The sequence below is a fragment of the Lissotriton helveticus genome, chromosome 11 (assembly GCF_964261635.1).
Source record: "Lissotriton helveticus chromosome 11, aLisHel1.1, whole genome shotgun sequence".
NCBI classification, from domain to species: Eukaryota; Metazoa; Chordata; class Amphibia; order Caudata; family Salamandridae; genus Lissotriton; species Lissotriton helveticus.
In genome coordinates, this window is record NC_136072.1 from 367,315,941 (window position 1) to 367,388,029 (window position 72,089).

At 44.5% G+C, this 72,089-nt stretch overlaps 1 protein-coding gene across 1 annotated transcript; it reads right to left on the reverse strand.

Annotated features, from left to right (window-relative positions):
* Window positions 1-19,573: 19,573 nt before the first annotated feature.
* On the reverse strand, window positions 19,574-41,588 carry AMOTL2 (angiomotin like 2). The gene is made up of 10 exons (XM_078665799.1): window positions 41,419-41,588; window positions 36,868-37,669; window positions 34,009-34,255; window positions 30,754-30,898; window positions 30,333-30,425; window positions 27,571-27,866; window positions 26,633-26,925; window positions 26,047-26,258; window positions 25,509-25,670; window positions 19,574-22,153 (listed from the first exon to the last, which is right to left on the reverse strand). Exons 2-10 carry the CDS (start codon window positions 37,560-37,562, stop codon window positions 22,086-22,088), a joined length of 2,211 nt encoding a protein of 736 aa, XP_078521925.1. The 5' UTR covers window positions 37,563-37,669; window positions 41,419-41,588; the 3' UTR covers window positions 19,574-22,085.
* Window positions 41,589-72,089: the final 30,501 nt, after the last annotated feature.

Below are 72,089 nucleotides of genomic sequence, written 5' to 3' on the forward strand. Positions count from 1 at the left end.
GAAAGTACGTACCTGCATGATATGTTGTCAATTCAATCCAGGTAAAGGTGTTCCGGTGGAACAAGGTGGATTCCATCCTCCTGACCACCCTTTTGAAGTCCTCCAGATGGATTATATTCAGATGGATCGATGCCGAGGTTTCAAGTATGTCCTCGTAGTAGTTTGCGCTTTGTCCAGATGGACGGAAGCATATCCAGTCCCAGATTACACTGCCGCGACCACTGCCAGGCAGTTGGTTCGTGAGTTTTTTCCTCGCTATGGTTTGCCCAGGGTCGTGTATTCAGATAACGGCCAGCCATTCTCATCCGAACTCATGAAACAAGTATCTCTTCTGTTAGGGTACCAGTGGAAGTTCCACTGTGTGCGACACCCCGAGGCAGCTGGCCTCGTCGAGAGACATAATCAGACTCTGAAAATCCGCATTGCCAAGGTTTGCGCAGAAAAAGGCGTAGATTGGATGGTAGCTCTGCCAGTCGCCCTTTTTTATATGAGAATGGTCGCTCACTCCCGTTCAGGTCTGTCCCCTTTCGAGGTTGTTTTCGGTCGTCCCCCGAACATGTGGGGTACACCAATGCCACGTAAAATAACTGATGTTGACAGTAATATGCTGACAGATTACCTGGCTTCCTTGATGTCTGCACTACTCTCTTGTCGTTCACAGGTCGCTGCTGCCTTTCCAGACAACACGCAAGTGAAACCGCACGAGGTCGTTCCAGGTGATTTGGTGTTGATCCGGAATTTTGATCATTCAAGTCCGCTGGAGCCCCGCTGGAAAGAGCCGAAGCTCGTTTTGATGACCACAAGGACAGCAGTCAAAGTGGAGGGCCGCAAGGGCTGGCTCCACTCCAGTCACGTTAAACGATTCCATGGACTCCGTCCAAAGACTTTTTTCAAGGACTGCCCAGATACTGACTCTAAACTCCCCCTGTTAGAGAAAACTCCGCAGCAGGAGTATAAACTAAAACTGAGGTCTAGCAAGTCAGACAGTTTAATTGTTTAAGTCCCTCTCGGGTGAAGCGGTTAGACAGGTTCCTGACATGTATGAGATAGACCCCCATAGTGAGAGAGTTAGTCGAAACTCCAAGAAAATACGTTATTGTAAAAATTTGCGCAGCCGATGCGTAATCACGTTACTGTTTATGTTATTTCTGAGTCTTACGGTTACATGCATAAGTTATGTTTTACATGTATATTTTCCTCCTATTAATTCACATGTATATTTGTCTTCTAATGATACAGTAGAGCACACCTTTAGTGAACTACCTCCTCACGAGTTATCCTACAGACTTGCCATGCGCAACAATACTTTTATCCGTATGTTACACTATTCACACCAGACTAGCAATGCCACTAATTGTTGGGTGTGTGGTCGACTCCCCCCTTTCCAGACACCGAAGGGAGTTCTGCCACTTTTTCCCTATCCGTTTTCACACAATGGTTCGTGTGGAGCATGGTTTACGTTAACGTCTTCCTCAGACGATAAGTCCCTTTTGAATAGAACATGTTTCCCAGACAAGGAAGGACTTTCCCATAGAACAGGGTTAGATCTAGAAAATGAAGTATATGATCTAGGTAATTATTCCTCGAATTTCATGGTTTTGAATGTTCAGTCCGAGACTACTCCAGATTTGCCTGCTATTACAGTCCTACCAGTGAAAGGTGAATTATGTGTCAGAAAGAATGGTTCAGTACATCTAGGACATAGTGATTGTACTACTGTGGTCGAGTATAGTGACAGTGGGAAATCTAATTTCAAAGCCTCACGTCATTCGTATTTTGTGTGTGGTCAGACCGCATATGTTCGTCTGCCCCTCGATTGGGATGGAACATGTTACATTGCCTTCCTACTGCCACCAGTTTTTCTAGCCCCATCCGATTATCACAGAAATACACATCTAGTACACGTTAGACATAGAAGGGAGACTGAGTCCCCGATTGTCGATCAAACTGAAACTGCCTTAGAACAGTATCAAGACTTCAATAAAGGTTTCTTTTTCTTCATAGGTCCTGTCCAAAATAGTAAGCTAATACGTAGGCTAACCAGAACCCTTGAAGCAGTAGTGAATGAGACTACTTCCGCTCTAGGTAACTTAACTGAGGAACAATCTGCTATGAGATTTGTTGTCCTTCAAAATCGTCTCGTCCTTGACGTCATATTGGCTGATAGGGGCGGAGCTTGTAGAGTCATCGGATCTAGTTGTTGCATTTTCATTCCTAAGAACGCACCGTCTGTTTATAACCAGACTTCACAAAATAGCCCATCAGTTACACCAGAATCCAGGCACCTGGACATGGTCCGGTTGGCTCTGGAGTATAATATCTGCCTGGGGATGGAAAGTATTGTCATTCCTAGGAATAGTAGTAATGGTCATATTCAGTTGTTGTCTATGTTTACAATGTGGCCCTGCGATTTGCGGCTTGTGCGCTACCTCTTGTATTCCAAGTCCTAAGTCCCGTCCCAAGAAGATTCGAGACGAGCAAATGATGCTATATGAACAGATAGATGGTATCATGAATATTGATGTTTCCTGACGGAAACGTAGGGCACAAGGAGGGAATGAGGAAAATTGAATTTTGCCTTGTCATGTGTCCCTACGTGTTCCCCATTATATGTTATATGTGCATGATCGATATGCATATGTTCCCCCTTGACCGAATAAAGACGCAATTATAGTTGTGTCCAACGTTAGTATGCCAGTTTCCAGTCCTCGTGAAAGTAACGAGTATTAGGCCTATGTTGCCAACGTTTTACATTGTGCACGTTAATTCATCGAGTTGTCCCCGTTTCTAGGCCTCAAAGGGCCCGGACACCAGATTCAAGCTCCAGTCTCCTGAAACCACTCCGAGGAGCGATGCAGCCCCTCCCGCATCCCTGACCCTTCGCTTACTTTCTGCCAAGCAGCGCGGTGCCCGGCCTGGCCTGCCTGCCTGTCTGCCAAGAATATGTTATGCCTCTAGTTATCAGTTCAGCTCCCCGGCTTCACATTCCTAAGCTAACGAACCGCATAAACATCCTCAGCTATAGTCTAGTCTTCCTGTCTCCATGCAAGAGAATTACTGAATTAATATCCATAGAAGATTCATAGCACACGCAATACATGTAGAATATATGCATGCACCAGCCTTAGTGTCAAGTAGCCTTTACCCTGATGACATTTAGATTCGAGCAACATGTACTCCAAACACGAGATACCAGATATGCTATAGGTACATGTCGTCCTGACATCCCAGACTTTAGTCTCCTCTTCTAGTGCAGAAGTCAGAGCCCCCAGTTCTCCCTAGTTACACGTCATGGCCCGTTTGCGCGCACCAGTAGGTTAAAGGTTCCAGCTGCCCAGGTAGCCTCCTCCATGTATCCACCCATTTATGACACTTCTGTGACGTTTTCATCACATGTCTCCGTGCACGCCCTGTGCACGCCTTCTTTGTACGCCCATATGTTCTTATCTTACGTTTGTCACTTGTTACGCCTACTGTATGCAATGCAATTATACTGTTTTACTATATATACTATGTATTGTTAATGAGACGTTGCAGCTGCCATTCCATTCCATTGCATGCCACTTCATGGTCTTTAGGCTCGAGCCATCCGATTAAAGCCATTCTGACTCAGATATCACGGATCCTGCCTCTTATTTATTGAGCTATCTGTTTTAGTTAATGTATAGAAAATAGTACCGGTAATTCATTATTTATTTACCACACACTAGATGCCTTCATTTTGAGGGCTGAATCGGCCCTCGTCCATGAAATACTACTGATAGAACGAAGGTTATCCCTTGATCCACAATCCCTGTTAGGTAGACTTTCCCTAACTTCTGCACTCCCCGACTCCTTGCCAACAATAACTCAGGATGCCTCCCTAGTCAGGCTGAGCCCACCTTCAACTGCACCCTCAGGTATAATGATAAAATCTGGTTCTTGCTCCATTAGGGTACATGAACCTACACCCGAGAAAACAAAGGCGATCACCAGAGGGCAGAAAGCCAAGCTTAAATCAGGTGGCAATAGTGAATCCCTTACTACAAAAATTGCAGCGAATGGTGAGGCACAAGATAAGAACAGTCCAAATAGCACCAGGCCCAGAGGTCATGACATCGGGACTACTTCATGCCAACCACCCAGTAGAGCAGGATCACCCGGTTTGTACAGGGAAAGGGGGCCAGCGGGTAGGATCCACCAACCTTTGAGTCTCCCGGTTATAGATCTTCCAGCGCGAAGGCAGCTGTGCAAACGGCTTCCGTAGCTGCAATCACACGGTCAAAAACAGAAATAGACAGCAAAATAATGCAAGCTGTCACAGCTTCAGTTAAAGACAGTGGTAAGACACTCCCGAAAGGCTTTCCAGTTAAAGTACTCATATATAACTGAAGCGAATAATGTTCCATTTGCTCGAATCCCTGGAGCGGGGGATAGGGCAATTCCAAACATGGAACATAGGTTAGGACTGATCTTAGCAGCACACGAAGGACTGGCATCTGCACACGCAGGAATTTCCGCCACAGTATCATTATTAAAACAAAGATATTGGTGGCCGCGCATGAGGAAACAAACTCGAAATTATGTTCTAGAATGTGAAATCTGCCAAAAAATAAAAGTTTCAACAGTGAAACGACCTGAACAGACGCCCCTTCTGATTTCAGATAAACCACTAGCGTGTGTTTACCTGGACCACTGTGGTCCCTTACAAAGGGATGGTAACTATAAATATATCATGGTCACAGTGGATTCCTGCACAAGATTTATTTGGATGTGGCCCCAGCGCTCGGCTGACGCCAGAACTCTTATAAAGGATTTGCGAGTCTTTATCGGCACATACGCAATCGGCACGCTACATTCTGACCAGGGTCCTGCGTTTAGCTCTCGAGCTTACAAGGAGGCCATGGCTAGCTTGGGCATTGCATTGTGGTATTCTAGGCCCTTCCATCCTGAGGGTAATGCGGTAGTGGAAAGAAAAAAACGTGACATAAAGCAATCCATAACAGCTAAGGTATTAGGTTCGGGTGATGGGTGGGTCAAACATCTAATAAGTGTCCAACGTAGTCTTAACAGTCTGCCAAGTAATTCTCTGGGGAAATCACTCCATATGAATTACTGTTTGGTACTAGAATGATAATCGAAGACCTCGATTGTCAAACTTCAGTGGTGGAACAAAAACCCTTTGTTGTCAAAGATCGTTTGGCTGTTTTACAGGACTTACATGAAACAAGAAGAAGTCTGAGTAACACAATACAGAAGCAAAAGACCACTGAAGAAAAAACACCTGTCCCAGCAAGACCTGTTCTGGATTCCAAAGATTGGGGATCTAGTCAGGGAAAATATCGCAGTAAAGAAGGAATTTGGGCCTTCTTATAGAAAAGCAGTACCTGTCTTAGCTATCAACGGAACAAGATCAGTGTTACTACCGCCCCTTGCTGGTAAAAGGGAGAACAGAGTTGTGTCCATCGACCTGGTGAAACCACATCATGTGGCCGATAATAAGTAGTAGGCCCAGTGGACTCCCAAGATGTAGCAGACAACCAAATCTTGCTACAATCCAAGAGGTTCAAACTGAAAGACTTATCACCTTTGATAAACCTGCAGTAAGAAAAGAAGGACTATGCAACAAAGCCATGGAACTTGTGCCTCTGGATACCCAAATAACAGTTCGTCAAGAAACACCTGTCTACAATGATGTAGCCTCTGACTATACAAATATGACAAAGGAAGAAGCAGCTCCGTTTCCGAACAATCCTGATGCTATTCCAACAATTGACAGAACTGCCTCTGGCTATTTCATCAACTTTGATACCTTCTCTGAGGATCCCGGTGAACCTGAAGCAAATCCAGCAAATAAAACTTTCAAAGAAAGAATAACAGAACTCTTTCATCAACTTGAGAAAACATACCTGGTTTCACCATGGGTTGAGTTTTGGATTGTGTTAGGTATACTTTTTCTCCTGCTTTGGCTCATACTTGTGTTAAGTTTGGGAAGGATGATCAATGGAAAATACAGTACAATGGACCCAGCAAGTAAGAAAATCAACTTGCTCCTGAAACCTCACAAATCATCTCATCGTGCAAGAAGAGACCTGTCATCAGTAAACATTACAGCTGTCCCTATACCTGGTGGTATAGCATGGGATAGAACTGATTATGACATCTATGGCCCGGTGGAACTGCTGAAGATTCCACACCAGTTTAAGGTTTCTTTGAGTGACTTTGTCTCACCCAGCACATTTTCTGATGATTGGGACTTTGAAACTGTTAATAACATGATGACAGATTTAGAAATGTCAGCTAACTTTACAGAACATTTATACCTAGAAGGTTCATCATATTATGAACAAATGTATTGTTTTAATCATTATGGTCACCATTATTTGCATAAATCTGCAAGCCCTACTTACAATCAATGGGAACATTGTCCAACGCCGCCAAAGGGCAGCTCAAAAACATTTTATGAAAAATGTCCATACTTCTCAGGGTTTAATGTTACAAATCCAGAAACGTTTTATTTTAAAAATGAGAATAAGACAGGAATGAAAACAATGCTGACCAATACTAAACAAATTTATTCTGCAAACTTTTATGCTCAGCTGTCTACATTAGGTTTTGACTTTTGGAAAGACAACATTGAGACAAAAACAGTCTGGGGCACAAAAGATTGGTAGGTGCAAGGTTTAGAAGCCTTGTTCAGAGCCTACATTATACCAGAACAAATAATGTTTTTAAATGACACTGTTCAACAAACTTCTTGTCTTGGCCTGGCTAAGATAAAAGATTTAAACAAACCGTCAATACCAACGCCCTCACCTGACAGCAATAACTCTGCGGATGAGGAGGTAGACGTAAAACAGAACTAATCCTGATTGGAAAAAATGGTTAATCTGGCCCACAGACACGAATAACTGTCAAGATAGATTCCTGAACAAAACACAAGGGTTCACAGTGAATAGGCCAGATCCAAGATACTCCCAGAGACAACATCCAGGGATAGTAACTACTTACAGTGTAAGAAAGCTATGCCTTGGGTGGCTACATAAATCTACACTTCCAGAAATTAAACAACACTTATCTTTACTTAAAGAAGGCAATGATTTGCAAGATTTCTTAATGGGGCCTCGCAAACCACGTCAAAAGCGTTTCATATACGCCGGTATATACGCTGCTTACAACAAAGCATGGAAAATAACGCAAATGGAAACTGCAGAAAGAATACGAAAAATTGATCGTATTAATTTAGAGAAAAGCCTCTCTGTAGTGGACAATGGGTTAACGACTCTGTCCTCCAGAATGTATTCTTTGGACAGCATCGTATCATCTGCAATTGACATAATAGAGCAAGACTTGCTAATGTTACAACATGGCCAGTCTCAATTACGTTCTATAATGCTACTAGGCTGGACGTTACAAAATCTCTGTTCAGGCTACGTGCCATGGCGTTTAATCAATACCACTTCATTATTTACTGTGTTTAACCTTACAGATAAACAAATCTCTTTGGCACAAAGAGGAGCAGACTATACGGTGCTGAGCATTGAGAAACTGGAAAGATTACCATTGACAGTTTCTGAGAAGCCTGTCATTGAATGGATAATACATGGCACCATCACGATACCAGTGACGAATTTCCAATTTCAGTATTGTCTAGAGCATATACCAGCGGGCCTGTATGAAAGGTTGGGTAAAGAATACATTAAGTCGACCTGGACTTTACCTTACACACACAAATGTTGGAATGGGGGAAAGGAGGAATTCCTTAGTGGTAAAAATTGTAAGAACTCACTAAGTGGTACACTTTTTGTGCCAAGGTATTAATTTACAAGGAGCCTCAAAAAACGGAGGATCCCCTTATGACGGATGTCAGGGAGGGGGAATTAAACATATATCCAGAAAGTCCCTGTTGTACGTAGCAGCCTCTAATTGCTGAGGGAAACTATCCCTGAGGGGTTTCTACACAATTCAAGAGGTGATCCAAACAATAATCCAATATAGGCAAGCAACAGAAATGCACTATAATTAAGTAATGGGCACATACAACCGAATAAAAATTAATCTAGAAATGTATTCAAGCCTCCCAACTGGGTTACAATCTAAAACAGAATTAAAACCAACTAAAAAACCTTTTTTAAAAGGTAACACAATAAATCAATTACAATCAGAGTTTCCCAAAAAGTCGACGCGGCGTTTCGGTGCCATTCAGTCTTTGCACCTTCATCAGGACAAACATTTTTTGGGGCGTATCTATAAATTAACTAACAGAGATTTAGTGCCATTATATGTCTTTCTTTACTACAACAAAGCTTGCTCACTTTCTTTAGGTCTATTCACGTCCCCTTAATGCTACCTGTCCCCATTCGTAGAGACTCCGTGTCACCTGTGCAGTTTTATTGTTCCCCACATTTCTACACCTTTTCACTATGTGGTTATTAGTGAATAAGTTCAGTTACCTGTGTTTTGACTAAAAAATAAAGCTTATCAATTGCTTCAAGTCGTTGTCTTGTAGTGGACTTTGTTCTGATGATTGTCACACATTTAAAAGCTACAGGAAGTATAAAAAGATGTATTATAACAACAGAGTCCTGTGTTTGCTATAGTGTCAAATATATATTCTTTGTACGTTAGTGACTTTAGTACTCTCAATGAACCGTTTACCTTATATTTTAAGCCTCAGCGCTTTCTCATTGCACGGAGGAACCACAGTTTATTGGTAGATGAGCTCTCTAAAATCAGGATTTCTTGTTACCCTGTGTGAATAAAAGAACACATGTCTTCCCTCAGTTAACTTTAAGAAAAGGGAGGGGGGGTTTGGGGGGAGGGGGATACTTATAGTCCCTCCGAAAGGTACTCACCAACCCAGGATTGGTTAGATGTGGCGGTGTGCTCTTTCAATTATGCACATCAACTTGATAGTCTTGTTGTCTGGGATAACGATGTCTATAGGTAAAGAAATTTCGTATTTATAGTCAACCTGAAGTATTATTTAATCCTTATTTTGTATATTCGCTGTTTTTTATTCTATTCAAGAGTTGTATGTTTCTATTTTTAACCATCTCTTGGTTTTTCGCTTTGCACCATGGAGAGTGCTATGTTCTGGTGCACTAGTAGGGATTATATAGACTCTCATGTGGTACATCCTAAATTTATCCATGTAAAAGCCCATTTGATCTAGAAAGGCTTCACTAGGGAAGCTATCTCTAGATGTATATAACCTTCCCACTCTCAATATGCCACTCTTATGCAAGTAGTCTTCTAAAATTGAGGTCTATTCCTCAAATGGACTGAAATCCCCTTCTACATAAAAAGATAGGGTCTCTTCCTAGAGAGGTCAGAGTTCCCACCTTAAAGCTATTTTAAACTGAAATCACTCGACATTTGCATACCTGTAGTGTTTCAGACGGCCTCCCTGTTCCTCCGTGCATTCGCCTTCGTGTTCATTCAAAGGGTAACCTAACTCTCTTGGTTGGCGCTTTTATGCTGATTATGCCCATATTGACCCGGAAGTTAAACTGGAAGTTTTACATTTCCAATGTTGTTTCATTAATGACACGAAAAGTTGTTGGATTTCGGCATTTTTTAAACAATGTTAAATATAAATGCCTGTCGACCTATTCTACGGTCGTTTATAAATAACGGTTTCCGAATTACCGAGGAAGTCGACCCGGAAGTAGTTCTTCGGCTCCGTCAGGAAACGACCTTGTTATTACTTTAATAACAAGGTCGTTTCCCGACGGAGCCGAAGAACTACTTCCGGGTCGACTTCCTCGGTAATTCGGAAACCGTTATTTATAAACAACCGTAGAATAGGTCGACAGGCATTTATATTTAACAATGTTTAAAAAATGCCGAAATCCAACGACTTTTCGTGTCATTAATGAAACAACATTGGAAATGTAAAACTCCCAGTTTAACTTCCGGGTCAATCTGGGCATAATCAGCATAAAAGCGCCGACCAAGAGAGTTAGGTTACCCTTTGAATGAACACGAAGGCGAATGCACGGAGGAACAGGGAGGCCGTCTGAAACACTACAGGTATGCAAATGTCGAGTGAATTCAGTTTAAAATAGCTTTAAGGTGGGAACTCGGACCTCTCTAGGAAGAGACCCTATCTTTTTATGTAGAAGGGGATTTCAGTCCATTTGAGGAATAGACCTCAATTTTAGAAGACTACTTGCATAAGAGTGGCATATTGAGAGTGGGAAGGTTATATACATCTAGAGATAGCTTCCCTAGTGAAGCCTTTCTAGATCAAATGGGCTTTTACATGGATAAATTTAGGATGTACCACATGAGAGTCTATATAATCCCTACTAGTGCACCAGAACATAGCACTCTCCATGGTGCAAAGCGAAAAACCAAGAGATGGTTAAAAATAGAAACATACAACTCTTGAATAGAATAAAAAACAGCGAATATACAAAATAAGGATTAAATAATACTTCAGGTTGAATATAAATACGAAATTTCTTTACCTATAGACATCGTTATCCCAGACAACAAGACTATCAAGTTGATGTGCATAATTGAAAGAGCACACCGCCACATCTAACCAATCCTGGGTTGGTGAGTACCTTTCGGAGGGACTATAAGTATCCCCCTCCCCCCAAACCCCCCCCTCCCTTTTCTTAAAGTTAACTGAGGGAAGACATGTGTTCTTTTATTCACACAGGGTAACAAGAAATCCTGATTTTAGAGAGCTCATCTACCAATAAACGGTGGTTCCTCCGTGCAATGAGAAAGCGCTGAGGCTTAAAATATAAGGTAAACGGTTCATTGAGAGTACTAAAGTCACTAACGTACAAAGAATATATATTTGACACTATAGCAAACACAGGACTCTGTTGTTATAATACATCTTTTTATACTTCCTGTAGCTTTTAAATGTGTGACAATCATCAGAACAAAGTCCACTACAAGACAACGACTTGAAGCAATTGATAAGCTTTATTTTTTAGTCAAAACACAGGTAACTGAACTTATTCACTAATAACCACATAGTGAAAAGGTGTAGAAATGTGGGGAACAATAAAACTGCACAGGTGACACGGAGTCTCTACGAATGGGGACAGGTAGCATTAAGGGGACGTGAATAGACCTAAAGAAAGTGAGCAAGCTTTGTTGTAGTAAAAAGAATGACATATAATGGCACTAAATCTCTGTTATTTAATTTATAGATACGCCCCAAAAAATTTTTGTCCTGATGAAGGTGCAAAGACTGAATGGCACCGAAACGCCGCGTCGACTTTTTTGGAAACTTTGATTGTAATTGATTTATTGTGTTACCTTTTAAAAAAGGTTTTTTAGTTGGTTTTAATTCTGTTTTAGATTGTAACCCAGTTGGGAGGCTTGAATACATTTCGAGATTAATTTTTATTCGGTTGTATGTGCCCATTACTTAATTATAGTGCATTTCTGTTGCTTGCCTATATTGGATTGTTGTTTGGATCACCTCTTGAATTGTGTAGAAACCCCTCAGGGATAGTTTCCCTCAGCAATTAGAGGCTGCTACGTAGAACAGGGACTTTCTGGATATATGTTTAATTTACACGGAGCCTGCGAAGGTTCTGCAAATAACCTCTCATGCCACCTGCACGGTTCACCCTCCACAGTGATAGAACCAATTTTCAGGCAGCTATCCTCCGGGGACATACAAGCAAGAGGCGAGACCCATTGAAGAGTAATCAATACTCAGTATAAGGACATCTACTTGGTGTACGGATTGCTGGTGCCATTGAAGATATTGGAGTACACTATTAAGAGAAGGCTGTGGACTTTTTACAACCAGAAGCCCAAGACATTTCTGGTAGATGATGAACAGTAGGACAACGAACGTGTAGCCAATCGCCTTAATAAAGTCTAACGGGAGAAGAAATACGTGTTGGCATAGTGGCAGTCTGTTATGATGGATGTAACAACCACGATGAAATAAAATAACATGAAAATTGAAGAAACTGCACAGTGTGGACTGTTTGTCTCGGACTACTTGGAACATTCAATGATCTTCTTAGAGTGGTAACATTGTTCAAGGGACATACATGTATTTGTAGACGGAAGCCAACAAGCAATTTTCTAACCCACAATTTGGGAATATTGGAACATAGGAGGATGTGCTGGACAAGTGCTCTTGCATTCAATGCGTTTTCTTACACACCAGGTCACTGCTGTGTTAATAGCATCTTATGGTAGTAGGTGCTTTAGAGCCAAACAAGCACCCCAGTAAGAATTGAAGAAAATCGATTGTATTAACTCGCACTGTATTACTATTGATGTGAAGAGAAAACAATTTTTGTGATGGTTTGATTGAGCGGTTCTTTTCCCTTTTTAGGGAAACACTGCTACCTATGTATTTGTAATTTCTATATTAAGCACAGCGAACATTTCTTCCCAATTAGGCAAGTGACAATTAACAAAATATGGCTCACAAATTACAAATAAATGGGTGTATCCCTGGGGGGTCGTCAAGGGGCCAACAGGTCTCCCCTTGATCTCCAAAATAGAAAATAGGGTGGTAGGGGAAACATTATATAGCCTCAAACCTGAATAAACATATTGTTTAGGCAAGGAAAATATTTGAGCAATATGCGAACTCCTGCAGTTCCATTATAAGCTCTGTAGATCCGGAAAGGCAGACTAGGATGTAAGAGTTCCATATATGCCATAGTAGGGCGCTAACTTTTAGCCATAGTCTACTTGGAGCTTCGATAAGTTAGCCAGGTCTGGGCTGTTCTTGAAGTGAAAGTCTACTCAATAAAGTTTCTTAAGAAAGTATTTAGTTTGCTGTGGCATTGTGCTTAATCTTCAGTCTGGCTGGTACTGCATGGTTGCCTTGATGAGTTGTTGCTTAACTGCTTTGAATTTCCTTTAGGACTCTTGCACAGCAATAGTGAAGTCAGGGTAGAGTCAAACACTGTATTCCTCAATGATAAATTCTGGTTTTCCATGCATAGGTGCAGCACCATGTCCCTGTCACATAAGTTCAATGAGTGTGAAATGATGGGAAACAAAAGGGTTCCCAGAAAGGACCTAGCCGCCAGTGACTTGTGTGCCCTTTCCACCACTAATAGGCAAGAGAAGGCATCCACCCAAAAATCTTCTTAAAATACCGCTCTACATAGTCTTCCAGTCATCCAGAATAAGCTACTTCTGGAATGCCCAGTATGTTTTATTTTGAAAGTTTTATATAGCGCGAACAAGATCTTTGCAGATAACAGAGCGCTTTACATAGGTAAGGGGGTAAGGGGTAGGGTGGGTACATGAGGGAGTATAGTTAGGAAGGTAGGTCGTCAATGCAAGTAGTACAAATAGGAGGGAGCATGAACAATCGGGTAGGGTCGATAATACAAGTAAAAGACATGTGCAAGGGATCAAATAAGTATAACAGATCGACGCACAGTCTTAGAAGATCAGAAGTAGTAGTTCAAGTGTATTTAGCCATGAGGATAGCTTTAACTTCCTTCTTAAAAAGAAAAGTGGAGGGGATGAGCCTGGTTTCAGGAGGGAGTGAGTTCCAGATCCTGGGCGCCATTCCTGAGAAGGAGCGTTTGTAAGTTCTTTCCTTCCGGAATCTTCGAGGCTTCAGCAGAAGATTGTTTGTACTTCTGGTGGTTCTGGAGCCGCTGGAAATTGTCAGCTTCTGAGTGAGGTAGCCGGGTGAGTTCAGGTGTATAGCTTTGTGCGTCAAGCAGGCAATTTTCAGATGTACTCTGGCTTCAAAAGGCAGCCAATTCAGGGATTTAAAGTCAGGGGAGATATGTGAGTGTTTTTTTGATCCAGTGATGAGTCTCGCTGCCGCGTCAAGTGAAGCTCTTAGGGGTGCAGTTGTGGTTAGGGGGAGACCGCAGAGGGCAATGCTGCCGTAGTCTATGCGAGGGATGATTAGTGCTTGTACTGCAGTTTGGAAGTCCTCGGCTGGGAGGAAGGGTTTAAGTTTCCTCAAGGTATTTATTTGGAAGTTCGCTCCCTTAGTTGCCTTGCTTATATGCTGCTGCAAATTGAGATTGGCGTCAAGTGTTATGCCTAAAGATTTTGCTGAATCCACTATGGTCGGTTGGACATTGAGTGCAGTTAGGTGTTTAAGCCAGGTTTGAGTGGTAGAGATTTTCGCGGGAGGTGAGATCAGAAGGAACTCAGTTTTCATAGCATTGAGTTTGAGGTGGTTATCGCCAGCCATGATTGTGTGCTTCTGATTGTTGAGTTCAGACGCATAATGTCTTTGGGTGATTGTAGTTTGAGATATAGTTGAGTGTCATCGGCGTACATGTGAAAGTGTACATTGGATGCTTGTAGCAATGCGGTGAGAGGTTCCATAACTAGGTTGAACAAAGTAGGGGATAGGCAGGATCCTTGAGGGACAACTAACGATACAGGTACTGGAGAGGACATCCGGTTGTTGCTCTTGAATTTCTGAGACCTGTTGTGTAGAAAGGAGGTGAACCATTGAAGAACAGTCCCAGAAAGACCCATTCTTGTGTTTAGGAGTTCGAGTAAGTTCTCATGTTTCACAGTGTCGAATGCTGAGGAGAGATCAAGAAGGATGAGGAGGCAGGTATCATTTTGATCTCAAATTTGGAGGGCGTCGTCAATTTTGTGAGTCATAGCAGTTTCGGTACTGTGCCCTGCTCTGAAGCCTGATTGATGAGGGTTGAGGAGATCAAACTGTTCTATGTGCTTTGTCAATTGTAGTTGAATGCATTTTTCCAACAGTTTGGCGAGAGTGGGAATGTTGGTAATAGGACGGTAGTTGTTTAGATCAGTGGGGTCGGCTGTTGGTTTCTTTAGTAAAGGTGTAACTTGTCCAACTTTGAGGGAGTCAGGGATGGTTCCTTGTTGAAGTGAGCTATTGATAATTTTAGTCCAGAGTGGGAGGAGCAAAGGGGTGAAGTCATTTACAGCGTTAGCAGGAAGAGGGTCATTGAGGTGATTGGATGGTTTCAGGGTATTGAGTAGTCTGTCAATTTCTTCTTCAGACTAAGTACCAAAGGATGACCATGTCGCATTGTTTTTTGGTTCCTTGGGTGTTATGCAGTGGGGTTTGGAGTAAAGGCTTGCGTCAATGAGGAGATCGCTCCTTATGTTGTCAGTTTTTTGGCTAAAGAAAGCAGAGAAATCTTCACAAGAAGGTGCATTGCCCATAGTGTCGACTGCTTGGGGTTGTTCCTTGGATTGTGATCGGATTAGCTCGAACAGTTTTCTTGGACATTTTTTTGCTTGGTCGAGCTGGAGTCTGAAGAAATCTGACTTTGAGCGTTTTATTTTCCTGAAGTATGCGTTTCTCTTTTTCTTTAGAGTTTTTAGGTGCAGTGCCGAGGGGACAGATCTCCAGGTGCGCTCTGCCATTCGCATGGCCCGTCTGTCTTCATTGAGGCTCCCATCGTACCACGGGTTGGAGATCTTGGTGGAGACTCTTTTCAGATGCAACGGTGCAGCCTTATTGATTATTGAGGTCATGGCGTTGAGATAGTGGTCGGTTAAGCACTGAACGTCAGTAACGCCGGTAGGGGGAAGAAGGAGATTGCAGCTGTTAGAGGGTAGAGAGTTTGGATTGAGTTTCTTCAAGTCTCTTTTCCATACTTTGGGCTTGGAGGATTGGGCTGGGATTCGTTTAACTTTTTCATTGATGAAGAATGTGACAATGTGGTGATCTGACCAGTCACATGGTTGGATTGAATCAAGTTGAGTAGTACCTTCTTTGGAGATAATAAGGTCGAGGATAGAGCCTTTGTCATGGGTCGGGCTGTTGCAAATTTGGGTGAGGTCAGAAGCGTTGAGGTAATTTTTGAGGCTATTGACCACTGCGTCACTACAGTCATTCCAGTGAAGATTGTAATCGCCAAGGTAAATGTGTGTTTTGCCATCCTGAGTTGATTGAGATGGTGTCCATGAGTTGTTGGGAGAAGGTTAGGTTGTCCCCAGGTGGGTGGTAGATGATGTGTAGTGAACATACTGGTTTGTTTTCACTGATGACATCAAGGCCGATGTATTCACAGGAGGTAAGAGAAGGGGTGGTGACTTTATTAATTGAAAAGTTGCTCTTGTAAATGCAGGCGATTCCACCGCCTGTCTTTCTGGACCTGTCAAGTCTAATGATGCAGTAGTTGGGGGGGACTAGGATATGTGAATTGTATTATGCCACAACCTGACCTCTAAGTCTTCGTCTTGAGGGCAATGATGTGCAGTAGCTTTTCCATATTGAGGAGTGCTTCTCTTTTGGTTGTAAGGCTGTCCTCTGCCACCACCAGCCTACTGTAGTGTGCCTCAATCTTCAGTGTGATGGAATTCATATGAGTGGTGAAGGCATCTGTTTTACTGCCTATGGATACTATGCTCTCTTACCTCGGCCTGAGCAGTGATCTTATTTCGTCATCTCTGCCCCCCAGCTCCAGGGCCGCTGAGCCATCATCCTGAGTCATTCTGCTTCCTAGCATGGGCGCAAACTGAAGCTTGGGATTCCTATTGTCTGTTTTTCCCATTGTGCGAATATGGTGCACAGTAGTCAAGAGGGGACTCGCTAGGTAGGGCACTCAGCTATGAGAAAGTCCCATCAGGGGCATGAGTAGCCCCAATGTAAACAGCTACTGGGCTAAGCAGTGTACACTGCCAGGCACCTGAGAATTGGTATACAAATGGAGGATCCCTTATGGACCTACAGCAGCGATGTGATGCCCAATAGGTCTTGCATTGCCCCTAGGATGCAACCTGTGAGTCGTGGGGGACACAAACAGATCCAGGACACAGAGTCTGCTATTGACTAATGTAAAAATGAGTGGGATAGATATTGGGCGGAAGGAGGGAAACATCAAACCTCCTACAGCCACCTGAACTGTCTACTGTGTCTCCTCAGGCCTCTGTGAGTAAGCCTCTGACCTATCCTGGATGCGACTAGGTCCTGACTGATCCTGCCAATGGTTGTGGTTGAGACAGCTGATTTGGCTGCCACACACCCAGTCCATGGGGTGGAATTTCCAACGCAATGACACACAGTCCACACACCCTCCCCAGGTCTCCGCATCTGCACCCTCAGGAGTTCATGATGTCCTCTAGGCCCCAATAAGGCCCCCGAGAAGGTCCATGGCCAAAGTAGTTCTCTGGATCGCCAGACTGCAAGGTGCAGGCTACATTGCAGTGAAGGATGGGGAAGACATCCATTTGAGAGCTTTCCCACCACTCACACAGCTCCAACGTGTATTCTCCGGTGGCTGCTCTCTCCTCTTCAGGGGTTCCCAGCCACAGTGGCCAACAAATGGGATGCAATCAGGGCTGCTCCTTGAACTATCATGCGGCAGATCCCCAGGCCACAGGGGATTTAGTAGCAATCACCAGGAAGTGGTGCCAAACGGCGACCACCGCAAGCATTTTCCACCACACTCACCGCCTTACAGGATCACAGAGACAGGAAATCGGTCTCCACACCCCTTCCAACAGGCATGCCAATTCGATAGTCCCTCTATTACACACAACCCTTGGGACTGTACACTGCAGGGACCATTATTTTCCAGAGATTGCCATCGGTTTCACAGCAGTCATGTATCGGTGCTGCCAAAATGCCAATTCTGGGTGATTTTGTGACGCCAGAGTGCAGGTGATGATGGATATTATCCCATGCCCGCAGGAGCCTCACAGAAGTGGGGCCATCTTCCGTGCCGGTTCCCTGGGGCCTGCCTCTAAGGATAGTTTTTGTGCAGGAAAGTACCCCCCTCCTCCTTCCTTCCTCACAAAACTATCCTGCCCACAATGCAGGCACCCATGCACCATGGCACAAGGGTGCCTACATCAGTGATAAGCAGCCACAAGGGCGCCAGAGCAGGGAGAGAGTTGAACAGCACCATATCTTTGTAAATATGGCGCAGATCAGCTCCCTCCCTTTCACACAACGCAGCACAGTCGGATGCCTTGCTTTCGCTACGTGCATGAACTGTTTGTAAATCTAGGTCTAATGTTCTGGAAGAAAGAGACTAAACCCCAGGAATGGGTCAGAGAGGGGGAAAGGTGAGAAAGTGAGGTCGCTGAGAGGAAGGTAATGTGAAAGATAACGCCGAACACGAAAAGGATTAGGACATAGAGCTGTGCAACAGAACTAGATAGCAAGAAAAGCAGCAGACTAGCAGGTAGATGCATCAAGCATTTTTGCGAACACAAACAGTGCGAATCACAAAATTCGGCAGTTTGAGCCTGCAAAAATGGCATTTGAGATGCATCAAGGGTTCATGCACTCGCAATTTAAGAATTCGCAAATAATTGCGAGTTCTCAAATTGCGATAGCATTTAAGGAATCGCAATTTGCGATTCCTTAAATGCAATGCATGAACCATTCCTAGATTGCGAATTCGCAATCTGGGGCCACTATTTACCGCAAAGTCAAACTACATGGTAAATAGCAAAAACTTCGAAAAATGCACTTTTGTGCATTTTTCTAAGTTGTATGTTACACACACACACATGTCCTTGGGACATGTGTGTGCGCAACACAAGTGAACATTACCATTTCAGGGGTGCAACAGGGTGTCCTTTGGACACCCTGGCACCCTTGAAATTGCGGTACATTTGCGATTAGCTAATTGCTAATCGCAAATAAGGAATGACTCTCCATTCAGGCCCATAGGAATGAATGGGAAAGCCATTCCTTATTTGCGATTAGCAATTAGCTAATCGCAAATTAGGAATCAGTAGGAATCGCAAATAATATTGCGATTCCTACATGCATCCTGTTTTGCGAGTCTTTAATAGCGAATCCTTAAAATTCGCTATTAAGGACTCGCAAAACATGACTCTGATGCATCTGGGGGTAGGTAGGCTAAGTGAATTTGGGAGATATATCAAAAGAATAACCCCTCTGAAGGGCTGTTGGTCTGGAATAGAGCCTGTCTCGCGTCATTCTCACCTCACAAGTGAATTACTGGATGTTTACTTCTACTCACCACGCTTTCCGAGACTGTTGAAATCTCACAGTATCCCAGTCTAGAGAGCCGCTACTGAAAGAGCAGGGAAGAGGGGGCGGAGGAGTGGAATGTGTACACAAACCTCGGCATATTTTCATTTTCAGCTCGCCCACGAATTCTGACTTCTGGAATTCTTCCTCCCCTAGCCCGCTGTTGCACAAGCCCGGCTTGGGATTTTCCATGACTGACTGAACGAGAGCATTCACTCAGGGCACCGGGCACCTCGACGCCTAGATTAGGCCCTGGCAAGATCTACACCTGGCCTGTAATAACCTATTGCAGTCACATAGAACGATATACGTGTAACTCATTAAAGTTTGTGAGCAGAATGAAGTGGTGGATGAAGTGTTTTAATTAACGTCTGCCACTGGTTATTATTCTGAGTCACTTTCTGGATCAGCTTTGTTGCTCACTATAGGTGACCCGCAAAAGATAGTATGTATTAGTGATGCGGGGGTGGGCAGAAGAGGCTAGTGAGATATGAAATTTGTGGAATTGTTCAAGGGTAAGAGGCGTGTGATATGAGTTAGGTGCGAGACGGCAAAGATTGCAGAATTGTCTAAATACAGGTGTTGCTTCCTACAGAGGGCACTGAGAGAAGTTGAAAGAGGCTCCTGTCGGGGAAATGTACAAAAAATTACTGCAAAGACATTCACTACTTTTTTCTTAAATATTTAACAGTTTTATTATTAAAATATCAATATGCCAAGTGGAATTGGAATGACACAGCAGTCTCAATACTTGGACAGCATAGCAACACGAATATTAATACAAATAGACTCGCTTACACATTTAAATACTTCTTATAACTTAAAAATAAACAATACACAAACTGTCTTTGGCGAAGGGCTTCACAAGCGACCAAAATTCACAACACACTTACACAAGGAAATACCAATATTAGTAAAAAATATATTATGTTTCTGTGGATTTTTTTATCGCTGTCACAATAGCTTGTTTTTCACTTAAAACAATTCGTTCTTGTAAACAATGGCGGGGTATTCGGCGAATGCATTCAACCAGCGACTGCATCCCCTGGGAATGGGAAATATATATTTATATTTATAGAGAGAGAGAGAGACAGAGGGAGAAAAAGAGATAGAGAGAGAGAGAGTGGGGAGAGAGAAGACAAAAAATGAAAAGTGTTGAAGAAAAGGGTATACATTTACAACATTGATAAGAGGTGTTCCACAGCCCTAAATCCCATGTTCACTGCTTTGACTCGCTTCAGGTGTCTCAAGTAGGCCTTCCTTCTATTGATTTTTTATTAGGCACCACCAATAGGCTAATAGCACAGTGCCCGAGAAATTAGACCTCACATATTCAGATTTGTCCTAACTCTTGTTTTAGTACAAAAAATCCCACACGTAGCTTCCTCAATCCCCCAATCCTGCCCTACAGAACCCTCTATTTCACTAAGAGATATTCAATGACTCTAACTGTGTGCCTTCTACCGACCTACAGAACCCTCTACTATTCCAATGTTAAAACCCTCACACAGCTCTGACAATGCACATCAGTCCTTCTCTGCACAGCTCTTCATGTTCTGAGATATTCTTACAGGAACCACAAAGTATATCTTCTCTGGCCTGAAGAACACCTGCCCTCCCAGTTCTGAGATACTTCTACAACTCTACCCAGGCACCTTAATCCAGACCTGTAGACTCTTCTACTATTCCAGTATTGAGGTTTCCAAACAGCTCTCCTCAATTCAATCCCGGAAACTCATCCAGTTCTGAAATCTTCTTCCACTATTGCCATTACACCTCAACCCCGACCTGCAGAACTGCTAACTGCTCCAGTATTGACAGTCTTGTGCGGCTCAGCCAATATACTTCAGTCCTGTCCTGCAGAACCCTTCCTCTGCCATTGATATATTTCCCCAGGTCTAACAAGTCATCATAATCATACACTGCAGGATGCTCAGTATTCTAGACCTGCCCCAACCTTCAGCAGTATCTTATGATTTTGTCTTGTAGTGCCCATGCTAACCTGTCACTATGCTGTTAAGTATCTACAGCTCAGCAAGGCACGCGTTTTTTATACATCTGGAAATATCCTGCTTAATAGAAGGAGAAGACAGGCCCTTCAATCTGTAACTTTCATGAGCCTGAAGTAGAAGAGGGTAGGGCACAGGTGATGAGAACGCCTACAACAGTAGCTACTAAAAGCCTCTCTGCAAAGCAGTTGCACAATGGCGGACTGCAGAATCAGAAGAACTTAAAGACAGAAAAGAGGAAGCGGAAAACAAAAAGAATGAGGCTGCAGACGGACATGGAAAGGGCTGATAAAAACACCTGGGCTATATAAATAGTTGTCTTTCCTTTCCGATTGTTTGTTTTACAAAAATAGATAATAAGTGATCTATTTACAAAAAATGCTCATATATCCGAATCCAGCTGTTTGGTCCATCTTCAACAATGGGGGCCATGCAGTGTAGAGATTCTTGAATCATCTCTCCCCATGTTGGCCACCCAAGGCTGTCCAGGCAAACATTGCCAATAAAAGACTGGCTTGAGTCTTCCCCAACTTAATCTAAAATGGTCTCTTCCAGGAGCTCTTCTTTATCAACTTCTTTCGAAATGAAGATAATACAAGTGAAGAGTTTGTATCTCAGAAACATTCATCAAACCTGGGGCCACCATTCCAGGAAGTGGGTGAATAAAGATAGACCAACTGGAAATTATTCCTTCCTTGTCACTCTTGCTGATGACCCTTGGCACTTCCCAAAGGTGATCCAGAGTCCTGGTGTCTTAGAGAAGAGAGGACAAACACCTTGGCAGGTGATCATCCAGTCCTGCTGAGTCCCGTGTAAGATATGCTCCTGGCTATGCAGCCAACATTCAGGCACCAAATCAATTTGGATTGCAACCTCCTTTTTAGCCTTGTGGCGATCCATCTAACAATCTGTGCCCCGGCATTTGATCTCTGTTCCGGAGAATCCAGGGCTTTCGCTCTCGAGTCTTCAACCATCAGTCTCCATGACTCCTAGCTCTCGATACTCTTAGCTTGAGGGCGAGTTGCTGCTATAGAGAACTGCACCCAATGCCAGCCAAGTGAGCTCATGGCTTTCTCACTATCCTGTCTTCACAGCATAACATCTGCAGGCAGGGAGAGTGGCAGCGGTGTGGAAGATGACACAACCGGAATCCGCAATACCTTGCATGCTCAGATGAGTATCTCCACCATGTCAGAGTGATCTAGGGTCCGGTTGAGGGTCAGCGATGCCAAGGTCTCTGCAAAATAAGGAAAGGAAAAGATTATAACCAAGCCTCATTTTTGTATGCCAAGGTAACTTATAAACTAGCACTCATAGCCACAACCCACAAGGACAATATCATCATGAACCACTAGACTGCTGAAAGATTGGGTGAGGCAGATTTCTGCCGCAGACACAGAATAAGACACTGCTGTCTCCATCGGACAGTCCAAACCAGAAGACCGGGAATGTCTGTTGAAGAGAACCCAGAAGACCAGGCTGTTTCCAGTAGAGAACCCAAAAAGCCTGTCATTCTAAAGCAGAGAACACTCAAGATGCAGTCTCTGGAACTGAACTCATCCTTTCTTCTGCTGTTAAGCTTGTGCACAAACTGTTCATTATCGAATTTAACAGTTATTGGCCATGGGGCAGAAGACAAGTAGCAGAGAGTATTTGTATTAAAATGCAACAATGCAATAATGGATAGTTGCTGAGACTAGCTAATGATTCTTAGAGTTTCCATGACTCACTCTTAAACCAGCCATTGGGGGTTGGGCGGCAGGTACACCAAGGAAGTAGATTATTGCAGGAGAGCATGTCATGCTCATATATGAGGAGCTGCCAGTAGGAAAAATGAGCACCAGGCCTGAGCCAGTCCCGCAGCAGATCTACTAGCAACACAGCTCCATCTATGGTCGTGGAATTCTTGAAGTAAGGTCTATGTAGTGTGAGGAAATATTTGGAACTGATTCAGGGAACAAATAACCCACTCGAGTGACTAGATAGAGCCCGCACACCAGTGTTGCACATACATGGATTATAAAGTTTTATCTACCGCAGTTTGAATTTACGTCACAACACCTTGATTACATTGGCTAGGAGAAAAAAGGGTGCGTATTGTAGGGTGGGCGGAATCGAGGAACTAGCATTGAATATTTAAAATGCCTGTGGCTTGGAGCCATCCTACCACACAAGCACAAAACCAGCGCAGGCTGCTCTGAGCAAATACCAGAGAACATCTGCTTCCGTTTTCCGTTTCATCCAACCCAAAGTGTTTCTTCAAATATGCTCGTAAATCTTTATGGTTGTAACTCTTCGTGGGGCTGTTGTTTTTTTTTCGTTCTGCACAGGCTCTGTCCAGTATGTGGAGAAGGGGGCATTGCAATCTACAATGTGTCCCTAATAGGAAACTGGTCTGCGCGCCCAAATACAGCAGGCTCGTGCAAAGCGTTAATGAGCTCGAGCAGCATTTCTAAAATGCTGGTCTGTCACGGTCCTCTGTGTTCCCCGTGTCAGCAGCACAGCAGCACACTATGGTTCCTGTCCTGAGCTTTCACTTAAAAATTCACTGCATTGGGGTCGCAGACTGCCAGACCCTGCTCTCAATACACATAGAATACCAAGAAGTGTAAAAGGGATGCCCAGGAGGAGTGAAAATGTGGAGACCCAAGGACGTGGAGCCACATTGTAACCCTGCCACCAGACGCAAATCCAGTTCAACGGCGGGTATGTGTGACCATGGCATGCCCCCATATTTCCTTGCGCCTCAGTCGTATGGGCAGTCATTGCCTGGAATGAGGCCAATCAGCAGCTGAAGCCGATGGGCGGCCCCTTTACAGACGATGAAGTGGTCCTTTCCACTCGGGGCTTTGCCATTGCGTGGAGCAGGCCGTCAGCCCCGCGCATGCGCGCTGTTCCGAGGTGCGCGCGGCACGGATTCCTGGGCATTACTCACCGGCCGCAGCGAGAGTACTCGGCGTCTACCTCAGCTCTCAGCTATGCAGGGCTCGGCCTTTATCAGCCTTGGCGGGAGCGGGCGGAGGGTGGGGCTGGGAAGAATTACAGGTGACTGAGTTTACGGAGCGGTGCTCTCATGGGGCACGCAACATCACACCACCCAGGCCCACTGACGTGTGGGCGAAGGCCCAGGACAACCGAAAAGGGCAAGACTAAGCCATCGTTTTTATAGCATTTACCGCTGATGGAGTAAGTGGAAAAATGTGGTTCTTCATCAAAATTTCCGACAACATTGGACACTAAGGTGCGTTTAGTTCAGTACGAGTGCAGCAAAAAACATGGCATGTTTCCAAGTCGTGTACCTGGCTGCTTCTGAAATGGGAGCTCAGTCTTTGTGCCCACTCACTTTTGAATCGCGTTGTGGGTGCCTTTTGGAGTCCAGTGGAGAGCTCTAAGCCCCCTTCAAGCTCGCCTTGTATTCATGACAAAACGCCCAGGTTTTTATTTTTTATCCATGACAGATTTTTTTTTAACTTGTCCTACCTGTGTACTCTGTTCTAAACTTGTCACTGTTTAATATGTGGTCTCATCAATACTCTACAAACATAACCGACTACCCTTTAACCACTACTCACTTCACTGTACTTATTAACTTTATCTGCCTGGTATTCGACTCCTTTCTTTGTGTCTGTTGCACAGCAGATCAAACTATAATGGCAGTGCCCAAATATTTACATAGCGCCTAATTTCAATAGCCAGCCAGCCAACCCTTCTGAAGTATATGTGCTATGGGATCTGAGGCACAATGGCATGCATTTGTTCATTTGTCCATGGTCAGGTGGTAAAGCTAAAGTTAGAATCCATGTCACCTAAAGTTTGGGGACCCGATTCACAGAACTAACTTAAGACAAAATCCAAACTTACTACCATTTTGGTATTCACAGAAGGCACTTACTCATTTTGGTATTCACAGAAGGCACTTACTCATTTCGGTATTCACAGGACTCCTAAATGCCTTCTGTCAATACCGAAAGTCTTAAAGTTAGGATTTTTCTCAGTTTAGTAGTAGTAAAGTTAGGACTCCTAACTTTAGGGCTCCTAAGCTGAGAAAAATCCTAACTTTAAGACTTTTGGTATTCACAGAAGGCATTTAGGAGTCCTAAAGTTAGGAGTCCTAACTTTTCTACTCCTAAACTGAGAAAATTCCCAACTTTAAGACTTTCGGTATTCACAGAAGGCATTTAGGAGTCCTAAAGTTAGGAGTCCTAACTTTACTACTCTTAAACTCAGAAAAATCCTAACTTTAAGACTTTCATTATTCACAGAAGGCATTTAGGAATCCTAAAGTTAGGACTCCTAACTTCTGTGAATACCGAAATTAGTAAGTGCCTTCTGTGAATACTAAAATGAATACGTGCCTTCTGTGAATACCAAAATGGTAGTAAGTTTAGGATTTTGTCTTAAGTTAGTTCTGTGAATGTGGCCCACAGTGGGTAATTCTGCCTTAGTTCATTATATACACACCCTTTGCTCATCCTCCTAACACCCATGTATCTTTGGCTATACTCCCTCCTGAAACACTACTAGCAAAGCGTTTTGCATAGGTGATCTCGAGTACGGTGAGGGGGGAACATTAGCTTTTTGTTTGCTCTTACCTAATGAGGACGCTGCAATGCCACTCAGTTGGTGTTCCAGGCCCGTGGTAGCCTGCTCTGACGCTCGCTCAGTCTGGGTGCTTCCATCCTTACTGCCATGTTTAGAATGCCCGGTCTGAAGACCATTCGAAACTGCTGCTGTCTCCACCGGCACTAGTTTTTCTGTCAAAATAAAAGCCAAGAGTAAGCTTCAAGTCTAAGGCGTTTAGTTAGCATTCTACTCTACTGCATGTGTCAAACATTAAGCCAGAAATCGCACAATATGCACTATTCAGGGTGACACAGAGAGCAATGATAGAAAGACCAACAGGACTATCTAATTCACCTAAATGGATGTCTCCATTACTGTCACTGAGCATGTAAGGCATTCCAGATGCGAGTGAGAACTGAGTGGGACTCTATTGAACTGTGTGATGTCAGCGATGTGATGAAAGGAATATGGTGAGAATCTGAGCAGATAAACTGAACCTCAAATCTGTAACCTTACATTTGCGCTATATCTACAGTGAAGTCAAACAACCATAGACTGTCCACCTACCTAAGCTCCCTCTGGGTGCAGTGTCGGCAAGCCTCTCACGGAGTTGGGGTCCCTGCCAGCTCTGGGTACTTAGTGCAGCAAAGATGGACGGCACTGACTTGGCTGGCCGCAGGGGGCTCTGGAGTGCCCTACCATTCTCCTTACGGGTGCGCTGATGAAGGACTTTGATGACGGCGTCCTTCTCTAGGATCTGAGCATGCAGAGTTTTGATCCTGGAAGACGAAAAGGAATAACAAGGGTTAGAGTCTGGTCATACACAGTGACCACACTAGGTCTAACATGCAAAATCATCTGATTTTCTTTGCAACAATTGTTTACATTTCACCAGTGAACAGAGGGGCCCTTATACTTTGTATGGCAACTGAATAGGAACCTTTACCTCTTGGTGTGCCAGTTGTTTATGTAACATAAGTCAAACTTTAATGAGGGTTTCCTATCTGTACTCGTCGTTGACCAACTGTAAAAGTATGACAAAGCCTGATGGCAGGGGGGAGGCTGTATCACTTCACATATATCTGGTGGACTAATGACTTTTTATGGAACCTAATGCAACGGTTTGCGTCTGTACACACACACACATACACACCTGTTTTCCATCTCCTGATGCCGGTGGTTGGCCATCACAAGGTCTTCATTGAAGCTGCTGTTGGGTGAATTCCGTGGCGAGTGGTTGATTATGGTTGTGTCTCGCTGTGCAGCGGCTGTGGCAGCAGCATCCATGGCAAACTGCCTCATGGTGCACTCTTCCAGATACTTCTGTTCCCACTTGGTCATGTCCGCCTCCAATGCTAGAATATGCTCCTCCTTCTCACGCAGCTGTGCTGATAGCAACGAGGGGCTGAGCTCGGGGCTGGCACCGCTCTGCATCATCGTTTGCCTCTTCATGGACAAAGCAGGAAAGTGTGGGTTAGAGTAAATTTCACAACTCTTTTTTCCCTTTCTACACTAATGCCAATTGAGATGTACATTGAGCCACATTACACTTATAACTTTTGAAAAAGTTCTTACGATCCACACTTTCTACAGTGTTCTTAAAGCATAAAATATACAAAATTCTGAGATGGCCCTTTTCATCTTGAAATAAACACATTGAGGAAAAATAAAATAAGATACGCAATATAATATATTTTTATATTTAGGGAAGCTTTTCTGATGATTATGCCCTCGAAAGAAGACAGCTCTTCTCTCGGGATGGGAACTGTGACAGAAGTTTAATTTTTCAGAGTGGTGTCCAGAGAGAAGATGAATATACGCCTTTCTCACCTAGGAGAAGACCACGGGAAATATATCTTTATTAGGGATGAACCCATACAAGGAGATATGTCTTCTGCAATGTTAGAGGCTTTCAGCTGAGGTGTTCCCATAGGTTGTAGAACTAAACTGAATGAAGACTATTATAGGGTTGCTTTGGCCAGCCAAGATGGTGACTTTCAGCACATGATGTCAACACTCAGACCTGGGCCAGAACAGAACTCCTGGCCATGCCATCTTGACCACATAAGACCCCAAGAGAGATCAACTCACCTGCTGGGATCTTATGATCTTCAGCTCCTGCTCTAGTCGGGTGCGCAGACGTGTCTCAAGCTGCTCTCGCTTCTCGCATGCAGCCTGCAGCTGGCTCAGGGCTTGCTGCAGCCGCTCCACCTTCTCCACGTATGCCCGTTTCTTTCGCAGCTCGTCTTCCATCTTGACCGCCCTTGTCTGTGCATTGCTCAAGGCCTGCTCCAGGAGCTCAGCCCGCCGACGTTGGTCCTCGCTCGCCCGCCGCAACAGGGACACTTCCCTCTCGAGCTTCTCGCGCTCCTGTTGTTCTTCATGGTCTAAAAACGAGAAAAAAAAGATATACCCTTGAGCCTGGTACCTGAGGGGTGAAACGGCCACAGTTCACATGCAAGAGCAGATTCTCACGGTAGACGTCTGAGCCTGGATTTCTTTCCTTTTAACCGTAGCATCACAAAATTAACCAGACAGCCTAAGACAAACACTGAGGCAGGCACGTGACATAGGGTGGGGAACACAGTGCGAGGAAGGCATCAGTTTCAGGATGCAGATCCTGGACTGACTGGCTCCAGTTCAGTCTCCGCATTCCCTCTCTGGGCAGAGATCCACGCCCCACCCCAGGAAAGAGGCAAAGCAGTGGAGCGGGACTTGATTACAGGCGAAGGACGTCAGGGAAACAACCTTCAAGGATTAACAGCACGGCATGTCTTGGACAACGACGTCTGCAGCAACCAGGGGAGAAATATCAGGCCACAGTGACATCGATGACGGCATGGGTAGACACCACGTAAAGGGGCGTGTGCAAGAGAATGGCAGAGAAGCTGCGACAGCTTTCTGCAAGCACTCACAAAGCACAGCATCTTGAGCCTTTTTGTGGGAGCACTACTTGAGTTGAATTGTGTGAGACGCTTAGAGAACTTTCGTTGGTCTACATTGCTCCAGAAGGTGACCATCACCAAAGCTTTCTGTTTTTTAAGATCCTGTTCTAATCTGATGGAATGCCCTTATTTGTTACAGTGTCGCGGGGGGACGGGGGTCCTTTAATGTTGTGAAGTGTGAGCCTGTATGACAAAACAGATGGAGACCAACATTGGGGAGAGCCGGGTAGATAACTGACTCTTGCCCATCCCCATAGATTCTAGTCCTTTTTATATTGCCATTCAAAGCCGAGGTAACTAGGCCGCCCCAGCCGGTCTCGCTGTCCTACATGCTTCTCAGATGCAGCAGCCAGTTGCAAACCCTAAATGATCCTGCCAGCCACCCTTGTGAACGAGTGCTGCGTCTGGACTGGGCAAGCCAGACTTTCTGCCCTGATTTCGGCATCAGGATCCGACCCTGGGGGTGCGGGCAGAAGAGAAGGCTTGGAAGCCCGGAGCACACAGGGCACGAGGCCCGAGAGCAGGGCCTGCCACAGTCACGGGGGAGAGGGCAGCAGGAGGGAGGAGGTCAGCTTCTGGGAAGGGCGGGAACAGCCCTTGGTATGTGTGGAATTCAGGTCACGCTGAGCTCGGGGCTGATTAATGGCCGACCCTGAGTGCCAAAGCACAGCTCAGTGTTCCCAGGGGGACGGCAAAGGCATTTGTAGGAGAGGGCTCCTCCTCAGAGGGGGTTGTGCCTGCCCCCCTCCCTGACGCCGCATTGTTCCTTTCTGAAGGGCCCTGGGAAGCAGCTGCAGTACTGTTCGGTCTGTCCTGAGGAACGCTTACCTTTGGCAAACAGAGGCAACTCTGCCAGTGCACCCCAGTACTGGTATGTAGACCTCCTTGTTCCAGAAGCGTGACCCCCAATAACTACGCTATCGCCTGTGCTAACTTCATATCCTAGACTCAAACGGGTCTTCCAACGCACTTCAATGACGTTTTCAGTCCGGACACACGGTTCAGCCAATGGCCCTTAATCTTGAGCTGAAAATGTTTCAGCTGTACAGGGAAGTTTTAATGCATGGGTAAAGTGGTCTCTGGCCCAGGCCCCCAGCCTTTCAGGGGCCCCCTGATAGAGCCAGCTCTGTTCTGCAGAGTCTTGCCCTGATAACCTTAAATCATTCTTAAACATATTGTTTTGAATTAAAGTTTTACCTTAATTTATTTTAATGTGGGTGAAGTGTGAGAGTCTATTACAGACATTTTGCAGATACATGCTTTTTCTGGATTCATGCAACTTCCATAACATCAAAACATGACCTCCCATGTGAGAAATGGGAGGGTGTCACAGAGATGATTTGCAGTAATATTAGTGAGCCACCGTTGCACTACAAAATTGAAAACACAGAGAGTCCCTGAATATTAGATGTAAACACATTTAGAATTTGGACCAGTGCACCAGTGACCTGGCCAAAGAGTGCGTGAGAGAGCTGAAATTGGATCATAAATTGAATGCTGTTCCATAAAGGCCCCCAGAATTAGTTTGGCCCAGGGGCCCCAAAATCTTTAGGTTGTCCCTGCAGCAGTGGGGCCAGTAAATAGCTCAGTCACCACACCTCAACCATTAGTCCTAGTTCAGTAGTTCTTCCACACAGATCTGGGGGCGGGCGTTATTGAGCCCCAGCCTGCAGAACTCCCTGCTTTTTTCGTAACCAAATCATTTTACAGCGTACTCTGCCAGTGCACCTCACCCCCCACCTGTATCAATTCCCGATGGAAGACGCACTACAGTGGGAAGCCCCATGTGAGGAGTACATGGCATTGGGGGTTTGTTTTATAGAGACGTCATTTTTGGTCAGATCCACAGTTACTGGTTGGGCCCCAACAGAGCCACTCAAACATGGGAGACCCGCATCGAGAACTTACGCTGTGCAAGGAGCTTTGCCACCGTCCCTTGACTGTCATCTCGCTGTTCCAGGGTCTTAACGGCCAGATGCTTGCTAGCAGTCTCCAAACGATCTGTTCAAAAGAAAAATAAGGGAACACGGTTAGAAATCACAAAATGCAGAAAAAAACTGGTAGTTGCTGCAGGCGAGAGGACTAAGCCAGACCCATTTTGCAACTAAGCTCAATGCTTATACATATAGGCACTGCAGACACTATCCAGCCACTCACATCAGACACTATCCAGCCACTCACAGCGCAGAAGCACACTAACCTATATAGCAAAGTCTGCAGAATGTGTCCATCTACAGGCTCCGTATAGGCCAGCCTACTGCTGTACACTGTCCTGCCACCATTGGCTGCATTTCTCCCTTATACTCTTCCATCTCACCACGGTGCCTACCTCGGAGCTCCAAGTTGAGGTCCTTCAGCCGCAGCACCTCTCCCTCCAGTTTATCGCGCATGGTTTTCTCCAGCATCTCCCGCTTGCTCGAGGCCTTCATCAGACTCTCATAGTCCTCCGAGATGCGTTCGATCTCTGTTTCCAGCTGTGACAAGAAAGTATAGCTCAGCATCATGGCAGCATACTAGAGGATCAGCCGCGCGTTGCGTGGAGGGAGCATGCGCAAGCTTTAGCATGCAAGAGGGCATGTGCAAGGGTTGGCATTGTGAGAGACAACTACAGCTGGTTTACTGTGTAATCCGTGAAATGAATAATCAAAATCTACGCACAGGAGATACATTGTACATCATGAGCTGGACTTTGTGGGCAACGACCTCAACGTTAAAGAATCCACAGAACTTAATTCTAAGGTATACGGAAAACAAGATGATTTCAGGTATGAGATTAAACCAGTGGCCTGAAGAAGAATGTTTTAGAGTGAGGCCATTGCTAAATGTTAAAACCCCACACAGTGACAGCCTTGAGGTACCTGCACTGGTTGTAAAGTGGCTAAACAATCCAGAGAAATGGACGTAATAAAAAATCCACCACCTAAAAAAAATACGGATTTGGAGTTTAATTTATAGACTAATCGATTCACCTCTGCCTCTTTTAGCCCTGCTTTATATGTCTGTTCCTTTGTTTTTCTTCCCTACTTTGAAACATTTCCCCCCACTTATAACTTTCTCTCTGTTCCTTTCATCCTCCCCTTCCTTCACCCATTGAATGTATTATTACTTTTCCCCGATTCCCTTTTCCTCTTTCCAATTCCAGTTCCTACACACCAAGCCCCTCTGTCTTCATCACTCCATTCACGCTGCTTCTGCTTTTCCTGCTGCTGCTCATTTCCCCTTTCCACTTAATTTTAGTATTTTTTCTTGTTCCCCTTTAATTTCTTTCTCTTGCCTGCCTTTTTTCGTTCCCGTCCCTTCTTCCCTGACATCCCATGTTTTCTTGTTTTTATCCTAACTGCTGGCCTTCCGTTATATATTAATGTAGAGATCCCCTCTAGTCCTCTATAGTCTGTTCCACTGTTGGCCTCAGTAGCGACTCCCCTACTGACCACCTGCTCAAAGATGAGCAAACATGGCACCTTCAGACCCCCGTCACCGTGGCATGGTCGACCGTGCCTTTGACACGGTCGACCATGCCACCTTAGTCGACCGTGTCACAGCTCTGGGCATAAACGGTCCGGCCAAGGATCTCATTTCATCTTTCCTGGCAGACCGTACCCAGACTGTAAGGCTGGGAGATTTCTATTCACCCATCTCTGCACTTCCTTGTGGAGTCCCACAAGGTTCCTCGCTAAGTCCCATGTTATTTAACATCTATGTAGCGGACTTAGCGAGGGTAATAAAGGAATATGGAATACGGTTAACATCTTATGCAGATGATACCCAGCTGGTCCTGGGCATTCACAAGGACGGCTGCACAGTGGCAGCCAACTTTCAGAAAGCTATGCTTGAGGTCAGCACCTGGATGGCCTCTAACTGTCTTAGACTCAACTCGGGCAAGACCGAGGTTATGACCTTTGGAAAACTCTCTCCAGAATGGTCGACTAACTGGTGGCCGGAAAAGCTCGGCCACCCACCTGTCCCAGTGGAAAAAGCCAGAAACCTGGGAGTCATTTTTGACAGCAAGATGGTCTTCGACCTGCATACAAACAAGGTTGTGTCGTCTTCATTCTTTATCCTGAAAAAGATAAAGAAGCTGCTGCCTTATCTCCCTCCCTCAGCTGGGAAGACTTTGGTTTCTACCTTAGTCTTCTCCAAAATGGATTACGGAAACGCTCTCCTTCTCCACACCCAGAAGCGAGTCATAACAAAGCTGCAATCCATTCAGAATGCGGCAGCCAGGATTCTCCTGAGCATTCCTCGCCGCAATTCTACCACTCTTGGCATTCGTCAACTCCACTGGCTGAGAGTTGAGAGCCGCATCAAATTCAAGGCACCCTGTATTGCATATAAGGCAGTACACAACATAGGACCCAGGTTCCTGACGGAAGCCTTTCAGCCATATATTCCTAGACGGCAATTAAGATCGGCCAATACCAACCTTCTCACTGTGCCACGTACAAGAACCGCCACCTGGGGAGATAGACGTTTCTTGGTGGCCACCCCAAAGCTCTGGAATCTTTTGCCACAGTCCATCAAATCTGCCCCTAACCTGATGAGCTTCCGCAGGCTCCTAAAAACGTGGTTATTTAACCAGTAATAGGATCACTGACCCCAGTAGCTCCACAGCGCCGAGACACCCCAGGGTATTTGTTGCGCTATAAAAATTACGAAAATAAATAAATAAATAAATAAATAAGTCAATCTTGCACACAATGGTTCTTCAGTAGGCGGTTGGGAATGGGACCAACTGCTGGGGTGCTGGTGAAAGAGTCTCTGTCCACACAGGCCCACATGTGCTGGCTCTGTCATTGTGCTACAGCATGCCTCGGTGACTGGCAGCTGTTTTAGCACGTGCAGGGGGTGCTGTGTGTATGTGGCTATGTCCCGGGGGACAATATACAAGAGCAGGCCAGTTATCCCCGCCACCTGCTGCTCCATCTATGGCTTTGTTGTGTTTCTTCATTCAGTCTTCTATAAAATTTAGATACAAATTCCTCGAGAAGGGAGCGCTTGAGAACGTCGCCCTCACGTCAGAGACAATTAGTCTGACTGAATGCAATGAACGACACTGTTACAACAGTACATTCCTGCAAGCAAGGACAGCGCTCTCAATGGCCCAAAAGCCTTGCCTGCTGAAGCCTCTTGCCTTACTTTAAAAGGTTCCCAACCAAAGGCATGAGAAGAGACTTTTTTTCTGACCTAGGGAGGTCTCTGGTATTCGTGTAATAGTACCCCACACATCTCCGCCACTGAAATTCATTCTTGACCTGCACCACCCTCTGCTATTCTAGTCTTTGAACTGGTCACACGGCTTCGCCAGTGGATCTCAACCCTGACCTCTAGGAGCCTTAGATGATTACAATTTAGATTAATTGAACTGCTACCTTGAAGGTACCAGATCCAAATGACAGAATGTAATTAATTTTAATATGTCTCACGTAACATAAATGTATATCAAGTGGACATCCAAAAACTATGGGATGACTGGTAAATGTGAACCAGAATTGGACACCCCTGTTCTGAAAGCTTCAGTTTACTACGCATGCAGTGTCCTGTCAAGCAGCAATCGATCAAACTCTGTGTCCTTGCAGTCCCATACCTTCTGGATACGCCCGGCTTTCTTGCTGTAGGCCTCCACCTCTCGTCGCAGCTTCTCATTTTCCCTCAGCAGGACATCCATCTGGGCCATGTGACTGCTGGCGGTGGCAGCCTGCGCTGTAACGAGGGCTTCCATGCCAGCCGGCGTAAGGGATGAAAGGGGGCTGTAGCGTAGGGCAGGAGATTGCGCTGGTGGCGGTGGTGACTGCTGCTGCTGTTGCACATATGGCATTTGGGATTGCACCACCCTACAGGGGAGACATCAGAAAAGATACACTTGAAGATCTGTACTGACATGAATCAGACATCCAACTCCAATCGAGCACTATCGTGTCACATGGGCTATGGATCTCGCAATCTGATTGGGGGAATATAGAAGTTTACAAATGTTAGGAACTATATTTCAAAGAAAAAAGAGGCGCCTCCAATTAAGAAATAGGCTTCCCACTGACAAGAAAATAATACAAGGCAATAGCAAATTATCAGCAGAGAACACCCTCTCTATACTTATGAAATGAAAACTGAGCAAAAACTGGGCTCAATAGGAGATAAGAGCTTTTGCAGTGGTGCAAGCCAAGCAATATTTACAAGGTATAATGTTATGAATTTTGCTTTTTCAGGACTTAGAGAACAATACCATGCCACTGCACATAAAGATGAAGTCAACCAACCAATAACCAATTACAGAAACGTTTTACTCCCCAGAAGAACAGGAGTAGACAGGCTATAATATTCTAAACAATCCATAAAAAACACAATTATGCTCTGTTGTTGAAGTTCTTGCTCGTTGTGGAACTGTGAAATGGTCAAATATGAAATAAATTTGCCTAAGAACTCCCAATTACCATTGTCACGCCATTACCTACCACCAATAATCAGCCATCAGTACCTAATATTAAAAACTAGCCCTATCAGTAAGAATATTCATGTCCGACCAACACAGCAAATCAAGTTGTATTCCTAGATAAGCATGCAGCAGTCAAAGAAGCCTCTTTGTTGCAGGCATACTGTTCTACTGTGACAGTTGTCATATCTCTTTCTTAAGATACTAATTTTGGTTGGACAGAAAGCCCCAATCTTAACGCACATGGATTCCTAGGATATGCAACATACTGTGTACTATTTAAGTTGGCTATTTTTGACGTCCGTAGCTAAATGAAGTTGGGGCCATTCTTGCTCTGGCGACAGTCGGGAACTCCTGGAATCTAAGATGGCGGCCGCCGCCAGGGGCTAGCCTCCTCAGGCATTTCCTACAGTCTTCGCCTGTCTGCGCACGTTGTTCTAAAACGAGAGACTAGAATTCCTCGGCAATGAGCTGACCCCCGAACAATAAATAAATATGTCCTTCTCTTTTGTTCCCTTGGAAACCGGGGCATTTCCCGTCCAATATTACCGCTTCCTGTCAGTGTCCTACAAGCCGGGGGAGAGTTCACGGCTCATTCATCCAAACTATAGCTGTGCACGTACCCCTGCTAATGGGACAAAGCACTTTCACTACTGTTGGGAACGTGATGGGTGCAGCATCGATTAAGTAAGTGAAGATTTTTATATGTATGGGTACCATCAACAGGAAAGGAGAGTACTGAGAAAGGCCACCTTCCTTAAAGGTGGTAGGGAGGGAGAACCACCAAGCACCCCGCCCCCCGACGGGGTAGCTGCAGCAGTGAGTATAATGAGCAGTTGGACAGTGGCAGAAATCAGACAGCTCAAGGACTAGGTGCCTGTAGTACCAGCACGGACCTGCAGTATTATTGGGCTATGAGACAGAGTAAAAGTACTTTATGTACTGTGCGACAGTTAGGGTCACTCACGTCCGCCCTGGAAGGGACTGAGGGACTTCAGCGACTGTGGCAGAGCCGGCCCCTGTAATTCCCGCCTGGACTGTAGTTAGTGTGGGGAAGTGCGTCCCTACACCCCTCTCTGACACACATTAGGGGCTGTGCGAAAGTGAGCACCATCTCTCACCTGCAGGTCTGCTGAGCATGCGCCGTGTGTTTTCCTGCACTTCCCTCACAGTGTAGGCACTTGGTTAAAGGAACTGAGTCCACCACCTCTTCCTGTCGTTCGTGTAGGGGGTGGTGTCCTCAAAGAGATCTCTTGTTCTCGTGTGACTGCATGGCCTGGAAATCTAGAGCTTCAGTATGAAGGGATGTGACGACAGAGTCACTTTTCCCGTCTCGCCTCCCTAGGCTTTCACTCTCCCACATTCCTTGTGGAAAGGAGCCTGCTAGACTGGCATGGGAAAGGCAAAGGGCCATAGATCCTCGCACAAGAGCAAACAAGCCCAAGAGGGCACGGGCAGGCCCAATAGGTGCCACTGGTGTGACGCCAACTCTCACTGCTTGTGAGCACCATTTACTTTGGGCACCTGTCTAACAGGTCTCACTGGGAGGTGCATACTTCATTAAGGTCCTAACGAAGGTTTTATGGATCCTGTTTTTTTACTCTTGGGAAACTGTATTGCATTGGCACTTAATAATGCTCCTGTGCAAATACACCTAACCTCTGCCTGAAGCTAGGAGGGCTGGGATGGCAACGTTTCACCAGTGCCTGGATTGACGTTAGTGCCCGTTCTCCCAGCAATATCTACACTTAAATACCTAGCCCTACTCTGGGTTCCACAGCCGTCAACATTCCCTTACGCCTGCCTCCTCTTGCACCCTCTGTCTCTGTGGGGACATCTTGAGGACCACTCCAAGAGCTTTTTGTTTCTTGTTTCCAAATGGAAAATAAACTAAAAGTTGAAACATTCTCGCTGTTCTGATTAAAGTTCAGGAACTGGTTAAACCTCTACATAGATAATGTGATTGATTGATGCTAAATGGTAACCATAAAATATGATCTATAAAACTTCACTTACCTGACTTCAGGGTGATGGTAGAAGGGCGCGTCTCTGGAGTAAGGCGTAGGCTCTGGCTGGTACCCCCCATGGTGATCCTGTTGGTATGCTGGATATCCCGGGAGAGCGCTGTGTCCCACCTCGGCATAAGGCCCCTTGGAGGTTGGAGGCTGGTGGTGCTGGTGCTGATGCCTGGGCAGCTGTGGGTAGCTGTGAGAGGAGCTGAGCAGGCTCTGGCTCTTGGCGCCAGCGCGTTCCAGGGATAGCTGCATGAGACGCTCACTCAGAGACCTCACGTGCCCATGCTTCAGTTCTCTCAGGGACTCCTCTTGGTAGCTCTCAGCTGGTTGGGTGGCTGGACCACGCTGAGCGGCATAATATTGGGATTGAGCCTTGGCCTCCTCATAAGTGGGCAGCTCTTCCCCTTTGTGCTGCGACTGGTACACCCGGTACATAGGGTTCTCTGTGTAGAAATGGTCGCAGTGGTACTCCTGCCCCTGGGGCTCCTGGCGCGTAGACTGTGGCACAATCTGGCTCTCCTCCTGGTTCAGGTTCTCCAGGCTAAGGCGGGGGCTCCCAGGATTCCCGCCACCTCGCAGGGCCTGCTGCTGTATGGCCAGCAGCGTGCGGTTCTCCGTCAGGTTGCCATACCTCAGCTGCTCCTGGATGAGCCGGTGAAGGACGGTGCTCGACGAATCCTCCGCTGTCCTCATCATGGATCAAAGTGCTGGACCGGCGAAGTGGGGAAAAGAAAAATCTTGAAAAATATCCCTTAAAAAATTAAATCCAGAGGCTCCAAAGACCAAAAACACCTTTCGGAGACCTGGGGAAGAAAACAAAGACAAACGTCACACACAGAGCATGGAAAAACTCACCACTAATAACCAACCTCGAGTTTAACTAGGACTGCGCTTACTCCAATTCTGAACAGCATTACTGATACAGATTCAGTCAAAACCATACCTTTTAACAGCAAATGCTTCAAATATGAACGAATCTTCCTATGATAGGCCTCTTGTGAAAACAGTGGGGCTTAGAGCTCTGTACGCGATATCTAGGCAGATTACTACTACTCAAGGCGCACTAGACCCAGCAAGCCTACCACACAGCATGCACACAGGTATTTCAGCAAGGGCCTTCTGTACTGTCTATGAACAAAGATAAGTGTTAGGATACATTCAATTAACAATCTAGTATTGCCATGCCCCGTAATGTTGTGACGCAGTGCCGAACCTGCTTGCGCATTGACCATTGGTTGATGATGCAGCTGCCAGTTCGAACTCTCTTTCTCATTATTATACCTGACCAATCAAATCTCTTCCTCGGATCGACTGTCATTTGTGCTTCCCAGAACAAAGCAATAGCATGTGCATGAACATGTCACCAGAGAATGCTATATGGCCCACAGCTGGGCCATCATAAACATAGATGCCCCTCTAGGTTTTTTTTTAATAACAGGTCAATTCAGTGTTCGAATTCAAAGGGGTGCTTATCACAGTGCTACAAGTGGCGCAATCTTGTATACCATAGATGTTCTCATACAGAAGGCCAACTCACACGTTGTCTATTTAAGAGAGAAGGTATATGAGCCGCTCTACCTTGGGCTTCCTAATCCTCTAGAGACAAAATATGCTTGCCTATCCTACAAGAAGCAGGTTCTTCTAAGCACCTTAACACCCTTCCGCTCATATATTTGGCGACCCCTCAGTACACCGTCTACCCACATACGTTTTCACTCAAAATGTTCCTATGAAATATTCAAAACACTTCTTTACATTTAGGATTCCCCAGACTTCGCATACAGGTTTGTAGGCGTTACTTTCCACTCACCCCTGAGCACAAAGGGGGTCCTCCTCAGAAAAGGTATACAAACGTAGGGACCTCCTCGTGCCCATTGACAATGTAGGCCTCTCTCTACAGAGAGGAGTACCCATAACACTAGGGAAAGGTCTCATTATAGGCTTGTATGTGTCCACCAGGATAACCACGGCTTCTGTTAACATATAAACATATAGATAGATAGGTATGGTACAGAAACATCACTGTACAGATTTAGAAGAGGCCCTCCTGGTTCCCTAACACACAGAAAGGCAATGCCTCATAAAGTTCTAACGCAGATCTTCTTATGGGAATAGCATATGTATAAAGAACTATTAAGCTGTGGGGGGACAAAACCGACCGCAGTCCACTGCCCTGAAGATTTGTTTTCTCTTTTGGCAGGTTTTCTTTTTACAAATAAATATCGAGATTTTTTGTGATTATCAAACTCACAAACATTGCACTTCGCCGAACATCAGATGTATGTGCCATTAACACGTCAGATATGTTCACACCCTGGCTCAGTGTTTACCTGGCACTCTTTCTCGCACACAAACACACGGCCTTCTTCTGTGTTCACATCAAATAGCTGTTGGTTTTCGGTCTCTCTTCGCCGGGCCAGCTCCTTTGTGCTGTGAATACCTCGGGCCTGACATCATCCCAGAGGCATTCAGGCAGTTAGCATTCCGGCTGAATGGGGAACAAGGCCTGGATAATCTGCAGGCCACGCAGAGCATTGCACATAAGGGAGAGGCCCGACCGTGCCCGGCCTGGGTACGTAGAAGCTGCACCTGTACACAGGCCCGCCAGAAGCAGCCTGGGACGGGGGTACGGGGGCCTGTACAAGGGACGTTGTCTTTGAAAGGACGGATGAATGCAGTGGGGCTGGGTAGAGCCACTCAAACGTCAGGGGCACTAACCTGCCTAAAAAACTCAGACTGCCTGGCATGTGACTGGTTCTACCGGCCTTTCAGAGGCACCGGCGAGTGGAGAACTCCCCAATTTGCCTGCCATGTGACTGTGCTTCCCAAGCCCCACAGGCCTTTCATTCGCATTGACATTCTGGAAATCTCCTCACGCCAAACACCTCTACTTCCGGACAGCCCTGCCACCCCCATACAACACTCCCGCCGTGGAACATTTTTCAGCTCTCTCCGGGAGTGTTGCAGCGTCTCTGATGAAGGGACCTGACAAGCACATGACGCAGGCAAACCTGTCTCTCTTGAAGTGTGTCTAAGAGGGAAAGTATGCGAGGCGGGCCGAAGAGGTGAGCAACATCCACCCAGGTGAACATTGAACAACACAAGCAGCCGTGAGATAAATCCACGCAGAGGCCGCCATGTCTCCTTCCCAGCCTTGCACACTAGATGGGCTGCGCACGGGGTGCGTTGGGAACGTGGCAGGTAGATTTCTGCCTTCATTTCAAAGCGCTATACTCAACGTTTTCCTTTTCCTTCTAACCATATTTACCCTACGTAAGTCATACCTACGTTGCATGTAAACATACACAGGTATCGACATGAAATCTCATTGTAGCTACGTGTCCATATGTCTCTGATTTATTCAAAGCAAACATCAACACATAATAAATACTATGTGGTTAAATTACGAAAAGAATCATTTTAGCTTGAAAAACAAAATAACCAAAGAGGTTTCCTCTCGTCCCATACTGCCACCAGGCACCCCCAAAACAAGAAGAGCCCCACACGTGTACACCCTCCGACGCCAACATATGCACACCTGAGGCATTTGAGGTTCACAGAGCGACGTGGTCCGGCTTAACTGATACATGTATACCTTTTTTCAACACGTGGCTGGGGGTGTACACGATTTGCTATGTTATGTCTCCAGTCAACACATGGCTGAGTAATGTTTTTACACCCTCGTTATATGCAGCAGCACGCTGAAACTATGTTTTTTATTTTGTATTTTATTTATTTTATATGTTGAATGAAATAAGCGTTATTTAAACCAAAAAACACAAATTCTGATGCTGCTGTTCATTGCTGTAAAGTGCAGGGACGTAGCTTGTATTGGTGCAGCAGGTGCAGTGGCACCGGTCCCTGAAGCCTGAAAGGCCCTCTGAACCCTTTATTTATTTTTTATTTTAAAAGTTTTATATAGCGCTAGCTTGACCCGTGGGTATCAGAGCGCTTTACATATACACAGGAAATAAAGGTTGCATTACAAAGCAAGATCGAGGAAGCAAAAAAGATATAGACAAACACATAATAATTAGGCAAACAGTGCGGCGGATGAGACAAAACAAATGTTTTTTTGTGTGCTGTGTTTTATCATTCACAACGCGGCCACGAGGCATATTTCCCTTCTTGCGCTAGGGCCCATAACACATTGGCTACGCTACTAGCAAGGTGGCACTTGGAGTGCACACCGGTTGACGCGTTGGTGCATGAGTGAAATAACAGCGGCTGGATGTCCCCCTTAAATCAATCTAAAAACAAAGCATTTGGCCTCAGTTTCCTCCAGCGCCCTGGTTAAGCGCCTTGAGGTAATTCAGATAAAAGGATGTATGCAAGAGGAGCGTGCACAGCACAGAAAACACAACATTACACGATAAAAATAAGACACGAACATGGAACCTCTTAGGCCAACCAAAGAATACTGTCTTCACTCATGACAGAGTAGTAATACATAACATCGTACCCTACAGGAGTTGCCGCAGTCTCTATATTCTATGTACATAATTCCCGGCGCGCGAGCAATACAACAGAGCGGTATGTAATGTATGCTTACCAAACCATAGCAGAATGCGCGGAGGACAGGCAGGGTGTTTCTGGATTCCTTCCTGGCTGTGGTGCAGACTGCCCCGCTGCCGTGTGTCCCCGGGGCTTGTTCCTGTGGGGTGCTCTGGGCTGCAGTGCCTGCTGCTGAGGTCCTGCCTCTCCGCCGCCTGACACAGCTCTGAGCTCCCCGCAGAGGCAGGAAGGCTTGTTCAAGGGCTGAGCTATGCCAGGAATGCGAGCGGTTCAGGCTCCCCTTGGCATCAAAGCCGAACCACAAATAACCTTCCTTGCTCCCGCCCAGCCGGCCCCTCCCCCAGCTCGGTGCAGTGCCGCTGGCGGGCCAACAGGAGGAGCCAGTAGCAGCCTTATGGAGACCCGTGTGGCATTCACCCAGAGAATGCTAACATCAAGTTCACTGTATTTGTGTTTTTTATTTTATTATTTGCATAGCTCAGAGTCCCCCGGGGCAACCTCTGCAAATTTTAAAACAACACGAACAGGTTTCAACAGCGATCTGTTAGAAAACGGGTATATTTTGTAAAGCACCGATCTCAATGAATTGTCGAGTGTTAACAATGGGACAACCCCTTTCACTGTAACGAGGCGGAGAGAAGGGCTTCATGGCGCCTGGTTGTGCGCCTCGAAGGTCCATGGAGCTCGCACACGCACTCTGCGTAAGCAACGTTCTCGCGGTATCAAAACGCATCCTTTCTCTTGACAGCATCTAAAAGTGATTTCGAGCTCCATCATTTTCAGAGGCATCAGATCTCCAAACATTCTTACTCCATCGCTAGTTTCTTTCTCTCATGCTCTTTATCACTCCTTCTGTCTTTCTCTTACTTCACCTCCCTCTCAGCCTCCCCACTCCCTTTACATCTATCTGCATACATGCCAGCATTTTAGAACGAGAAAGTGGGAGATTTGGAGGTAAAAATAAGGTAAATCTATTGTCCCAATTGACTTCTATAGAAGCAGAGACTTAAGGAGGGAGACAGTTATAATAAAGCACATTCATTTTGCTTTACACATCGGGAGTCTCCCGCGGGAATCGGGTCGATTGTCTTGTACCCATCTGGGTCTCTATGCCTTTTCTCTGGATCTTACTTCATTTCCCTCGCTTAACCCTCTCTGTCTCCCTCTCCTCTTCTGTCAACCCTCTTACCTCTTGCTTTGTCTGAACTAGCTCTGCCATAAACTCACCGATCTAGGGAAGGAGATGTGGACACATGGCCAGAGCTGCATACCTTGGCAGTGGGGGAAACGGTGCATACCTTGGAAGTGCGGGGAGGCGGGTCGGGGGCCAGGTTCCAGTTCCAGCATAAATCAACACACTGTAGTTCTGAGCAATCACTTAATCTCCCAGTGTCTTCAAAAACATGAACCTGACCTTGTGTTACATTATCCGTCCGGTGCTCATGAAAAGCGCTCAAATGCCCTCCGTCCCAGTAAGCAACATAAATAAAAATTATATATATATCTATTCACTGAAAAAAACCATAGGTTTCAGGCCTGATATAGTTGGGAATTAGCATTTAAAAAACCTTAAAAGTTCACTGAAAAAAACGTAGGTTTTAGAGTTGTTATAGTTAGCTGGACATTTCACTCGTACAAAACCATTGAAATTTCTCCGATTAAGGGACCTATTATGATGGCGGACGGACCTGCGTCCGTCTGCCACCCCCGAGGTGGAGGGACCGTCCGCAGGGGCAGTGGCGGTCCCTCCATTGGAATTAGGATGTGACCGCCACCCTGGCGGTCACATCCTGTATATTTAACATTGCTTGAAGCAGCACCCGCCGCAAGGTTAAAAAGGCATGCTTTGCATGTGCATGCACAAAGCGGCAGGGACACTTTTTGGAAACTGTTCGTGAGGTCTTACCTGGCCCTTGGTCACCCTGCTGATTTTCTGCGTCTTCCTGCTGGGAGGAAAAACCCTAGCGCCTCGCCGGACCCGCTTCGCGGGTCCCGCAGCGCTTTCTGGTTCGTGACGCTGCTGGCTACTGGGAAACTGTTGGTGAGGAGTGCGGGGAGGTGATTGTGTCGGCGGGGCTGCGAGTACAAGACAGGGACTCCAGTGCCCAGGAGTCCCTGCGCGCCCAACCAGTCTCACCTGGGCTGCTCTCCCCGCTGGCCACGCCCCCCGCCAACAGAGTGTAAAGCGGACTCTGCCTACGGCGCACCGGGACACTTTTTGGAAACTGTTCGTGAGGTCTTACCTGGCCCTTGGTCACCCTGCTGATTTTCTACGTCTTCCTGCTGGGAGGAAAAACCCTAGCGCCTCGTCGCAGCACTTTCTGGTTCGTGACGCTGCTGGCTACTGGGAAACTGTTGGTGAGGAGTGCGGGGCGGTGATTGTGTCGGCGGGGCTGCGAGTACAAGACAGGGACTCCAGTGCCCAGGAGTCCCTGCGCGCCCAACCAATCTCACCTGGGCTGCTCTCCCCGCTAGCCACGCCCACCCGCCTATCACCCAATGAGACTGCTGTATTGTTTGTTTAAAGGAGACTAGTGCTACCGCTTCGCGGGAGCGCAGCGGGAGAAGCCCGGGACAAGGGCGGGACCGTCTGTGGCCGTCCGGGGCCGACGGAGGCCGGGCTGGGCCACCCCCCCTGATTTTGATACCTAACGGATCTTATATTCCTTAGTACCTTGTTGTGCTATATATGTGCTCACCAGTAAGTGTTGTTAAGGGCTGATAACCTTAAGGAATGCCGGAACTCTCAAGTAGCACCGCCCTGATGACACCACCGGGCGATGCTGAGCTAACAGTTATCGGTCCCTTGGATAAATTCTTTAACCGTCCACTTCAGTTGATTGACAAAGAAATATCGCTTGCTGAGAGGCGTGCAGAGCGGAGACTTTCTATCGAACTTCTTAAAAATCCTATGGATAAGCGCTCTGCACAAACCTATCCTGCATTAGTAACACCCCTGTCATCACTAAACCTGCCTGGTGTATCCGACTTAGTTCATGATGTTATTACTAATAAGGAGAACCAGGGTATTGTGGGCAATTTGATTCCTTCTTGTGTGAGTCATACTGAGTCTATATCTTGTACAGCTGATTTATGTGCTCAGGTTCCATTGATCCATCCTAAATCAGGTTCTAAAAGAAAAAAGAATAATGTATCCAGAAAATGTTTCCCAGCTAAGCCACCACACAAACTTAGGAAAGTTAATAAAAGTATGTATCCCTGTAAGGTTGCCACTGAAGTCAGCCGTGGTAGGGAAACCATGCAAGAGGGGGTTGTTGAGACACTAGATAGTCCAAATCTTAGTTCTATCATTCCTCCAGCCACTGGGTTGGTAACGGCTGATAAACCAACATCCCTAAGCAGCCTGTTCCCTGACTTAGAAAGGTTGTTACGGTCAATATTGCTCCCATTAGAGGAACGTATTAGCAAGCTTTCTGACCGCTTAGACCATTTCGAGCAGGTAACATTAGATAATTTCTTTTCTACAAAGGCATTGATAAAAGCTCAGGCTAGGCTGGATGTAAGTAGCAAGTGTCAGAACACTACCCAAGCTGTACCTCAAGTTAAGGGACAAAGACAACAATCCAACTCTCCATTACCAACAAAGAATGATAGTGTGGCAGTGAAGAGACCTCTTAATCCCCCCAATTTAGCACCATTGGGACTTATCTTAAACCCTCCCATTATTGTAGCCCCTGCTCAGACTGCGGCGCAACAACCACCGCCTAGTTTAAACCCTTCGGTCACTGTAGTAGCAGGGGGTGCTGTGGGTACTAGAAAGGGTATTGCATTAACATCTGCCCTACCTACTGGTAATCTATTTTTAGCAAATAAATCTACACCATGCCCTGCTCTTACTGTCCCCAGAACGTCCGTACCACCCCCGATAAAGCCACCTCACAAGAAACCCCCAATGAACCTCACCCCAGACTCCTTCCCCTTTGTAGCAGTCCTAATAAATGTCCCACAACTCCTACCAGGACAGAGAGAAACCTTCCAGATGCTTAAAAACAAAGCCATGCACTGGTTAAGGGTGAATCGGCCTCTACCAGGGGAAGTTGATGGTCTTATATTGGGGGTAAGGCGAATAGATTGGATAGGCTCAACTACCAAAAGCCTGGGGGAGGACTGTATTGTGGTAAATTTTCAAGACCCAAGGGTGGTAGGATGGCTAACAAGACAGGGTTGGTGTACAAGTAAAGGAGGAATTGGCATTGTTGACCTCACTTTTTTCTACCCACGTCCCACCAGTGTTTCGACTTGTCTGTTTAACGAGCAAAATTGTCCCCCAAGTTGTTTGTGGCCTGGGATTGTTACATCGGCTCCACCGCCACAGTACCATAACTATACTACTGGCCCAATTTTTAATTCCACGGGTGGTTGGCAAGACCGAGGGTGGGGATGGTGACAAACTCTTGATCACCGGGAAACTAGTAGGGGTAGAATTAATAGAGTGGATAGAACATCTAATACCAGAAGCTCTAGATCTGTATTACAAAACGACCTACTGCCTACTCAAGGGGAGCAGGTCGCCCCAGGCGATATATGGGAAGCTGGGGTTGCGATGGTCCAAATTGAACCTACCATTGCCTGTCCTCCCCTGGGTAACACAGACATGGTGGGCCCTGTTGAGCCCGGTAGCATTTCGGTTGTGGCGAATCCACTTGTTAGGGTTCTCAGTTGGAATGTGGCCGGTCTAGAAAGGAAATTGGCCCTGCCCGACTGGAACGCTCTTGTAGAGGAATACTCCATATGCTTGTTCCAGGAAACCTGGTGTAGGGAGCCCTCTCACAAAGCAGGATATTCATCCTACCATATACCGGCTGTACAATTAGAGACTGGTAGGGGTCGTCCCTCGGGAGGCCTCCTTGTTTGGGTAGCTTCTTCACTTAACTGTAGGGTGGAGGAGCATGATACCCAATGCCCGGACCTTCTCAACATCACCCTGAAAAATCCCAAGGGTCAAGTCATTGTAAATATTTTTAATATTTATGCCCGAGGTACGAAGGGGGGTAGAGAATCCCCCACTATAGCCCGCCTGGAGGCTCTTTTTCGATCTTCTCCACATAAGCACTGCACCTTGGTCGCGGGCGACTTCAACTGTACTTTCGAGCCTCTTGGCCCTGAAGTCTCACAGGATCAAGAGGTCGATGACAATAGGTGGGGGATCCCAGCCCTAGAGCTTAGCCCAATTAAAAAATGGACGGAAGTGGTGCTTCAGGTTAATTCCCTAACAATGGAGTTTGACCTGAGGGCCCTTAATGGCAGGACTAGCTCTGACAAAAAGGGAGCCCATACATATAATAGGCCCGTGCATACGTCAAGAATTGTTATTTTCTCCTTGACATCCACCTATGGAGCATGGTAAAGGATATGGTTATCATACCCTCTGTAGAGAGTGACCACAACCTTCTCTCGCTTACCCTAACCCATAGGTGGTTAGACGGTATAGGGAGCAGAACTATTTGTCCTCCCGCCCCGGATATGTCATCAGTATCTAATTGCGGTCGACGGCTAAAGTGGGCTAAGCTGTCGCTCTCAGTGGAGAAATTATCTTCTATAACGCAGCTTCTAGCTGCAGCCCTAGAAAATCTTGATTCTTTGGGGGGCAGGCTGGTGGATGTGCCTGCCAGGTTTTGCAACTTAACCCAGGCTCTTAGTGATCTTTTTATTGTCCCAGGTAGCGCCAATGGGAAGAAACCAGGTCCTCGGGCCAGACAAGGCTGGTTTAACCGTAAGTGCAGAGAGGCGAAGACTCTGCTTGTTGATGCAGTTAAATCTAAATCACAAATCAGGACCAGGGAGGCCAGAAGGTTATACTCTCACTGCCAAAAAACCGCTAAGAAAGAATGGGAGGATAATTTTTGGCAGGATCTTTTGGCTGCCAGTCGAGGGAGAGATGCCAAAGGGTTTTGGGACCTGGTGGGTAGTAGGAACCGTCCTGACGACACCTTGAGGACATGTACTATCACTGCCAAGGTGTGGTTTGACCATTTTCTGGCTCTCTATTCTGCCATAGAAGGCACGCTTAATGACCCCTTTATTCTTCCCCCCTATACTTTGGACAGAGAGACGGATCTTTTCTCTGCACGGGAGGTCACAAACCTGATTAAAACTCTTTTACCACTAAAAGCAGCTGGCCCGGATGGGTTACCAGGGGACCTTCTCCGAGCATATCCAGGTGAATGGGGGGTGTTGATATCTGCACTTCTAAATGCCATTATTGAGGGAGGATCTGTGCCAGATTCCTGGAAAGGGGCAGAGGTAGTCCCAATCTTTAAAAAGGGTAGTCGGGATTTACCAGGAAACTATAGGCCAATAAGCCTCATAGACTCGTCCCAGAAGCTGGCGGGAAAAACTATTTTGGGGAGGATCCTTTCATGGGTGGATGATAACCACATATTGTCTGAGATGCAAGCTGGGTTTCGCTCAGGCACAGGAACAATCGAACAAGTCTTTAGACTCCTGTTACTTTACTGGAAGGTGGTGGAGCTGGGCAAAGGCAGTCTTTATCTGGCCTTCATAGACCTGAAGACTGCCTTTGACCTGGTTCCCAGGGAGGAACTCTGGAGGGTGTTGTACGGTCTTGGGCTGCCCCCTTACATCTTAAACCTCCTTATGAAATTGCATAATGCCAACTATGCCCAGGTCAGATGGTGTTTGAATGGGGAAAAGACTGATAAGATCCGGGTTGAGAGGGGTGTCCGGCAGGGCTGCGTTCTAGCTCCCACCCTATTCTCTCTCTATGTGAATGGGGTGGTAGAGCATCTGCTTGAAGAACCAGCAGACGCCCCCACACTGGGTGGCGTTAAGATTCCAACTCTGCTGTTTGCTGACGACACCCTTCTCATCCCGAAACCCCCCCAAGGCCTCCAGAAGCTCCTGAACCGGTTTCAGGATTTTTGTGCAAACAGAGGACTTGTCATAAATGTGGATAAAACGAAGTACTTAATTATGCACCCCTCCGTAAACTTGGTAGCCCACCCATTCTGAATTCTATCCCTCTTGAAAGAGTATCAGAATTCGATTATTTAGGAATCCGTTTGAGCGATGTTATGAACTGGTCTCCCCACATCTATAAAATGACTGTGGGCCACAAAAGGGTGGGGGGAGCTTTGTTAAAGGAGTATAATAATTCATCCAAACACTGTGTAGCTCCGATAATCGATATTTACAAAGCTCGAGCAGTATCCGCATCACTTTACGGAGCTGAGTTATGGGGTATGGGTAATATGGAGTCCTTGTCTAAGGCAGAGAATAAATTTATTAAGGACCTCCTGGCAATCCCGATGAGCACCCCGACAGTTCCGGTGCTCATGGACGCGGGCTGTAAATCAATCAAGGACCTGGCCCGCCTCCGTCCTCTTTTATTGTGGGCTCGCCTGTGGAGGGTCCCGGAATTAAAATCTTATGCAGACGGGCTGGTAGAGATAATGCACTCTGATGGCTGGCAGAAGATTAAATGGCTCAAGGACATTAAACACCTGCTTGGGGACCTGGGATTGGGTTTTTGTTGGTCTACCCACTCAGCTCCCCCGAAGGAGACCCTGAAAAAAATATATTGGGAATGGGTTTCCTCAAAGCTCCTCAGCAGTCAGCGCCACTGCAATTCCACCGCAGCTTACCTGAGACTAAAAGATGTTGTTGCCTTTGAACCCTTTCTGGACATTATTACCATCCCCATGGATCGGGCCGTCTATATTAAATTCAGACTAGGGACTCTACCCCTAGCCGATCTCCTCTCCAGATGGAATTCGTACAAGCAGGTATCACGTAACTGTGCCCTATGTACTGACAGACCCGAAACTGTGGCACACTTCGTCTTTGAATGCCCGGATTATGTGCGCCCTAGATCCCACTGGCTTAAACCACTTTGTAGAGAGATGGGTATTCGTCAGTATTCGGTGGCCCTACGGATTTTATTAACTGATACAGTTCCTCCCATTGTTTGCGCTGTTTCTAAATTTTTAAAATGGGCTTGGTTGATTTGCTTAAAAAGACTGTCCATATCGATTTAATTCCTTTTTAAACTAATTTATTCTGATTAATTGCTATTCTTACTTGTTAATTATAATGTACAGTCTATGTCTTATGATGTGCTGTTTTATATATTTTTGTGTAATGCTTTTATGATGTACGCATATCGAAATAAAGCATGTACATGCAGGGGGGTACCATAGGTACCCTCCATGTGCACCCCCCACCCCCTTCACCCTCGGGGCAAGCAACGGGCCCCCAAAGGAAAGACTGTATGCCTTTCCACGATGGCAATGCCGCCGTGGAAAGGCATGGGACCGCAGGCATCATAATATGGCTGGCGGTGTACCGCAGACACCGCCACCATATGTATGCACTATTTCCGCCGGTCGCCGCCGCGGACCCCCCAGCCATCCTAATGTGGCGGGGGGCTTTTCAGTCTCCGCAGCGGTGAATCCGCATCCTCCGGGCCGGTGGTGGCTTCCGCCGGCCCGGAGGATGTGGATTCACCACAATCGTAATCGGCCCCATAGTTAGTTGTACTAACTATATCTCGCGCGCCCGCAATCCACTGCTGATGATGTCACATATTACATCATTCATGACATGGTCAGTGACATCACTGATGACATCTCAAATGACATCACTGATGACATCATCCAGTGAATGTGGTTTGCTTCGTTATTTAAATATGTATTATATATATAGCAATTTGCATTGAAAAATGAGTGGATATATAAATATAAATATCTGGATGGAGGATTTAGTAGCAGTGTGATTGACTGTTTACTTGACTAATTTAAAGTGTCTCTCTAAATATATTGGATAGTGACTAAACTGTGTGAATATCTGTATCACTTTGTCAGTTGTTGTAAAAACTACTTCTCCAGTTGGTTACTAGCTATTTGAAAGTCTATATTAGTTATTGATTAGTTAACTGAGTATTTGTATGGGAGAGTGAATGTGTGTGTGGTTCGGTGGGGGGTGTGTGACTGTCCAAAGATGTGTGAATAGTTGATTCAGTAGATATATGAAGTTAAAACTACATGTTCTAACAGTTGTTTGGGTGAGTGAATATCTTTATGGGTGTGGTGATGAGCAAATATCTCTTAATGGTACATGTCCAACAAAGTAGAAAAGTAAAAGGCAATGTATGTGTCAGTTGTTGTTTATAAATAAGCATACATAAGACTCAGTGATTGTATGCGTGACTGTATGGATAACTGCATACTTGTAATAGTGATTTTATAACACACTAAGTATAAGTTACTATCTATATGAATTGATAAAGTGGTGTTTGTATAAGTGTATAGCTAAGTAAATGTAAGTATGATCCATTGTTTGCATAAGTGAATAGGATGACTTCATAAGTGAATAGGATGTGTGCTGGTGTGTAATGTCGATATAGGTGTATAAGTATATTTGATAGTGTTCTATTGATCATTGACTACATGTATGAGTGAATGTGTAGGTAATTGATTAGATGTGTATATAGATCTAGGAATCACTGAGTGGGTTTTTAGAAACTTGTATTGGTGTGTCAATGGATTCAAATATGGTACTCTGTATTTTACAGTGAGTGATGAAAGGTTAAACTAGTGTATGATGAGGTGTATCGTCATGTGGATGATGTCTTCAGTGATGTAATCAGTGATGTCATTTGAGATGTCATCAGTGATGTCACTGACCATGTCATGAATGATGTAATATGTGACATCATCAGCAGTGGATTGCGGGCGCGCGACATATAGTTAGTACAACTAACTATATCGGAGGAATTTCAATGGTTTTGTACGAGTGAAATGTCCAGCTAACTATAACACCCCTAAAACCTATGTTTTGTCAGTGAATTTCCAAGGTTTATTAAATGCTAATTCCTAACTATATCAGGCCTGAAACCTATGGTTTTTTCAGTGAATTTCAAAGGTTTTTTAAATGCTAATTCCTAACTATATCAGGCCTGAAACCTATGGTTTTTTCAGTGAATTTCAAAGGTTTTTTCAATGCTAATTCCTAACTATATCAGGCCTGAAACCTTTGTTTTTTTCAGTGAATTTCGAAGGTTTTGTAAATGACAATTTTTAAATGTATTAATTGTTATATTTTTTTAATACTGATTTACTACATTTTTTAAACTATTTATTTTTAGATATTTTATTTCTTAAATTACATTGTAGTCACATTATACATTACATTACAAAATATACTTTCTCAGAATGAATTACTTTAGTTTAAATACTTTGCAAATAGGCAATAGACTTTTAAGTACAATAGTTACAGTTGTTGCACTGGGCAACACAATTTCAAACACAATGCAACATTGACCTCAATGTGTTTTTCTAGTTAAATGCAATTAGTTACTTTATGGATTACTTTTCTAACCACAGGACTGGATCCTAGATCCAGTCCTTGGACATCTCCTGTAAATGGTTGAGTAAAAGTGTTTTAGTTACAGTAGTGATTTTTAAGGAATATTATTGTATTTTAAAAGTTCACATAGAATCACCAATGTTATCCTATGGGAGGAAATTCACTTAGCAGTAGTAAGTAGTGTTATCATTACTTTTTCTTACTCAGTGGTGGATCCTGGTTCCAGCACAAGAATCACCGAAGTTATCCTATGGGAGGAAATTCACTTAGCAGCTAAGTAGTGTTATCATTACCTTTTCTTACTCGGTGGTGGATCTTGGTTCCAGCACTGGTGCATCTCCTGTAAACAGTTGAAAGAATGCGTTTAAGTCATACAGGCGATTTTTAAGGAATATTTTTAGTTTGTGAAAATAGACACTTAGAAACTTTTCTGGTGAAAACCAGACAATGGATTCCTACGGAAGGAAATTCAAGTTACTGGTAAGTATTGTTAGAATTACTTTTCAGGATCAGTACTGGGCTGAAAGATGCAGCACTGAGGTCTCTCCTGATAACAGGTAAGTACATTGGAATTCGTAGTTCGGCTGATTTTAAAGGAATTTTTTAAAGTTCCAAAACTCCACACTTAGAAGAATTTCCAAGTGAAACCAGTCAATGTTAGCCTATGGAAGGAAATTCAAGTTACTGTAAGTATGGTTAGAATTACTTTTCACGATCAGTAGTGGGCTGAAAGATGCAGCACTGAGGTCTCTCCTGATAACAGGTGAGTAAATCGGAATTCGTAGTTCGGCTTATTTTAGAGGAATTTTTTAAAGTTCCAAAAATCCACACAGCAGAATTTCCAAGTGAAACCAGTCAATGTTAGCCTATGGAAGGAAATTCAACTTACTGTAAGTATGGTTAGAATTACTTTTCAGGATCAGTAGTGAGCTGAAAGATGCAAAACTGAGGTCTCTCCTGATAACAGGTGAGTAAATTGGAAATCGTAGTTTGCCTGAATTTAGAGGAATATTTTGCTCAATAGTGAAGGAAGGGGGCGGGGCCAGAGGTGACATGTGTGCAAACATGCCCTGTGGCGCGTTTTAAGTTGGGGAATTCATACCTCTTCAATCCTGAGGTCCCCTGTGTGCCAACTAGCCCACCAAGTACCTCCAGTATGCGCCAGGGAGCTGCGTTGCGGAGAAGTGTTCAGAGGTAACGCCCCCTTTTTACAACACTCTGCAACGCAGCTCAGTGGCGCTTACTGAAGGTACCTGGTGTCCCGGGAAATTTTGTTTTGGCCTTGGGGGTTCTTATGGGACCCCCTGAGCAGGCCTAGGGGGTCAGGGTCTTTCTACCCTGCCCCCTTTGCGTCTTTGCGTGTTTATCACTTTTCTTGTGCCTCGGTTCTACCGAGACACAAGATGGCTGCCACCACTTCCTGGTTTGGAGTGTTGACAGACAATTTTCAGCCAATTAGCATGCAGCTCGTGCTCGTAATGGTACGCGTACTGTCCTCGGACAGTACACGTACGGTACTTCGTCGATAGATCTATCTATGATTTTACTTTTGATTTTCTAAGGAACTACTGAACGGATTTACACCATTTAGCAAAAAGCATAATCTGCAAACCGAACTCTACCTTTTTGCCAAATTTGGTGTAATTTCGTTTAGCAGTCCGGGCTGTAGCCTCACTTAAAGGTCCCTATAGAAAATTGCATGGGGAAAACACGTTTTGGGACCCCCTTTTTTCTCAGCCCCCACTTGATGAATCACCCTCAAACTTTCAGGGAAGAAGCGGAGCAGAGCAGGCCATATTCTTGGAGAATTTCGCGTGTATTCCTCGATATATTAAAGCATCAGGTCAGCCACCATGGGCCCTTTATCATATGCGGAAGAGATGGATTTTATCTGGGAACAGCGAATCCAATCTCTTCGACCGCGAAATCAACAAGGATCTCAAATAGCGAAAGGAACAAACGCCGACGGGAGCGGAGGAAATGTTCCAAGCGGAAGAGGCGGAGGACAACCATGGAAACACAATTGGCGCAAGTAACTGCCACAAAGAATCAAACCATTATCAATTTAACCGACATCCAACTGAATGAAGCGGAGACACAACTGCTAGCACTAGGACTTAGCTTTTGCCCGGAAAGTAATTTCAACTTTGTACAGACGCGGGTGGATGTGTACAAATTTATTCGAAAATTGAAATTAAGAAAGTACTACACCATCAAAAATCATGGCCAAAATAAAACAACGATACCCACAACAAAGCGCCGTGGGGACGGAGGTCTAACGGTGGGGAAGATCCCACTATATAAAACACTCCACAATCGAAGGGAGGACGCAGACCCAATGGAAGTTTTGAGTACACAGGAGTTGGGAGAATTGGAAAATATCGGGATGGATGCATCAGGCAACAGCCCATTCAGAGCTCCCTCTACCTTTGTTCCAACAATGCCCAGAGATGCCATAGACGTATTTCACGAAAGAATAACGGATGAATTAAAAACTTTACATAGGAACACATGCAACAGCAAGACCAAAATTAAGAACAAGGATAAGGCTTACTTCAAATTGATGAGCAAATTGAAAAATAATGATTCAGTGGTTATAAACAGAGCGGACAAGGGAGGCAATATTGCCCTGTGGGATAAGAAAACATACAGAATAGAGGCGTTCAGACACCTGAATGACAAATTGTTATGAAATAAGCAATGGAGCTAAAGTGCGCAAAACCAATGGAGATTATAAAAATGACCTTCTGAAATGGCAAAGGGAAGGACTTATCACAAAAGATGAATTTAAATTTCTGTTCAAAGAACATCCTACCCTACCAACATTCTATTTAATACCGAAGGTGCACAAAGGAGTAGAACCCTTGCAAGGAAGGCCCATATAATTTCAGCCATCAACAGTGTGTTTGAAAATACCTCGAGGTATGTAGATTACGTTTTACAAGAATTTGTGGTGAAATTACCATCTTACCTACAGGACTCACGAGACTCTCTTAAAACTGGAGAATTTGCAATGGTGCGAAGGATATCTATTTGTAACATTGGACATTGCTTCCCTCTACACCTGCATCAAACATGAGGATGGTCTCAACGCCATCGAATTTTATTTAAAAGGTAGTAACATCGAACTATATCAGTACAACAAAATGCTCTTAAGCATGATACATTGGTGTCTACATAATAATTTATTCTTGTTTGATGGAAAGGTGTATCGACAAACAGGGGGTGGCAATGGGGGCATGCTTCTCCCCCAGCTATGCATGTTTACATGTAGGCTGGTGGGAGGAGCATGTCCTCATGTGAGAACACCGGGCTTTGTGTGAAAAATATGTGGTACAAATGTGGAGATACATCGATGATGTTTTTATCGTATGGAAGGGATCTGAAAAGGAGGCACAAAAATTTGTTGAGACCCTCAATACTAACAATCTTAATCTCAGGTTCACCTCCCAAATTAATTCCCTAACTACCAGTTTCCTTGACATAGAAGTTTATATTGAACAAGGAAAGATAGAAACACGTTTGTATCAGAAACCAACGGCTGGCAACACATTGTTGCACGCCAGCAGTTTTCATCCACATCATACAATTGCCAGCCGGCCCTATGGCGAGTTTTTGCGAACTCGCAGAGCGTGTAGTACAGAAACAGCATTACAAGAAGCCCAAGCATCCACTAAATGTAGATTGATGGAGCGGGGATATAGTGAAAAAAAGCTAGATCAGGCTATGAGTAAGGCCAATCTTAAAATTAGATCAGCTTTAATTAGACCTATCCCCAATTCCACCAGTGGTTCTACTCTTCTCACACATACATCTGATGAGATTGTTGAGACAGTTAAAACTGAGAACCCATGTAGATTCATCACTACATATAGCAGGCAATCCCCAAAAATACAAAAAATTATCAACGCTCAATGGCCAATAGTACTAACAGACTCTGTTCTTAACAATGTTTTAGATTCCAACCCGAAATTTACCTATCGAAACGCATACTCCATGAGTAGTGATCTGGTGAAAACAAGTCCAGAAATGTTTCAGAAAGAGAACTGACTGTCCACTAAAAATGGCTTCTCGAAGTGTAGTACATGTAGGGCCTGTAAATTCGGCGTTAATACTAAATTTTACACAAGCGCATTTTCAGATATTCCTATTAAAATCAAGGGAAATTTTACATGCCGGACAGACTATGCGGTGTATGTACTTCAATGCGAGTGCGGCCTACAGTATGTAGGCAGCACGAAGTTACAAGTACACGCTAGAATCTTACAACACCTAAGGGCCATCGTGAATTCAGATCCTACATATCCGGGGGCCAGGCATGTCAAATTACATCATGACAATACTCTCAATGCATTACAATACTTTGTAATAGATAGTGTAATACCCAGTAAAAGGGGAGGAAATAGAGAAAAACTACTACGCCAGTTAGAAACAAAGTACATCCTGGAACTCGATACAAAAAGTCCGAGAGGGATGAATATTTGTGAAGACTTACACCACTTCCTTTAAATAATACTAGTATAAATGTATGGTTTGTACGGAAGTCATGGATAACTATCACATAACATGCAATGGATAGGACAGTTCATTATTTTATTTCAGTATTTATAAGTATTTAATGTTTTTAGGGGTTAGTTTGAGCTTTTTGCCCTGATGTTCAGATGATTGTATTTTATCATAAATTTATTTATGGTTTTATTCGGTCTTTTAGCACCACTGCATGAGCTGTTCTTGACTGCTGATCATGTTGATACGATAAATATTATCTGCTCAGTCAAAGAATTACAACTGGAGTCGGAATACTTAATCACACTCAATGCAGTATTTGCACTGTTAAAATCAAAGTGATTGAAAAACTGATAGCTACCCCTGCCTCTGTCCCTGCCCCTATAAATGAAATTCAATGAATTAATATAATTAAACCCCCGGCTGGGGGTTTTCAATGCACTGTTTAGGCACTTGCACTTTAACACGCGCATCTTGACTGCCCATAGACTAGAAAGATGTATTTAACGGGACATACAATGATGACTAGCCCGATAACAATTCTTGCTGGTATGCATATTATAGTGAAAATTATAACGACAACTATGGTTATTTATACGGCCTCGATTTGCAATTGTAACGACCAAAATATTGTATTTGATATTTGTAAAATGAAATATAAGCATTTATGCGGAAATAGAGGGTTAAAAGTGATTGAAATCGTTGCTTGTATATAGCCGAAGTGTATTAACAATTGCATATCGTCATGTAATGTAAACAAAACAAGTTCGTTTTTTATTTCAATGTTTTTCAAGGGCAAGTCCAACTTTCTATGTCGATGAATTATATGCAATGGCTAAGTCGCAATGTGATTGGTGAACTGGGCTTTTTAAAATGTAACAAGGGGAAACTTCAAAGTGTATACCGGCGAGCAAGGCGGCGGAGCCCGCCGAAACGCGTTTGGTACTTTTTGGAGGCACAGCACTATGCACTTCATCATGAATTTAAAATAAAAATTCACCTACAACTGGTTTGATTGCAAGAGTCCGTTTATCCGTTCTGGTGTTAAGGAAGAGCATTGTGGAGTTTGGAGTGAGATATATATATATAATCGGCACGTTTGCCCTGAGGCCCACTGGAGGGCTTTGAAATATTAAACAAAAAGGACTGTCATAAAGCAGCCCCCACTGGTGGGGAAGAATTGGGCACTACATTTACCAGAATGCGGTTCGTGAAATTACTCACCTGTGAGTGAACTTCCAATGTGGAACCAATTAAGCACGCAAGGAAATGATAAAAGCGTGATAGTGCATGCTGTGAACTGGCAGTGTTTTACCCTTTGAGAAAGGAGCAAGCTGCTCCGAAATGCATTAGGGATGATTTGATTGGGACAGCGTTGCCGATTTTGTGACAATAAATTTCCTGTGGAATTCAACTTCTGTGGAGTGCGTTCTTAAAGCTCTTGGCATCTTTGTAGGAATACTTCACGCGGCAGCCTGGCCGTGGAGAACTGCACCGCCGAGGAAGAAATGAAGGTCTGAGGGTTCAGGACTTTCCCCGAGCCTTGCATCAGCGCGGAGGTTGCACTAAATTAAATCGGCACGTTTGCCCTGAGGCCCACTGGAGGGCTTTGAAATATTAAACAAAAAGGACTGTCATAAAGCAGCCCCCACTGGTGGGGAAGAATTGGGCACTACATTTACCAGAATGCGGTTCGTGAAATTACTCACCTGTGAGTGAACTTCCAATGTGGAACCAATTAAGCACGCAAGGAAATGATAAAAGCGTGATAGTGCATGCTGTGAACTGGCAGTGTTTTACCCTTTGAGAAAGGAGCAAGCTGCTCCGAAATGCATTAGGGATGATTTGATTGGGACAGCGTTGCCGATTTTGTGACAATAAATTTCCTGTGGAATTCAACTTCTGTGGAGTGCGTTCTTAAAGCTCTTGGCATCTTTGTAGGAATACTTCACGCGGCAGCCTGGCCGTGGAGAACTGCACCGCCGAGGAAGAAATGAAGATCTGAGGGTTCAGGACTTTCCCCGAGCCTTGCATCAGCGCGGAGGTTGCACTAAATTAAATCGGCACGTTTGCCCTGAGGCCCACTGGAGGGCTTTGAAATATTAAACAAAAAGGACTGTCATAAAGCAGCCCCCACTGGTGGGGAAGAATTGGGCACTACATTTACCAGAATGCGGTTCGAGAAATTACTCACCTGTGAGTGAACTTCCAATGTGGAACCAATTAAGCACGCAAGGAAATGATAAAAGCGTGATAGTGCATGCTGTGAACTGGCAGTGTTTTACCCTTTGAGAAAGGAGCAAGCTGCTCCGAAATGCATTAGGGATGATTTGATTGGGACAGCGTTGCCGATTTTGTGACAATAAATTTCCTGTGGAATTCAACTTCTGTGGAGTGCGTTCTTAAAGCTCTTGGCATCTTTGTAGGAATATATATATATATATATAAGTTTCAGCCACGTTATAGTTAGGAATTAGCATTTAAAAAACCTTAGAAATTCACTGAAAAATCCATAGGTTTCACACATGTTATAGTTCGCTGGACATTTCACTCATACAAAACCATTTAAATTCCCCAGTCATAGTTAGTTCAGCTAACTATAACTCGCGCGCCTGCAATGCACTGCTGATGACGTTACATATTACATCACTCATGACATGGTCAGTGACATCACTCGTGACATCACTGATGACATCTCAAATGACATCACTGATGGCATCATCCTTGTGAAAGAGTGGCAGACCTCCTCTCACCCTAATATAACCTTTGATTTACACATTCAAAAATAGAAACTAACATTTTCAAAAAAATGGAGATACCAATACCAGTTACAACAACCTATTAGGTAATTCCAACATCTACATACACATCCACTCATTCACCAACAGTTCTATATCTGAGCCGCTAAGATGGCGGACGACTCAACGCTGGGAGTTCATAACGGGGAAGGGAGTCTCTGGACCTGACGATGTTCACGGCACTATCATTCTACTACTTTGTCTTGCATTGAGTTCTATTACAGTCTTCTCATACTCGGACTGTCCTGTGGAAGAGGTGATTTATCTGGAGGGGACTCATGTGTCTGATCGGGAGGGGCAAGGATGAGATCGAAGGACTGGGTCTGACTCAAGTATCGATGGGCACGGGATCTGCTAAACGTATGCTATAGTAAGGCTGGGCGGTGTTTGCAGATCCCCTTGTTGAGATACATATTCGCTATCTGATAGATTTCTTGACTTCACTTTGGGGATCCTTGGTTCTGGCGGGGGGGAGGGGCGACCAGGAGCCTGTACGAACATGCCCTCCTCCACTTCTCTTCTCTACTTCGGTAGATTCTTCTTTTAGAACCTTGTTAGTTGGGGCGACAGGCATGCTGCTACTGGGGTTAGGCGATAGCCGTTTGCAGGGGTGTAGGGTGGGGGGATGGGTTTATTGTTTTCTTTTTGTTATCGCCCATATCGTTTTTTCTCTTTCATTTTTTCTCAGTCTTTCCTTTACTCGTAATATTGGCGAAATATCCTGACTTTGATCCTTAACCTCTAGTATCTGATTGCCATGATTCTCCTGCCGTTGCGATTTTATGGGTGGGAAGGTATTGAGGACCCGCAACTAAACTGTTAACCGATGATACTGATGCACATTTTGTTTTGTGCTTAATTGTGCGAGCCTCTTGAGTATATTTGCTGCTCTACGTCTATCCTGTTTTTTTGTACCAATTCACCCTGTCATTATTGGATGTATGTATGGCACCGGATATGTCTGTTTATTTTTTTTGCTTTAAAATAATAAAAAGATGTATAAAAAAAATATATCAATCTCCCTAAGACAATAAACATTATCTCCTTTACTTTCACAAGGAAGACGTGAAAGACAGTCAGCAGTAAAAAAATTTATTCCAGGAATAAATTCTACTGTGAAATTGTATTCCTGTAACTTTGATGCCAAGCGTGCAATTCTTGCCGTGGAGTTCCAACCTCCACCAACCGATAAAATATGTACAAGCGGCTTATGGTCGGTTCTCAGGATAAACTTGCTGCCCCAAATATAAATTCTGTAATGTTTAATGGCCCACACACAAGAAAGCAGCTCTCGTACAATAACCGCATACCTGCGCTACATCTCACTCAACGTCCTAGAGGAAACAGCCACATTCCATTCAACGACACCATCCATTTGAGATAGCACACACCCCAAACCATACAAACTTGCGTCAGTGGTAATGATACATTTCCTACCCATCCTAAAAGGTTTCAAAGTTGGTGAATTGACAATATCATTTTTTATACCAGTGAATGCCTTTTCTTGTTCAGCTTCCCAAACAAATGTGTTCATTTGCCTAATTACCTTCTTAATGGCTCCATTTTGGTAGCAAAATTAACTACAAACTTGCTGTAATATTCACTCATGCCCGCAAAAGAAAGCAGTTCTTTATTGCCTGGGGCTGGAGCGCTTAGAATGGCTTCCACATTTGATTTTTTAGGAATTAAACCATCCCCCGATAATGTATGGCCCAAATACTCAACCGATTTCCTAAAAAGTTTGCATTTGTGTGCTTTGAGAGTAAGACCATACCGTTCTAGTCTACTACACACTTCATCTAAGTGTGAAGCGTGTTCCACCTCATCTTTTGAAAATATCAAGATGTCATCTTGAAAGCACTTTACAAACATATCAAGGTCCCTAAAAATTTGGAACATAACCTGTTGAAAAACAGAGGCAGCAGATGCCAACCCAAAAGACATCCTTTTGTATTGAAACAGTCCCATAGGAGTGATGAAGGCTGTATACTTTTTAGATTCTTCAGTCAGCTCTATTTGATGATACGCAGACCTAAGATCCTATGTGGATAAGATCTGCGCACCATCAAAAAGGGAAACAAGCTCATTAATGTTGGGAAGGGGATGACAATCAATAATTATATTGGAATTAAGAGCCCTCAAATCAATGCAAACTCTCAGTTTTAGGTCAGGCTTCCGCACCAAAACTATGAGCGAAACCCCTTCTGATGACACAATGGGCTCTATAATGTTGTCTTTCAGCAAATCATTTAACATTTCCTTTAATTCATCTCTAACATTTAGAGGAACCCCTCTTAGCTTTTGTTTAACCGGAAGTGCACCTTCTTTTAACACAATTTTATGTGCAAAGTTTTTCAATTTCCCTAACTGATCACAGAAAACCTTGTCAAACTTGTTGCTCCAAACTGAGATATCATTTTTCCCTTCACCACTAGAACAAATAGAATTTATCATTTCTTGCTCACTACACAGAGAGATAGGATCCTTGGCACGTGGATTTAATTTGATGCCAAGTTCCCATTGATCATGCCAACCAAGCACATTGACTCCTTTCACAGCAATGTATAATTTGATGTGAGCTAACCTTCCTCTAAAATTTAACGGAACCTTTAAAAATCCTTCAATATCAATCTTATTCCCATTGAATCCCTCTGCTAATATATCTGATGGTTGTAAGTTAGAAATATCACACACATTTTTTAATTTTTCATCAAAATATACCTTAGTAATTATGGTCCACGGGGACCCAGAATCCACCATAAGTTCAATAGCAATAGTAAAGATGTGAAAAACCCATTTGGGAGATTTCTTACTGGTTAACACTACACACCCACTTTGAACAATAGAAACAACATAACCATGGTCAAGATCCTGTTTCACTTCATCAACCATACTAATGGAAGATACTTTTGTAGGAGTAATAGTGATAGTGGGTGTACGTGATTGTCCTGCTCGCAACTGGGCATTATAACGTTTTTCTCTACAAGCATTACTAAAGTGTCTAATCCTTCCACAAATATTACATGTTTTGTTCATAGCAGGACAACCCTGGAAAGAAGCAATGTGTGATTTGCTTCCACACCTATAACATGACACCGAACTATTAGTAAAATCTGTCCTTCTGTTATTGAAACTAAAAGTATTCCTTGCTCTCACATGTGTAGGAATGACATTTTTGTCATCTACTTTGGGCTTAACCAGACATACTTCTTCATCTGTATTCCTTTTACCAGAGCTAGAGCTTTGTTTAACTACTATATCCATCCATTTTTCTGACATTTCAGTGGACTTGGCGATGGCAATAGTTTCTTCTAAATTAGGATCACCTATACACCATAATTTGTCCTGAACCTTTGTGTTCTTAACATGAACAATGATCTGGTCACGGATCATTTCATCAGACATGGCTCCAAAATTACAATGCAAAGTTAAAGCTCTTAAAGCCGTGAGAAAATCATCAAAAGATTCCTCCTGCTTTTGTGCTCTAGTGTAGAATTTGAAACGGTTTAAAGCAATATTAGCTGTAGGTTTGAATCTTTTCTCTAATCTACCAAGGGCCTCAGTATATACATTCATAGTATCACCACTACCAGAAGGCACTGATAACTGGGGTAAAGTTCTAAAAATGTCTTGTCCCTCAGACCCTAAACAGTACAATAAAATACTTTTTTTTCTTTCAGCTCCCATGCATTCTCCATCTATAGCTCTCATCTAGTTGAAATATTCCTCCTTCCACCTTGACCAAGGCATGGGAGGATCACCCTTGATTTGTAGAAACTTAGCAGGAGGGTCGAATTGCATTGTTACAGTGAAAAAGTAATTCAAAGTGGGCTTAAAGTACACTAGAATATAACACAGTGAAATAAATTTACAGTAACCTCCCAAGAGAAAATAAACTCAATTAAAGAAATGAATAAATTCCAGTGAGCAATAGCTAACACCTAAAATAAAATACAAAATAAATAAATAAATAGTGAATTGTCAATGTACTTAAGGATGTTGGAATAAAAGAAGAAATTCATCGGTGTCCTCCAGGATCTGGCTGCTAGGAACTTTTCATTGATCGTAAAATTGTGGAGAAACACATCAAAAGTGATGCTAAAATGTTCGAAAGAAAAGTCAGCAACAAACTGCAAGCGTTATATTTATCAATAAAAAAAAATAAGGAAGCGCAGAACAGCAATGAAAGTGATCGCGTTATCTGAACAGAATTGCTGTGTAACGGTTGCCAGGTAACACAAACAAAAAGGAAAAACAAAATGGAGGCACGTTGCACATTGCGTGACACACGTCACGTGATGATTTCAAACGCTGCGCAATGAAGTTTCCTTCGTTACTCCAGGATGCGCGATGACGTTTCCTCCGTTGTGCTCACCCGCGTCAAAAGGAAACCTTTCACGCTGCGCGATGACGTTTCTTCACAGTGCAGAGACGTTCGCCGTGCGTGAAGTAGTAAGCGTTGACAGAGGTTACCAGGCAGAAGAAGAATAAGTTGTAAAGCTGATGAAACGAACGTTGTAAGAGTAAACAAACAGTTGCCAAGAGACGGGTGAGCAGCTATGACGAGTAGAATGCAGAAACAGCAAACATCTAGTTGCAGGTAACAGAAAATTAAATGATGCACACGATGTACAAAGGAGTCCAAAGTACCTTAAAAATTCTGAATAAGAGGAACTCCTCGTGGAGACAATAATCCAAGTAGTGGAAAGAAGAAAAGGTTCCTTTATCAAATAAACAGCCAGTAAAATGTCCAAAAATATCCAAATAGTTCCAAAAATTGCAGTAATGGGTCCAAACTCCCCTCCTGTGCTGAAGATGGCTGGAGAAAAGTTGTCCTCGTCGCCAAATTTTGTAATAATCCAGTAAAGCTTGATTTTCTAAAAGGTTTATTGATCAGCACAGCATCAAGTCCTAGTACAGCAGTATCCAGGTTACAACTGACAAGCAGTGCAGAATGCTGTATGAGCAAAGCTCTGTTCAGAATATAGAATGTATAAAGAAACATAACATGGCACATGCAGTTAAAGAGGCAGGAATACAGGTTACATAAGAACTTAAATATTACAGAATATAACAAATATCCAAATACAGTGTATCCAATGTGGTTACACAATAACTCATTTCAAAATCAAGTCTCAAGTAAGTTTTATTCTAGATTCAAATTCAAAAACACATTTATGTAAACAAATCTAAGTATAATAGTATAAAAGTACAATGCAAATAAGATGAAGCCAAATCTTCAACAGCGGTTCACTCTATATATTATAAAGAAAACCACTTGGTCAATAATTGATATGTAAGTGATAAGGAAACAGAATTTCGCTTCAAATTGCATTAATTTGTCACTGAAGATAAGCATGACTCCCTGTCTGTCCCTACTCTACTTTACTCTAATGTGGCAACCCCAAGCTAAGGTAAGGTTTAGGTAAGAAGGGAATATGGAAAAAGGTATCAGCCATAAGAGTCCTCTGTAAAAGAATCTCCAACATGGGTCAAGCCACATAAACCACAAAAGTCAAAGAGATCTGTACCTCAAGGCGCCATAAGCCAGAATGCTAACTAACTCTCACTACGTTGCTTCATAATATCAGTTGCATCCCAAGTACGTCCCACAAATCCATTTTGCAATTTTCCATTCTACCACCACCCATAGGTTTCTTCACACCATCTTGTTATTCGCATGAATCCAGTAGCGGCTGCTAGTAAGAGCAGGTGGTGGGGCTGGGAGTAATAAAAAAAATTGACTTACCTGAGTGATGCCGGGGGCCACCACCTCTCCTCTGTCGTCATCTGGCGCAGCAACAGGCAGCACGCAGCCTTCCAGAATCCCATGTCTAATCACAACACTGCTGCTGCAACGTTGTGACTGGTTTGAGTGCTGCGGTGCGGCGGTCCCACAGTGGCTTGGAGGCTGGGGCATGTTCCTCATCAGGCTTTGTAATGCAGCCTAGTGGGGAAGATGTAAAGTGAGCATGACAGTTTGGCCGACCCAGGGCCGGCCAAGTAGTCGTGCACACTTAGGAAGTGTGCTTAACACTCTTTCCCCTACCCCCTGCACTGGCCAGACCCACCCTCCCCACCCTGCACCCCCGCAGGAAGGAAAACAATTTCCTTTTTACACTGCTCGCAGTGGGGTGACGCTCCTCCGCTTTAGCAGAATAGCCGCTGTTGCATGAATCACTATCCTGGCCATCCTTGGTCTCGTCTCCTTCTCCCATGAGAAGTCTTCTCCCATCTTGTTATCACCCTCCTTGTACCAGTTGCCACTTCACATGCCTCACTATTTGCTGAGAACAAAGACCTTCTTTCTGCTAATGAAGCCTCATTTACCTGTTGTGGGAACACAAATTACATGCAACATTTCTACCACAAAGAATTTTATGCAGGGCCGGACTGGGAAGCAAAACCAAAGTAAAGCAAAGTGATCGTCGCCCCCCCACCCCCCACCCCCCTGCCGAGCTCTTTGCCAGGGCCGATTTTGTTGCAGGGCCAATTTTGCAGAAACGGCCCCCAGTGGCCCAAAATCGGCCCCCACCTGTGTGGCGCACCAGGGTATTGCCCTGTCCCCGCTACGGCCAGTCCGTCCCTGATTTTATGGTTAAACTTAAACCATGAGCTTGTACCAAATCGCCTCTCCGGCTCACAAGTTGGGCTAAGTGCACATGTTAAATTTATGTGCACTCTTTTACACACAAATGAATTTAAATGTCTCTACAATACTTTTTAAAGTTAATAAAGTAATAACTATTTAGAGTTCTAAGCACATGAATCCCATTTAGTAAAGACAGCACTATTTCTTTTGTGTATAAACATGTATACAGACATTTTCAAGAAGAATCACTATTCTGTCAGTTAGGGTTTTAAACACACATATAAGTTGTATTAGATTCCAGAGATATCATTATATATATACGCTATTTCCCTTTATTAACATACGTCACACTGTATATAATCGGGTGAAGACTATATTAGAATATAATGCACTGCTAAAGCGTCTTTCGGGTTGGAGTCAATTTCACACTCCTCCAAGGGCAGCCCCATGATGGAGGGAGTGGGGAAGGCATGTGCCAGAGCCAAGTAGAGGGCAAAGAGGTTAGTGTTAGAGTGAGGGGGCGGGAAGCCTCCAGCGTCACAATGTGGGTCCTGGGGGTGGCATCCGGCTGACACAGTGTAGGCCAACAGGGATCCCCCATTGGGTAGTTAGGCTAGGGGGTGGGGCACAGTGGCAGTTTGAGTCCCTGGCGCGGATCCTAGTCAGTTGATGTGGTCCTGGAGGTAGGCTGTTTAGGTTTCCGCCAAAAGTTTAGATTTTGTGTCAGTTTTGATGTTAGTCAGGTTTAATAAGCTATGAGGGAGGCACTGAAAGTGTTGTCCTTATAAAGCCTGGGGTATTTTTTCAGACTTCAGTGGGCTTCACCCACTGAGCGTTCAGCCAAGAGGGGCTTGGGGCGGCAGTATTGGCTTGTTCACCACCAAAAGCCTAGATAAAAGTGTAGCGCAATAAGAAATTGAGGCTGAAGGAAGGGAGCATGATGCGCAGCACATTATGGTGGCACCTGCGTTTACCCGGGGGCTTCTTGACAACATTCAGTTGGGTTGGGTGAGGTCTGACGTGCTGGGGAGGCCATCAGGGAAACGGCCCACGAGTGCAATTCGGCTGAGTGTAACACCTCATGTTGAAGCAGGGACAAAGCACTCAGCATTGGCCCCTCCCACGCACAACCCAGTTGCCGCAGTTCACCTCCAGGGGGCAGCAGAGTGCTCTCGCTTGCAGAGCAGCACAAGCACTCGTTCTAATAAAGATGCAGAAAGCGTTGTAGGACTACTATAGGTAGTGGCAAATGGGGTAATCCATTGAAGTTCAACGGCAAGCAGCAGATTTTGCGAACCAGGAGCACAGCTATGCTGTACAGTTCAGCACAGAGGGTGCGCTTGTAAAGACAAAAGGTATAGTAGAGTTTGGTCACATTCCCTTACCTAACAGTATTCACACCACCACAGGCGGGCCAAAGGCAGGCATATGTCTGGGTTTCAGGAGACGGATTCAGATGGGTTGCATGGAAGGCAGAGTGGCAGAGGCTTAGCGTACCACAAGGTATATGGGTGGGGGTGTTTGATTAAGTGGCCCATCAGTCCAGAGAAGTTGCAGGTAGGCAGGTCAGGGACCAGGACTATAGATACCAGAGGTTGGGGCGACCTGCAAGTAGACAGCAGGAGGACACCACATAAACATAGCAGCTGTGGTGAGAAAGATCCGGCCAGGTTAATGGCAACCAGGGTCAACCGGCCCGAAGAGAGGGAGAGGTTCTGGGCAACCATTCAGACAGTGCAGGATGGATCTCCAGCACTTGCAAAAACTCCAGCACTGACCAAGATTGACTGTGAAATGTTTATATGGGGGTGTGGGGATTGATGAGAGGTATGGTGTGAGCAGTTTATGAGGAAGAAAAAGAGATTAATGTGAGATGGACTATGTTGAGGATAAAGAGGATTTGGGGGAAGGGGAGATATCACATTGGCAAAAAGTATGAGTTGATAAGTTTAAGCGCAACCACCGGGCTGACCACTAACATTTCTAGCACCAGTGCTGTATTGCAGGAGGGGTTGGGACCAACTGCTGAGGCAGAGCAAAGAAAGCACTGAGACATTTCAAAAGGAGAGGTGAGTGTAGGAGATTTGCACCTGAAGGGACAAGGCTCGGACCAGGTGAGCAGTGGTGGAGTAGCTGAGAGTGAGGTACAGCTAAAGATGGTTCCATGGATATAGGGGTGGATCCTCTATGGAGGATAAAGGGGTTAGCACAAATAACAGTGGTGTAGCGGCAAGTACAACAATGTTTGTAGTCAAGGACAATAGTAGTACACAAGTAGATGAGGGGGAAGATTTGGAGGGGGAAAGGAGGATGTAGGGGACAGCAAAAGAAAAAAAACCAATAAGGTATGGGAGTCTGAAACAAATGTAAGGTTGAAGGTTTGAAAAGATAACACTACATGGGGGTTTATATGCTGATGGTGGCACACTTATCTAATACACAAAGAAAAGATTTTGAAAAGTGAATTTTGTCACAACTAAATTACTTCAGAGAATTGCAGTCAAAAGAGGAGTCCAGGGAGGAAGCGTGGAAGCCAACCAACAGGCCATGGGTTCCCACAATGATTTATATAGGGAAGTCGGCAATTTTCATTTAGTCTAGCATCTACCGTGAAAAGTCCCCAGAATCATCAGTAGCAATCTTCGAGTACATGGGCCCATATGAGATTTGGGGGATTTGCATGGGTACATTTTGGGGAAGAGCTCAGGGTGCGGATTGTGTTAAAAAGTCAGAAAAGCCATGGGGAGAAGTTGATAGTGAATTATGGGTGCAATAGATGTATCATCGAGGACCTCCACCAACCATGCATCCGACAGTGGATTGGCAGTTCAGTATCGGTCCCTTTCAAGGATGGCCCACATTGGGAGCTGGGGCAGAGTTCCGAACACACGCCCAGGGGGGTGGGGGCTTAGTGTTACCTCAGGAACCCTTTTAAGTACAAGTACAAGTGGGCAAAAATGTGGGGGTAGGTATGCAGTGCTGCAGCGCTTTGGGGGAACAAGAACATTTCAGTGTCAGTGGATACAACAGAAGAAGGGCAACATACATGCCTGGGAACAAGGGTTTTATGTTGTGTTTATATATTCAGGCTTGCCATACCTATTGGGTCTCGCGACCTGCCTCGAGCTGTCCCTGACCGCGAGCCCTCGCAGAAGGTTCTATGACGTATATATGTTCTACTTTAGAACCTTGGCGAGGGTGACGGTTAGGGACAGTTGCCGAAAACCTGTTGTGCTGTTCGGACGTCTGCGGTGTCATTGCCACTTCTCTTCAATAAAGTACGGACTTACTTACAAGATCTGACTTTGTATCATCTGTACAATTTGGCGACGACCGCTTTGACACCGCTGCGGACCTGCATGTGTAGCCCCTGCACACTTCGGCCTGCTTCCACCTCCCCGCCTTCGTCAACTTCAGGCGTCCAGTTCCTCCGGTTCGTGTGGGGATCTTCGATCATCAATCTGCCAACTAGCGCTTTATCTCTGCGCTACTTCATCGGCTGTTGAGCGACAATGAAAACGTGGATATCGTTTTGCTTCAGAATCTTCACGCGGTGAGATTAGCACCAGTTGCATGCACATTGTGGTGTTGTGTTCTGCGAAGCCTTCACCTTTGAACTTCTAGCATGCCGCACTTCTTTTAACCTGCTGGTCTCACAAATTCTCCTGAGAAACTCACACCTCTGCCTGCGTATATTGTCTCGTTATCTCAACGAGCGTATAATTAACTTGGGGGCATATTATCAAGGGAATTATCTCCGCTTTTTTGTCTTTAAAAGCCAAGAAAGCGGAGATAAAATTATCTCCCTATCAGCAACAGGGTGCTAACACGCAAATTCGCATGTTAGCACCCTTTTTCTCTACGCTTCCCCTTGCATCTCTAATGAGATGCAAAGGGGGCGTTCCAGAGAAAAATAATAGGAGAAATGTTGTTAAGCGACATTTCTCCTATTATCAAGGATTTCGCTAACCCTGTTAGTGATAAAAAAAAAGCAGCGCTAACCGCGGTTAGCGCTGCTTTTTTTACACCTGGTATTTTCCAACCTTAGCCATGATATCCTATGGAAGGTGGATATCATGGCTAAGTTTGTGAGCCCCTATCATCAAGGTATCGCCAAACTTCGAGAGATTATCGTTGGTTTTCCAGCGATAATCTCTCATTTGGCAGTTAGCGCGAGGATTTTTATCACCTCTGAGATAAACCTTGCTAAGAGCAAGTTATCTCTGCGATAATTTCCGGCGATGCTTAGTGTTAAAAAATTCGTTGCTAAGCCTCGTTAGCGATAAATATCGCTAATCGTTGGTAATATGCCCCATAGTGTGAGAATATTTTTTTAATGAGGAGATGCGAAGGTAACTTAAGACGCGAAAGTAACCTCGCTGACCTTTATGCTGTTACTGTTTCTCCTCATACTGCCAACTCCTCACTATTGAAACCATTGCGCAGCTCTGCTTAGCGTGTGACGTCAGTGGAACGCACGCATTGGCGGACATCTTATATTTGGATATGGAGCGACCATTTTAAAACTCATCCATCTGAATCCCAAGAGCTACGCATATTGTTACGTTACGGAGTGCGTGTACTTTCCAGTGATTCGCAGACTTTTGATTAATTAAAGAAAATTAATCATAATTATTAACTTACTCTGCACACTAAGCGCTCATTTAAATGTGTTTCCTGCATCCTTTTATCCTACAATTTTGTGCCCGGTATCTACATGTACACGGTGACGTGCACGCTTTCTGATGCATTTCCTTATCAGTGATACACACACTTATTAGTGGAATCTGTGTCGTGTGTCACCTACATACCTACAGTGATGCCCACACTTCCATTGCGTTTCTTCTTCAGTTATACACACACTTCCTGCTTATTTATTATATCTTTTGTGCAACTTAAAGTATCTCTTTCATTTTCTAGTTATTTATCTCTGTTTGCTCATACAAATTTTATTTTGGATTCATTTTCTCTCATACATCTCTAAACATGGCTTCCGGAAATATTTGGAACCTTACACCTCCTCATCCTTTCATCCCTGCAACCGGCGATTCGTCCTTTAAATGGGAGGACTGGCGCGAATACTTTGAAAATTATATATCTACATTTGAGGACGAGGAGGAAGAGTTAACACCGGAAAGAAAAAAGAAGATTTTGCTACATTGCTTGAAACTATGAAAATTTATAACCGCATTTGTGAAAAACCTGGAACTTCAGGCCAAGGTGACGTTTATACCAATGCACTTGAGGATTTAACTAATTACTTTAAGCCCACTGTGTCTGTATCGGTCCACAGGTACAAATTCTTCCATCGCAAACAACGCTCCGATCAGTCAATTGATGACTTTGTGTCCGCACTCAAAAACTTAGGTTTGTCTTGTCGATTTGAGGCATTACATAATGAGTTTATCCGGGACCAAATCGTTATGCAAGCTGCCAATCACAACATTCAAGAGAGATTGTGGTCCAAAGGCAAATTGCCCCTTCAAGAAGTGGTTGATATTGTCAAAAGTTTGGAACTTACTGGTAGGTGTGCTAAAGTCGTCCTTTCTGATGACAAGCAAAAAAAGGAAGGTGATGAGCAGCCTATTGTTGCAAAGTCAAAGGTTCAAAACATGCTGTAAAGAAAGTCACTCCTGACTCTTTTCAAAGGAAAGATTGTGATGCCAAAGTAATGTTGTCTGGAAACAGAAAATGTTATAGATGCGGTAGCAGGTTTCATTTAGCTGACAATAAGACTTGTCCTGCTATTAAGCAAAAATGTAGCAAATGCGGTGTGATTGGTCATTATGTCAAAATGTGCCATGCTAAACCCAAAAAATACTCTAATGTGAAGTTCATTGAGCAGGAAGAACAAGATGATACATAGTCTTCTGATGAGGAAGATTTGAATCTTTTTGTTTTATTAATTGATGATGACATACTGAATGTAAATGGCAAGAGTAAGAAACCAATGTGCAACCTAAGTACTGGCGGAGTGGATATTTCAATAGTGGCGGATTCTGGTTCGCCGTATACTATTGGTAATAAGTCTGTCTGGGAGGAAAAGTTTTAACCTGTTTTAGGGAATGATTTGGTTGATCCGGATATTTCCCCCAAAACTTTTACTGGGGAACCTATTGATATTATTGGTTACAGAGAACTCAACTTCTCATTTAAGGACCATCATACCGTAAGTAAATTGTATGTATCTGCAGTAGGTCCTTCAGTGCTTGGGTGGATGGAGCAAGGTAAACTCAATATAATCCTCGACCCTAACAGTCCAGACCCAGTACTTTCATTACAAACTGAGAGTGAGTACAAAAAAACAATTGCTAAGAGGTTCCCTAAAGTATTTTTTGAGAAAGTAGGGAAATTGAAAGGTTTCCACCATAAAATCGTACTCAAGTGAAATGCTGTGCCTTGCCTACATAAATCCAGTTATATTCCCTTCTCTATTAGAGATGATGTTAAGTCTGAACTTCTTAG

What these genes read in the sequence shown, in the direction of transcription:
- AMOTL2 (XM_078665799.1), bottom strand. Translation starts at nt 37,562, where the DNA reads ATGATGAGGACAGCGGAGGATTCGTCGAGCACCGTCCTTCACCGGCTC. An exon ending in CCTCAACTTGGAGCTCCGAG is followed by an intron (nt 30,426 to 30,753) that starts GTAGGCACCGTG and finishes TCTTTTGAACAG; the next exon opens with ATCGTTTGGAGACTGCTAGC. An exon ending in CATCAGGAGATGGAAAACAG is followed by an intron (nt 26,259 to 26,632) that starts GTGTGTATGTGT and finishes TTCGTCTTCCAG; the next exon opens with GATCAAAACTCTGCATGCTC.